Source organism: Crotalus tigris, unplaced genomic scaffold (genome assembly GCF_016545835.1).
Source record: "Crotalus tigris isolate CLP2741 ecotype Arizona unplaced genomic scaffold, ASM1654583v1 scf7180000021329.891317, whole genome shotgun sequence".
In the NCBI taxonomy this organism is placed as follows: Eukaryota; Metazoa; Chordata; class Lepidosauria; order Squamata; family Viperidae; genus Crotalus; species Crotalus tigris.
The window spans coordinates 95,900-167,988 of record NW_024098456.1 but is presented as its reverse complement, the minus strand read 5'-3'; the positions used below and the strand labels follow the sequence as shown (position 1 = coordinate 167,988).

Below are 72,089 nucleotides of genomic sequence, written 5' to 3'. Positions count from 1 at the left end.
AGTATTTCTTAGTAATGTTAGTACATAATTATCTCTATTACACAGTTATATTTATTTTGTTTAGTTTATTATCGGTATATATATTTATATTTTTATACTAAGGCTGAAGACCAGTTGAAAATGAAAAATTAACGGATAAACACAGAATTCAAAAAGACAATGGAAAATTACTTTTTTAAAAAAAGATCCTACTTTCATGTACAATGTTGTTACCAAAAATGAAATCAGAGCCACTCACAGAGATTCTGAGAGATCAAAGCATTTCTTCCACATGAACAAAAGTATAGGTCTTTGATTACATGGGCAAATTCTCTACCTTCACTTGTTTGATTCCTTAGCCTGTGCTAGAAGGATTTAAAATAATTACTCGTTAAAAAAGTGTATTTTATGTATTGAATATATTTGGGTAATGTACATTTTTCATATTTCTTACAGAAAATTCTCAAATATTTGTGTTTTTCACATTATTATATGACAAGGTCACATACTGGTTGCTTTTCAAAGAAAAAAAATCTATAGTACACTGGATAAATATAAAATAATGGCTATATAAATGTTACTTTATCAATACGTTTATTTTGTGCAATCTGATAGATTTGGATGATCTTGGATGATTTCATAATAATTCATTTGTTAAGTCCTTCGCGAAATGGCAATGACACGAGAAGCAGTTGTAGTTCTCAGGAACCTCTTTATTTCTGTTCAGCATATTGGTTACAAGACGCCGACAACGCCCAAATCTCCCTGATCCTTTTATAGGCGATTCCCAGGCCAAACTGCAACATTTGGCGTGCTTATACTCGCGCATGCGCACGAATGCTGGCGACAGCCAGTCTGGTCCCGGGCAGCTTGCACCTGCCCGGGACTGTGAAGCAGGCTCGGGACATAACACCCCTTCCCCCCCAGCTAAGACTATGATCAACCCAATACGAGTGTGGTACCCATAGTAGCTTTGTACCAGTTATCCCTTTTGCTTCTATTGTTCCCCAGTGTTCTATTTTCCTATGTGTACAGGAATACTCTCTGTTAACTCTGTTTTGCCAGTAGGGTTACAAAATCTTCTAAATACTTAGGAGATCTTTTAGCTCTCTGTAACCTCCTGACTTCTGTGTACCTTCCAAGTACCCCTTGACTGAGGGGTGATGTATGCTTGTCCCCCTTGCTAGGCCCTGGTGATCCCCAAGGACTGTGCTCCAATGCCTGGCCTGCTTGCTTGCCCACCGGCTCATCAGGCCAGGGCTTCTTTCTCTGTTTGACCTGGTTGTCCTACCTGGCTGCAGGCTCTCTGGCCCTCTTAAATGACTGTCACTGTTGGGCAATTCTGTAGAATCTCCCAGGTCTGTCCTAGAGCTGTCAAGAGGTTGTCTTTCCCCATGTTCCCGTTCTGTACCCGGGCTTGATGGAGTTTCAGTGCTGTCCCAAAACTCAGTTGTCCCCTGGGTGATGTCAGAGGTGTTGTAGTCAGGATTCGGTTCCTCGACCACCTCCCTGTGTGCTTGCCCCCTTCTAGGGACAGGGGTAGTGTTGGGCCAACTAGACGGAATGTGTGCCAGCTCTCTTGCAGGGTGTGGGTTATTTGGACGCTCCCGGATATCCTCCCTGACTGGAGTACTGAGTGATGTGGGTGAGTAGTGATTATGCCCCCGGGGTGACTCCCTGGGTGGAGTAGGCACTGGTGCCTGAGTTCTAGTTGGGCTCCATGAATTCCTGTTTGGAGCACTTGCGGAATCTTGGAATGAGCTGTCTGTAGCTCCCTCGTTAATAATAGATGGCAGCCTGCACTCTTCCCTTTGCCCAAAGGGGTCCCCCTCCCCCCCTGGAAAAGACCCAGGAGTCTCAGTGGGAAGGTCCCATCTAGTGCGGAGCTGGTCGATGTGTCGTCGCAGGACACGACCGTTGTCCAGGGAAACCTCGTAGGACAAAGGACCTGTGACCCTGGACACAGTGGCAGGGACCCATGAGTGACCAGGCCTGTAGTTACGAGTCCAAACCGGGGCACCCACAAGCAGTTGTCTAGGTGCCCTGGGGTGTGTGATTGTGGAAGGTAGTCTGTCCAGGTGCAACTGGTCAAGCTTGGTAGTCAGTTTACGCCCCCAACGAAGTTCAGCTGGACTCCTCCTGGTAGAAGTAGAAGGTGTAGTGCGATAAGAAAGGAGGAAGTCAGCCAACCTCTGATGCCAGTCTCCATAGGCAATTTTCTTCAAGGCGTCCTTGGTGATGCGAACCATGCATTCAGCCATACCATTGGTGGACGGGTGGAAAGGCGCAGAGGTGGCATGACGGATCATGTTGGCCTGTAAGAAAGCTTGGAATTCGGAAGAAGTGAATTGAGGGCCATTGTCAGATACGAGGACATCAGGAAGCCCGTGTGCAGCAAAAATCCCCCTCAGTACTTGAATAGTCTTTGCAGTGGTGGTGGAAGAGACAGGTACAACCTCAAGCCATTTTGAATGGCTATCAACTAGGACCAAGAAGAATTGACCCTGAAAGGGCCCAGCGTAGTCAATGTGCACCCTAGACCATGGAGACTGTGTTTCCTCCCATCTATGTACAGGAGCTTGGGACATTTCAGGGCATGAGCGTTGACAAAGGTGGCATGCATGCACCTTAGCTTCAATGTCTCTGTCTAACCCAGGCCACCACAAATGGCTGTGCGCAAGCGCCTTCATACGTACAATGCCAGGATGACCCTCGTGGAGGGAACCTAAGACCCTAGTCCTCATTGAGGCAGGAATGACAACTCTGCTCCCCCAAAGCAGACAACCCTGGAAAGTGGATAACTCGTTCCTTTTGGACCAGAAACTCTGAAACTCAGTACCTGGACAGCTCTCTGGCCATCCAGATAAAACCCAAGAAAGGACACGTGAAAGTGTGAGATCTGTGGCTGATTCAGCAGCCACATCCCTGGCATCTAAAGGGGACTCAGGCAAGGCCTGAATGGAGAGGATATTGATTGTTGGTGCAGGGTCAGCCTCTATTTCTGGCAGGGGTAATCTACTGAGGCCGTCAGCATGGCCCATTTCCTTCCCAGGTTTGTGAAATAAGGAAAAATCGTAGGCAGACAGAAAGATAGACCATCTCAGCATTCTGGGGGAGATGATTTGGGGAGTTTGTTTATGTGTGGTAAACAGCCCCAACAAAGGCTTATGGTCAGTGAAGACCGTGAAATGTGTGCCATATAGGAAATCATGGAACTTTTTGATTCCAGCAACAACAGCTAAAGCCTTCCTGTCAATTTGAGCATAATTTCGTTCTGCAGAAGACAAGGTTCTGGAGTAATATGCAACAGGAACCATTAGTTCCATCTGGTCTGAGGTGGCTTAGTACGGCTCCCACCCCATAAGGAAAAGCATCACAAGCGATGCACACAGGAAGAGATTCATTGAAATGTGCAAGCACACTGTTAGAAGTGAGTAAGGCCTTAACCTCATTGAAACTTGCTTCATGTTTCTGTGACCACTGCCACACTGCCTGTTTGTCCAGGAGCCTATGAAGAGGCTCGGCTACACTAGCCTTGTTTGGAAGGAAGGAGTTGTAAAAGTTCAAAAGGCTCAGAAAAGCCTGTAGTTCGGCCTTGGACTTACGCCTAGGAGCATGCATGATAGCTTTCAATTTGGATTCAGCAGGGTGAATCCTGGTAGCATCAATTTTGAATCCCAGAAAATCTGTAGAAGGCACCCCAATTTTACATTTGTCCTTCTTAAGTTTGAGGCCCGTTTTCCTGAATCTCAGCAGGATAGCCCTTAATCTCTCAGCTAAGTTGTGTGTAGAGTCTCCAGAAATTAAGACATCATCAAAATAGGGGCAAACCCCTGGTATACCCCGTAGTGTGTTTTCCATTATGCTTTGGAAAATTCCAGGAGCCACATTTACTCCAAATTGTAACCTCTTTACCTTGAATGCCCCCCTGTGGGTCACAATGGTTTGAGCTACAGCAGCAGCATCATCAACAGGCAGCTGTTGATACGCTTGAGCTAGGTCAAGCTTTGCAAAAACACGCCCCCCTTGAGGGAGGCCAGGATATGACTGACCACAGGAACAGGATAGTCATGTTGCTGCAATGCCTTATTCAGAGTGCATTTGTAATCTGCACAGATGCGAATGTCCCCATTTGCCTTAAGAGGCGTGACAATGGGGGTCTCCCAAGGACTGGAGTCGACAGGTTCTAAAACTCCTTGCTGGATCTATTTGTCCAATTCGGTGTCAATTTTACCTTTCAAAGCAAAAGGGACCTTTCTTGCTTTAATTCTAATAGGGGTGACAGTAGGATCTAACTTCAGTGACACAGGGGGTCCTTTGTACGTGCCCAGCTGTGGGCTGAAAACATCTGCAAATTCTTTGCAGACTTCTTGTAGGTCTATCGTTTGCAAGCTATTGAGCCCTGTAATGTGTATTCCCAAGGCCTCAAACCAATCGAGTCCTATGAGACTTGTTCGTTCACCCCCTACTACTATTACATCTAGTGGACCTTCAAAATCCTTATACTGTACGTTAAGGGTGGCCTCCCCCTTAATACACACTCTGGAGTTTTGAAAGTCTGTTAACACAATGTCAGAAGGCCTCAGCTTGACCTGAAATCCGCTGCCAGAACAAATCTTCCTAAATGTGTGCATGGAAACGATTGATAGTGCAGACCCCATATCCAGGTCCATAGCCAATGGAACCCCTTGTGTGTGACAGCTTTTTCTTAATGGGCTTGTGTGTGCCTGTCCTATAAATGCTTCTTCGCGAAGCACAGAAACCCACCCTGTTTTGGCTGGGGATCCTGGTACCTTTCAGGTGCAATTCTTCCTGAGGTTGTACCTTCTGATGGCCCAGACACACAGCTGCAATGTGTCCCTGTTTTCCGCATGCTCTACAGATAGCGGAGCGGAATCTGCAGTCGGTCGTCTTGTGGCAACCTCCACAACCGAGGCACTTGGGGAGAGTTGAAGAGCTTTCCTTCTGTTACCCTTCTTTCGTGGGGTAGAGACGGTCTACTTCATCGTCAGGATCCTCCTCTGGGTTCCTTTGGACTCCTTCCTGGTGCATGGACACAGCTTCTGGAGTGCTTCTGATCGGCCTCATGTTCTTGATGGTGCCTCCTGTTGCCTCTTCTGCAGTATCCTCTCTCAAGGTATCTTGGAATGATAAGTCTTCTTTAGTGAAAAGTCTCTGTTGCAATTCTCTATGCCTCAGTCCACATACAAATCTGTCTCTCAGCCATTCTTCTAGATCCTTGAACTCGCAGTGTTTAGCGGCTTTTCTTAACGCAGCAATGTATTCTTTGGCTGATCCCTCTGTTCAAAGGTGTGGCGCCAAGCGATGACGGACAACTTAGGCTGGAAGTTTTCCTTTAGTAGTTTTTTTTATTGAAAATTTTTAAATTTTACAAAACAAATCCCTTCCCCAAACCCCCACACTCCCATACCCTTCCCCATCTTCCCCAAACCTCCCATACCCTCCCTCAACCTTCCCAGAGCTGAGTACAGGCTTACTTAAAGTTTTCAAAGAAAATAAAAAATAGAAAAAAACTTAAAACACATATAAATCCTAAACAAATCTAAATACCTTAAATTAAACAAATTCTCTTCTCTAAAACATAATAGTTGCAAACATTAAACACACATTATAATATACTTTAAACATTTTCTAGTATTGTACTTATATTATTATCCATCATTCTATATAGAATCCCCAAAACACGAATTTAAACATTACTTTCTTTAAATATCCATACCTACAATATAAGATCTAATCTCCCTCTTTGTTTATTCTAGAGCACAAAAATAAGCATATAAACATTCATTATACCATTAAGACTGGATACTCTTTTGAATAGTTAAACTAAATACTTATATTTAAACTTCTTATCTAAAATTTTCATTCAATCTCCATAATCTTCTCTCCTATCAAGAAAAGAAAAAACTTAAAAAACATATAAATCCTAAACAAATCTAAATACGTTTAATTAAACAAATTAGCTTCTCTTAAAAATAATAATAATAGTAGATCCCATAAACATAACTTAAAACATTAAAATTCCCTTATACCTGTTTAAATCTTTACCAATAACAAATTCCTCCACAGTAAACACATTCCTTCTCTTATCTATAAACCTCTTAAAGGTAATTCCAAAATGGTTTGTAAATCTTAGTTCTCCCGCAATCTCAATAGTCTTCTAAATACTTAAACTAAATACTTAAACTTAAACTTCTTATCTAAAATTTTCATTCAATCTCCATAGTCTTCTCTCCAATAGCCAGTTCCATCCACTGTAAACACAATCCTTATCAGTCTCTCTTGTCCATAAATCTTGAAAGAAGTACTTTAAAATCTGCCCTTAAAGGTAGCTCCAAAAAATTTGTAAGTCCTGGTTCTCCCACAAACTCAGGAACCAATACTTGTGAGGCTTCCTTAACCTCCTTCTTCTGTTGGTCTTTCTCTTTATGTTTATATGTTGCACAAGTTGTCCTCTGCTCTTTCATCTCGACTTGTTGAGGCCCCTCAAACTGAAATTTCCCATTTTTAATTAATATAGGCTCTTCACACTGCAATTCTGCCCTTAAAGGTTGCTCCAAGGAATTTATAAATCCTACTTCTCCCGCAGATTCAGGAACCAATACTTGTGAAACTTCCTTGACCTTCTTCTGTTGATCCTTTTCTTTACAATTGTATGTCACACCGGTTGTCTTCTGCTCCTCCATCTCTACTTGTTGAGGCCCCTCAAACTGAAGTTTCCCAATTTTCATAAGTGTAAGCACTTCAGATTGCAATTCTGCCTTTTTATCTTCCAAAGCTTTAAACATGATAGGTGGCGATGAACATACCCCCAGGACCGAAGTATAAAAGTCTTTTGCTTTAGAAACAGTATTAAGACTATAACGTATCCCCAGCTAATTCACCACCATTCCAGTCGGAACATCCCATCTAAACCAAATTTGTCTCTTTTTAAGTTCATCTGATAAAAAAGCAAACTCCTTTCTTCTTCTTAAAATTTTAGATGGGATCTCCTTTAAAATTATAACATTTTGTGAAGCAATTTGAAACCTCTTCTTATAAAAAGCTTGTATAATTTCATTGTGCAAGGATCTTTTCCCAAAGTAAATTACCACATCTCTTGGCAAATTCTTTTGCTCTGCCACCACAGAATTAACTCTAAATGTCTGTTCAATTTCACTAAGTATTTCCTCTTTTTCTCTATTCAAAATCACAGCAAAGTCCTTTGCAACCATCTCTCTCAGATCTCCTTGTACAGACTCACCCAAACCTCTGATTCTTAAAGCATATTCCATTTGTTTATATTGAAGCATAAGAGTCTCATCTTGAAAATTTTTCATCTCTTTTTCCATACTTTCAAATTTTCCCTCCATCAATTCCACTTTTTCTACTACTTCTTCTATGCGAGAATTCAACTTTTCAAGAACAGAGGCAACTCCTTTTAAAGCCAAAACTATTTCTTGCCTCAAAGTCTTATTGTTTTCCTCTAGAATCTCTTTCATTTCTCCCCTAATTTGAAGTATGACATCTCCCATCATATCTTGCAAATCCTTCACCATTGTTGACTGTGGCAAAGAAGAAGATGAGGCTATTAATTTAGGTTGTTGCGCTGATGATGACACCGAAGAAGAAGCCACTTTAGAAGCTGTAGGGATTACTGGACGCTTTGGAGCCATCTTAAAAAAAATCTTTACTCCTTCTTAGAAATTGCAAAAATTAAACAAAGGAAAAAAAGAAGTTAACTCCATAAAATCAAAAAAAAAAATCCTTCAAGAGGAGATCATTATAATAAAAAAAGGAGTTCAAAAAAAAGAAAAGAGAGAAAGAAAAAAGAATAATTAAATAGAAAAAATCCATTCCATTTTTTTAAAAATACAAACAGTACAAAAAATAAACCAAAAAAGTACAAAAATAATAATACTAACACTCCATTCCAATCATTAAAAAAAAACAAAAAAAAGGAAAAGGGAAAGGGAAAAAAGAAACCCCAAAAAACCTGCCGATCGCCATTCTGCTTTCCGAAAAAAAAAACACCGAAAGGCTTGCCGATCGCCATTTTACTTTCCCTTTCAACAAAGGAAAAAAATAAAAAGAGAGAATATAAAAGTAAAAATAAATCTTTGAACTTAAAATCCAAATAAAATCCAAGAAAGCAAAAACTAAATCCTCTACTCAGCTCTGTCTGCTTCTAAAAAAAACTCACTAGTTAACTTTAATCGTGGAGATGGTTGCAGCAGCTTGTTTTGTCCCTAGGGACAAAAGCAGCTGGGAAGCAGAGACAGTCTGAACTCCGTGGGAGCACTCTTTTCACCCCCCCAAAAAAAACTTTGGGGGTGCATAAGAGGCTCTACCACTATTCAGACACCTCTCTACCCCCCCCCCTTTGCCCGGGAGGGGGTTTTTGAACTGCTGAACAGCTGATGTCCGCTGTTCATAGCGATTCAAACACTTACCCAGGAGGACAGCTACAAAGTAGCCGCCATCGCGCGCGCAGATCCACCGGAAGTCCCCTTTAGTAGTTTTTGAAGATCTGTGTAGTTAACAAATTCTAGAGGTATAGATGCTGCTATGTTTTCAGCGATTTCAAATGCATCTTGACCGCAAATGCACAGCAGGGTGGCGGCTTTTAAACTATCTTCTCTTATTTGATTGACTTTAAGATAGTTTTCCACCCTGGGTACATAGGGCTCCCATCTTTCCGGATGCGAGACATCGAATTCTGAAAGTCTTCCAATTTTTGTCATTTTTGTAGAAAAGGAAGGGTCTATCAGCCAGCCTACCCCCGATGCTCGCTGGATTGGCAGGCAGCTGCTGAGTCAACGCTGTTCCTACTGCTCAGGACTCTAGGGTAAGCTTACATCTGTCTCCAGTCGATGTAAGGCAATCCCACCTTCGTCGCCAGTGTTAAGTCCTTCGCGAAATGGCAATAACACGAGAAGCAGTTGTAGTTCTCAGGAACCTCTTTATTTCTGTTCAGCATATTGGTTACAAGACGCCGACAACGCCCAAATCTCCCTGCTCCTTTTATAGGCGATTCCCGGGCCAAACTGCAACATTTGGCGTGCTTACACTCATGCATGTGCGCGAGTGCTGGTGACAGCCAGTCTGGTCCCGGGCAGCTTGCACCTGCCCGGGACCGTTGCAATGCCCCGAGCCTGCTTCACAGGCTCAGGATGTAACACATTGAGGACAATTCACATTAATTTTCACATTTTCACATTACACTGCATAAATACAGATCCTTGGCTGAACAAATGTTTTCTTGGATTCTAATTTGATCATACACCAGCATCCTTCTTTTCTGTATTAAATGCACATGCCAAGTTGTCTGAAGTAATATAAAGCTATGTCTATCCATTCAAACACACACACACACACACACACACAGAGAGAGAGAGAGAGAGTGTGTGTGTGTGTGTGTGTGTGTGTGAGAGAGAGATTTTAAATATTTTCAGTGTTAGTTTAGTATTTAGTCTAGTTTATTTTAGCAGCTCTAAGTCCATGTTAGTGTGAAAAAAATGTGCTAGAACTTTGTTCATACTTTTTTTAATCTATGCATCAAGTTATACACTTGCCTTTCAGACATCTTTGATTGGAGCACAAGATAAATTTTATGCTCATTTCACTTTCAAAACTAAAGGCACAACTATTAATTGTTTGTTTCTTTGTCTTTTTTATTAAATACCTCAGAGTTTCATTTAAAGAACTGTAGAGGAGACTTTGCAAATAGCTAAAAATAAATTCTAAAAACAAATTTGTCTAAAAACAAATTCCAAATAATATTCCAGGTAACACCTGTGGGATTTTGGCTTATCTTCAAAAAAGCTAAACAGTTTTTAGTAATGGTACGTCTGTTACATAATCAAATTTATTTTGTATATCTTATTATTTATTTATAGTATTAGGTACTTATGTTTATACCAGGCTGTAGAGGAGGAGGAGGAGGGGGGGAGAAGGAGGGGAGGAGGAGGGGAATTTGGCAATGAATAATCACTTTTTATATTTTTTAAAAAGTTCCTTTCGTGCAACATAGTGTATTTCGGTGATATGCATTTCTCATAATCATGTCATATAGAAAACCCTGCCTGGCTCCCACAGGCGTCCCTCCCCACAAGCAACATCGAGGTGATTATGCCCACCTTGGCCACTCCCACCCAATCTGCCATGACTCCTGTTATTTCTAGGCACTTTATTATCCAATCATGTGGCAGAGAGTCAAATGCCTTTTTGTAGTCAATCCATGCCACATTCAGATTGGTCTTCCTTCTCTTGCAGTTTTCCAAGATCATTTTGTCTATTAGGAGTTGATCTTTTGTTCCTCTGCTATTGGGGCGGTTTCCTTTCTGCTCAGGTGGAAAGAGATTGTTTTCAACTAGATGCTGTTGCACTGCATCAACTACTACACCAGTTAGTAATTTGAAAGTTGTTGGTAAGCAGGTAATTGGCCTGTAGTTGCCTGGTGTTGCCCCTTTTGCTGGATTTTTCATTATTAGGTAGGTTTTCCCAGTTGTTAGCCATTTTTCAATTTCTCCTCCTTGTAGTATATTGTTGAACTGCTTGGCAATGAGTGGGTGTATAACAGTTAGATGTTTCAACCAAACCCATGCAGTTCATCTTCACCTGGTGCTGACCAATTTTTGATTTTCCTTGCTCTTTTTTCTACCATTTTTGTTGTTATTACTAGTTCTTTCATTTCAACTTCTGTTTTATTTGCATCCACCTCTTTTAACCAAGCCGCATCCTTGTTGTATTTCTTTGGGTTATCCCATATCTGCTTCCAGAACTGCACTGTTTCTTCCTTGTCAGGTACTGACTGATTCCTTGCAGTTTCTCCAGTGATGGATTGGTAGAAACGTTTCTGATTGGATTGAAATTGGAGGTTCTGCCTATTTGCAATTCGAGCTTCATACCTACTGATTTTCCTGGCTATAGTTGTTATTTGTTGCTTTATTATTTCCAGTGCTTCCTTGATCTTCCTTGTTTCTAAGTGGTATTTCTTGATTAGGTATTCTTTGGTCTTCTTGTTCTTCAGCTTCTGTTCTTTCATCTGTTCTAGCTTGCTTGCATGTGATCTTAACTTGCTGATCTTATTTTCTAGTCTAACCTTCCATTTTTCGGGTGCACTGTTTGTTTGTTTTTCTTTTTTGTTGATTTTGCATCCCAGGTATTCTGTTATAACTGCAGCTGTGCTGTACATTAGTTGGTTTGTTTCTTGCAGTGAATTGGTGCTTATACTTGATATTGCAGTATTTGCATCTTTTAATGCTTGTGCTAGCTGTTTCTTTGGAACAAGCTTCAATGCAGGTAGCCTTATTCTGTTGTTTTTGTGCTGTTCTAGATGCTCAGGTATTCTTTGTTTCAATTCTTTTATTTCTTTAGTTAGAGGGTTTTGTTGTTGTTGTTCTTCTTCTTCTTCTTATTATTATTATTATTATTAAGAGGCTGTGAATTTAATATTTATCTTTTTGTTTTCTTGCAGCTCATGCATTCAGTCTTAGTAATTCATTTTAACAAATGGCAAATCAATCATCTATCTCTGAATTTCTTCTCCTTGAGTTCTCAGCAATCCAAGAACTGCAAATAGCATGTTTCTGTTTATTTCTCACTTTATATTTAGTGACCCTAACAGGGAATCATCTTATTATCTCTGCGGTGGTTTTTGATTACCATCTCCACATACCCATGTACTTCTTTCTAATGAATTTGGCCATCCAGGATATTGCTTCTGTCTCTGTTCTTATCCCAAATACCATGATCAATTATGTATTGAACAACAGACACATTTCTTATTCTGGATGTGTTGCTCAAGTCCTTTTCTTTATCTCATTTGTAGGATGTGATGTTGCCCCTCTTACAGTCATGGGCTATGATCGCTATGTTGCCATTTGCAACCCTTTGCAATATGAACTGATAATGAATAGGAGAGCTTGCCAGCAAATGGTTGGAAGTGCATGAATTGCTGGTTTCCTCTATGGTGTGTTACATACTGGTGGCACTTTTGCAACGCCTCTCTGTTCCAATGTTGTCAATCAGTTCTTCTGTGAAATCCCACATTTGCTTAAACTTGCTTGCTCTGATTTATTCCTAGCTGAAATCGGATCCCTTATTTTTAGTGCTCTAGCTGGGATTGGCATCCTTATTTTCATTGTTGCTACCTATATACAGATCTTCTCTGCTGTCCCTTCTGTTCAAGGGAGGAAAAAGGCATTGTCCACCTGTTTACCTCATGTTATTGTTTTCTCTGTATTTGTAACTATTGTGACTTTTGCTTATCTTAGATCACCACCTCAGAAACTTTCCCATCTGGATTTGGCAATAACTATAACATACTCCATTATTCCACCCATGCTAAATCCATTGATCTATAGCAGTGGTTCTCAACCTTTTTAATGCCGCGACCCCAACCAGTCATAAGTCGAGGACTACCCAACTGGTCATAAGTTGAGGACTACCCCACCAGTCGTAAGTCAAGGACTTTCCCTGCCCGGGAGCGCCGGGCATGTGTGATGCTGCCCCCTGCGCCGGCGAGCCATAGCTGGCAAGCGGTAGAGACGGCCTGGCTGACCACCAAGGGAGGTAAGGCACCTGCCGGGCCCCACGCGCACCAGCAACCCTCCCTGCGCCCGCCGGCCTCCTACCTCCCACCCCTGGCCCTCTTTTACTTACATTTTTAGTAGTTGCTCAGCAGGGAGGGGTGGAAACTTCCAGACAGCTCGCCTTCACTGCAGACAACTTGCAGCACTGTTTGCAGAATGGGACTTTTGGTGGGCTCAGCAGGGCAGAGACAGCCTGGACAATTCCTATTGGTTTTTGAAAGCCAATAGAATTAGACTCTATTCAAGAGAATCTATTGTATTGGCTTTCAAAAGCCAATAGAATAAAAGGGAGTAGCACAGCTAAGGAAAAGGGGAAAAAAATGGCGGACTGCATTGTTTGGCGACCCCGCGAAATGGTCATTCGACCCCAAATGGGTCCCGACCCATAGGTTGAGAACCACTGATCTATAGCCTGAGAAATAAAGAAATTAAAAATGCTCTATCAAAGCTGTTACATTTCTAAGCTTCTTCTACATTCTTATTCATTTATGTGTTGCTATGAATCTTTCATTATGTAGCCTTTACTGTATCTTAGAAAACTGGTGTCAAATGTTAATTTCAGCAATAGCTGCCAGACATATGAAGAAAAACATAAATTCTTATTAATTTACTGGAGTAGGATACGAAATAAACTGGAAGTAAACATTTCTTTTTATGCATATGTGTATATGAATGTATGTATTACATGTATGTTTGTGTGTTTGTTTTATGTGTGTATATATTTATATGGTGTATTTGTGTGTGTGTGCATTTCTATTTCTCTAACTATTTCTAAGTCATCCAGGTCATGGCTGTGAACTGAAGAAGCTTCTTGGAAGTGAAAAGTCTTCAAGCAAAACAGCTGCCTTTTGAAAAAGCACATTTGTGTGTCTCTCTCTCTTCATATTTTTCCCTAATAGAATGAAAACTTTTCAGAGAGGAAATATCTCAATGCCCCAATTTCTTCTCAATGACTAAATTATTTGACCCCTTACTAGTGTTAAAATATTGCTTATATCACATGAACTATTCCCATATTATAACCTCATTAACTTCTACAGTTTATTGCATCAATAATCTAAAAATATTGTAGGAGCTTTCTTCTCCCACTACCCAGGAAGAAAGATGAAAAACCCAAATCTAAATCACAATTTTTTTTAATGCCTAATTTCCTAAATTCTTCTTGGTAATAAAGAAAATCAGAACAGGGCACATGCTATTCTGCCATTTAAAAAGAAACAATCTTTGGATTAAAAGCCATATTTTTTTAGTTGTTTGAACTATTTGATGAAAATAATTCAACTCTAATGCTAATTCTAACCCTAATCCTAACCCTAAATCATTTATTATCCTATCTTAACTTTTAACTTGTATCTCTCTATAGAAAACCAAAGTGGTAGAATAATGTATGCCTAACCTGTAACAGAGTATTTAACTATGATTGGAGGCAGTGAAGAGAATAACCAAAGTTCATTTCATGGATGGTTCTTGATTAAAATCAAGGAATGAATGGGGGTTGGTTGAGACAATAAAGAGATCTATTTTTTTCACAAAGGGATTAAGATTTTCGATATATACTATATGAGTATCAACAATATTTTTTGTAGCTCACTGAACTGATGTAATGACAAAATCAATATCTGAAACTTGTTTATTCTTAATTTCTCAAATATAATTCTATGCATAGCAGTGGCGGGATTCAGCCGGTTAGCACCAGTTTGGCAGAACCGATACCTAATTTTTTTGTTGAGTTCAGCGAACCTGTTATGATAAATCTGTGTTTTCTGGAACACATCTGGGTTTTGTTCAACTTCCTTCCAGGCAGGGGAAAAAAACGCTCTCCAAAAAGTCCAAGAGAGGAGCAAATGGAGATGTGGTGCCTTCGATCATGTCACTTAGGTGAAAACTAGGTGGGGCTTTTCAGAAGTAATTTCAGGAATAGACACTTCATCTCCAATTGGTGCATATGGGAAAGTATTACCTGGGGCTGTGGATCTGGAACTTTTTCCTATCTATCTATACAGATCACAACTAATAATGAGCAGGAAAGCTCTTAAAGCTCTGAGAACCGGTTGTTAAATTATTTGAATCCCATCACTGATGCCTAGTAATGATTTATCACTCCCCCAAAAAGAAAGGAAGCATGTTATTGAATAAACATTAGTTATAATGAAAAAGCAATTAATCAAAATATAAGAAACTAAGATTTTCTGTATGGTTTAGACAAAAAGTTGAATAAAGGTGCTGAAAGTTCAGCTTCGTTCTATTCTTATACTGTTTTTCATTTATTTTAGTAGATAGTGTTATTTTGAATCATTCTGTATCATTGTAAATTATCCCAAGGTATGCATATACTGTATACTGAACAACACATAATATAAACTAAAACCCTGCATAAGTTGAAAATCAGAGGTTCAGTATTACAGTTCATTGATGTCTTTAACTATTTGCCTTGTTCACTCAAAGAAAAGGTAAGAAGAAAAATGGAATATAACACAATCCTATTTTGAAAAAAACCCTTCTTTTTTATAAACATTAGAGAGTGTGAGGCTCCTTATTATATATTTATTTGAACTATTAATGAACAGAGCATTTAATGCCATAAATAACATCTAGATACTACTGATATATAGTAGTGAAATATTTCCACTACAGTTTAAAAGGTAATAATGCAGTAGAATGACAAAATTTTAAACATAGTATGTTAGATACAAATATATGGTACTTTATGTAGTAAAACCTGATGGATTAATATATTTGTTTTAATATTCTCTTTAGGAAAATAGAGATAAAGCATTGCATCTTTGCATAATTGGAAATCAATTTGACCACTGTTTACAACAGTGATAGTATGAGAATATAGAACTTGGAATAATAGAATTGAAAGGGACCTCAGAGGTCTTCTACTCCAACCTTCTGCTCAAGCAGGAGACCCTATACCATTTCTGACAAATGGTTGTCCTTCTCTTTTTGAAAGCCTCCAGTAATGGAGCACCCACAACTTCTGAAGACAAGCTATTCCACTGGTTGATTGCTGTCACTGTTAGGAAATTTCTCCTTAGTTCTAGATTGCTTCGCTCCTTGATTAGTTTCCATCCTTGCTTCCTGTCTTGTATTTTGGTGCTTTGGAAAATAGTTTGTAGAAGTTCTCAAATATTTGAAAAGTTGTATTTTGGTGCTTTGGAAAATAGTTTGTAGGAGTTCTCAAATATTTGAAAAGTTTTATCATGTTACTCCTAGTCCTTCTTTCCACTAGACTAGACATACCCAATTCCTGCAACTATTCTTTATATGTTTTAGCCTCCAGCCCCCTAATAATTTTTGTTGCTCTTTTCTGCACTCTTTGAAGAGTCTCAACATCTTTTTTATATTGTGGTAACCAGAATTGGGTGCAGTATTCCATTACTAGTACTCGTACTAGTATTAGTACTGGTATTAGTAGTGTGGTGGTGGTATTGATGGTGGTAAAAATAGCAGCATTAATTATATTCCATATTCACTTTCTAATATGTAGGATAGTTTATGAAAGATGATAGATGGTTTAAAAAGGAATGGAAGGAAGGAAGGAAGGAAGGAAGGAAGGAAAGAAGAAAACAATTCATACTATGTTTGTAATAAATGAGAAGTGTTTGCTATGGCTGTGTACAATTTACACAGGACAATGATACAGATAATGGTTAGATGAATACTTTAGATAGATTTTACCTTCCCCATTCTTTCAGGAGGATATACCAGTGTAATAGTCTACTCCAAAGTAAACAATTGCCAATAACATCATGATGATGATCATCACCAACAACCTCAACTTCAGAATATCTATAAAAATTATCATATACTATTAATGAAAAATTGTTGCAAACATATAACTGAAAAAATAGTTGAAAATGAGCAGGTTAAAATATTTTGAGATTCCGAATACAAACTGATAGCTGTTATTACACATTTTTGAGCATATAATAATGTAGAACTATTTTTTTAAAAAACAGCGATAAGCAATGTTAATGTTTAACAGTCACAATAATAGTAAGAACAGCATAGTACAGGATGCTCGATAGAGTGATAGTGCAAATCTCACACGATTCATCATATAAGTCTGAACTGAAATTTTCCATGCCCTGACATGCATGTATTTTGGTTGCTTGTGGGAAGATAGGGATTATAAACACCAGCCTGAAGATGACGAATGGGACTTCGTCGAAACGTCGCCAAGACACTTCCAATTTTACGCGGGAGAAAACCTGAACAACCAAAGACCTACATACAACATCCGCGAAAACCTCAGAAAACATATATATATATATATATATATATATATATATATATATATATATATATATATATATATATATATATAAAGCTGCATTGCGTCTACAGCAGGATTACTTCATATATTCGTTATATGACTATAGGTAATGTAATTTCAGGGAGAGAATAAAAGGTCTGCTATAGGTAAAACATTACATTCTCTCCTCTCTCTCCCAAGTTTATAAGACAAAAGAGTATCTTTCAGCAATTTTCTGTTTAATTTTCTGTTTAATTCTAATCTGTTAAATACATTGCATACAAACAAGAAGTTTTATCATAAAAAAAACCAGAATGCATATATGTAAGCAAAGACATAATCATTATAGCTAATGGAAAATATTAACATTTTAGACTAAAAACCTAATTAAGAAGGAAGTACGAAAACCTGTGGGTTATTTTTTTTATGGGAAACTGGGGGAGGAACAAAACTTTTTTATTCAATGTTAAAATAAATGAGTGTCCTATCCATTACCTTTAGGTGTCAACAATAGTAATCCATCCACTTTTTCTTACCATTTTGTCTCACAGATATTATAAAGTCTATTTTAAAGTGTCAGCATTTTGGTAGAAGTAATTTTCTTTATTAATAATTCTATATCATTATCACTTAGACCAATGTTTTCAACATGTGGTCCAGGGACCCTGGGGGATCCTCAAAGGCTTGAAGAAATGTTATGATTTAAATCTTAAGTTAAATCTTGATGGTTTATGGCCATAGTCTGTGGCCACAAAAGACATTTAAAGGGGTCTTTGGTGATGAAAGTTTGAGAATCACTGTCTTAGATCAATTGAGATTTAAGTCTATCTGGGACCCCTTTTTCAGGCTTTGAGTCTCTTTGATTTGTAGAAGGTGGTTCCTTCACCTTCAGGTGACTTCATTCTTCTACAAACCATTTGTGATTAGTCAAAAGATCTCATTGTTCTTCCTGGATTTGCAAGATTTGGATTCAATCTTAAACCTGCAATTTTTGGGCCATCTTCTCTGAAACTCAAGCTAGATCACTCCAAGTGATTTCAAATCTTCCAAACCAAATCCCTTTAGCACCTTAAAACTACCCATTCTTTTTCAGAATTACTAGCCAATGTGCTTTTACTGAAAACTAAAAAGAACAGAGTATCTGTTTGGGTGTATGTGATGAATATTACAAAGCAATGTGTAATAGCAGGCTGTCACATTTTTTTGTTGATTCATAACTATCCCATACCTTTTATCTCATTTGCACATTTAAAAAGTAAATTGAAGAGCAAAAGTAAGATGTATATTTTCATACTTTTATCAAAATGTTTATGGTTCTTTGGGCAAAATAAAATAACTTCATACACTGTGGTTTGTTGAATATTAAAATAATATATTTATGTATCATCAGTATCATACAAATTTCTGTATAGTATATTATCTGAGCTGATCCTTTAAGTGATTTTTTTTTAAAGTGAAAAATTATGGTATTTATATATCTGACTACCTACATACAGATATATATAACTTCAGATTGATAACTCTTATCTTTTCCTAAATTATTCATTAGATAGAAATGAATTGAAATTAAAAAGATTAAGAATGTCAAAGAAAAATGAGAATTATCATATGCCAATAATGAATAATTGGTGGGAACATATAATTAAAAAAGGAATCAAAAATGAGCAGGTTAAAATATTGTGGGAGTCTGAATACAAATTGATGGTATATGCTGGATTTAATTGCCATTGAAAAGAAGAAAGCTTGCATAATTGTTGTACCATACCAAGGAATTAAGAAAGCCAGCATAAAATTTATATTTAAAGAAATGCATCTATAAACAAGAACATAATTTGATGTTTTTTTCCATTCATGTCTACTATGTAATATAAATAATAACAAATGGATTCATTTCTCCTTTAGAGAAAAAGTGTATTAAATTTAACAGCACAGTTAGCATTCAGGTATATTACTTTATGTAGTATCACAAGGATTTAATCCTAAATGCTGATCTGAGATAATAATATTATTAACTAGATTAATGTTTATTGAGTGTAAGCTGCCTAAAGTTGTAAACAAATGTTTTTAAACAACCAAAAAACAGGGCTACATAAGTACATAACAGCATTGTAGTTTTCTCAATTTCATAAGGATAAAGCCTTACACACTGATTCAGTTAATTTATCAATTGATATACATAGCATAGATGGATCATTACACTTTTGTACCTAATGGTCAAATGATTTAAAGCATTTATTAAACTACACAAAAATGAGAAATTTGTGGCAGGTTCTTGAAAGAAATATTGAAGATCAGCTTCCTGAATGCCATTTTGAGTTCTTTGTTCCTCATGCTGTAGATCAGTGGATTCATGACTGGTGGCAACACACAGTAAAACATAGAAATCACGATATCTGATGTTGATGGAGAGCTAGATATGGGTCTCAGGTATGCAAAATTACCACTTATCAGAAACAGACAAATGACTATGAGGTGGGGTAAGCAAGTAGAGAAGGCCTTATGCTTTCCTTGGGTAGATCGGATCCTCAACACTGCTCTGAAGATCTGAATATAAGAAAAAGCAATTATAGCAAAATAAAAAAAAGCTAAACTAGAACCAAAAGTTAGAGCCCAGACTACTGCAACATATGAGTCAAAACAAGAGATCTTCAGCAGCTGAGGGATTTCACAAAAGAACTGATTGATGATTCTGGAACAGAAGTTCACTGTAAATAAGTTTCCTGTGTAAAGTATTGAATAGAAAAGGCCACCCATCCATGCACTGGTTGCCATTTGGATGCAAGCTTTTTTGCTCAGTACAGTCTCATAATGCAGTGGGATGCAGATGGCTACATAACGATCATAGGCCATGACTCCAAGAAGAAAGAAGTGGGACAGCATGAAGAAAACAAGGAAGAAAACTTGGCATAGACATCCAGAGTAAGAAATGGCTTCTGTGTTCATCAAGGAATTCAGCATGGACTTGGGAACTGTGACAGAGATGGAGCCAAGATCTTGCAAGGATAGATTGACTAGAAAAAAATACATGGGTGAATGGAGCTGATGGCTATAGACAATAACAGTGATGATGATGAGATTTTCAATGAGGGCTACCATATAAATTATTGAAAAGACAACAATGTGGACTATTTGTAGCTCCTCAGTATCAGGGAATCCATGCAAAAGGAATTCATTGACTCTCGATTTATTTTCCATTCTTCTTTTTAGACTTCAGAATTTGTAACAGGTGATCAAACATAACAGATACATCTCGTGTATCTGTGGCAGTAGTCAAGAGGGAATGAAATGCTGTTCAAAGAAGTTCTTTTAATCTGAGAGCACTAATTTAAAAACACAGGTTTATCTATAGGATATTTTTCATTATTCTCAGGAGGCTGATTTCTCAAAGGTCTAGTTTACATTAGAGCTGTAAGTCCATGTAGTTGTGGGAAAATATGTTTAGAGTTTTAATTCATGTTTCTTTTTGTCTATATAGTCTATTTTCTCCTTTGCATAAAGAGATTTCTTAGTAAGAAATGAACTGAAATAAAATAGAAAAATATAACAAAGAAAACATTAAAAAGATGAGAATTACCAATCTGAAGGTATGTATGTTTGTAGATAGGTAGATAGATATCAGAATGTAAATGTTTACATATATGTAAGCCACTGCAAAAACCACAGCAAAAGACAAACTAGAAAAAAAATTAAAATAAGCAAAAAAAAATTGTAAGAAAACAACTATCTGACCTTGACAAATATAAATCACCGGAACCCGACAGATTGCATCACAGAGTTCTGAAGAAGCTGGCAGATGTTATCTCAGAACCATTGCACCATATCTTTTAAAAATCCTGGAGCACTGGAGAAATGCCTGGAAAAGGGCTAATGTGGTTCCCATTTTCAAGAAAGAAAAAAAAACAGAGTTAGGAAACTACAGACCAATCAGTCTAACATCAATACCTGGGCAGATCCTGGAAAAGTTAATCAAAAAACAGATCTGCAAACAACTAGAAGCAAACAAAGTTATACCTAATAGCCAGCATGGGTTTGTCAAAAACAAATCATGCCAAACCAATCTTATTTTATTCTTTGATAAAGTGACTAAACTAATAGACCAGCGAAATACTGTGGACGTAGTACACTTAGACTTCAGTAAGGCATTGGATAAGGTAGACCACAACCTACTTCTTAGTAAACTAGAAAAAGGTGAAATAGACAACATTACCACCAGATGGATATGTAGCTGGCTGACAAACTGTACTCAATGAGTAGTTCTCAACAGCACTACATCCACATGGAGAAATGTAAGTGGAATCACAAGGTTCTGTCTTAGCCCCAGTATTCTTCAATATCTTCATAAATGATATAGAGTTTTTCCAAAACTGGAATTTAGAATGGAGGAAGTGGAGAATAAGATAGAAGCTACATAGGATGAACGAACTGTTTCACAATATAGAGAAATGGAGTTCGGATTGCGTATCCGGGGATTCAAAGAAAATTCCCAGGAAGATTTGAAGATGCTTATTGTTAGAGATATCGCTTTTAATCTTGGATGGAGACCAGAAGTAGTTGGGAATGAGATAGAAAAAATTTTCAGAGTCAACTCACGGGTTGCCAGATAGAGAAATTTACCAAGAGGTGTGGTTATTTACTTTTCCGGAAGATCTACTCATAATGAAATTATACAGGTTTTTTATAAAAAGAGGTTTCAAATTGCAGCTCAAGATGTGATAATTTTAAAAGAAATACCTCCAAAAATTTTAAGAGGTAGAAAAGATTTTACTTTTCTGTCTGATGAGTTAAAACGTCGTCAAATCCAGTTCAGATGGGAGATTCCAAGAGGAATAGTAGTGAATTATGATGGAATACGTTACAGATTAATTACAGTTTTAAAGGAAAGAGATTTCTATCACTCTATTCTAAAGGCAAGACCGTCTTCACCTCCACAAACAAGGATAATTGAAGAGCCCATTATGACAGGAGCTTCCTTATTGATGGTCATGGAACAAGAGATGTTGCCTGAACAGAATCTTGAGATAAAAGATCAAAGGATGACACGAGCTGCCCATAAACGCAAAGAAAAAGAGCAGCAGCAAAAGAGTGGCGATAAAGTAGAAGGAATGGTTACTGCAGAGCCTGTGGGAGGAGCAAGACCTAAAAGATCTTCGACAGTTGATCTTCAGGCTATGCTTCAAAGGCTTCAGGCCGGTGTAGATGGCCAAGTTCCTGACCTGGAATGTTAATGGCTTAAATTCACCTCAGAAATGGAGAAAGGTCTTCTATTATTTGAAACAACATAATAATGACTTGATATGTTTGCAAGAGACTCATATAACTTCAAAGGACTCAAAATATTTGACAAATTCTTGTTTGGGATCACACTTTATAGCTCCAGCTCCAGGGAAAAAAGGGGGTGTTGTAATTTATGTGAAGAAAAATTTATCGGCCAAATTAATTGAGGTTGATCTAGAAGGAAGATATGTCTTTGTGGAACTACTGTTACAAGGCAAGAAAGTTCTTATTGTTGGATTATATGCCCCTAATCAACAACAGAAGCAATTCTATAAGCTTTTGCATGGGAAGATATCCCAGTTGGATTATAAATCTGTAATTTTGATGGGTGATTGGAATGGATATAACTATAGATAAAAAGAGCTCTTCAAAAAATTTTACTCAAACTAAATTACCCAAAACTTTTTTTGATTTGAAAGAAGAGTTGGAACTTATTGATATTTGGCGAGAAAGGAACACAAGTGATAGAGATTTTACCTTCTATTCGGATAGACACCGGTTATTTTCAAGGATTGACTTCTTTTTGATTACTAGTGATTTTCTTTCTAAGGTGAGAAAGGTAAAAATCTTTCCCAGGACCCTTTCAGACCATAGTCCTGTGTGGATGGAGCTATACATGGAAGATGGGAACAGAAGGCCTTGGAGACTGTTTACCTGGGGAGAGTTTGTACAAAAATGTAAAGAGTATTTAAAGGTGTTTTTTGCTTTAAGTATGAATAAGGGTACATCGATGTCCATGGTCTGGGACGCCAGTAAGGCTTATATGAGGGGAATTTTAATTCATTTAAATAAAGTTTCTAGGGATAAAATGATACAAAGACGTAGAGAAATAGAAGATGAGATTAAAAGAAAAGAAAAAGCGCTTGCTCTTAATCCAACTGATAATAATTTAAAGGTTTCTATAAAGATGCTTAGGGAACAATTTAATATGTTGATGGCAGATCAGGTGGCTACCAATTTGCATTATATGAGACATAATACTTTTTGTAATGCGAATAAGCCTGGGAGGTGGTTAGCTTATCAGTTATGAAAGAAACAGAAGGCTAGGATTATAGAGAAAGTAAAATATAAAGGTACTGAAGTTTTTCAGCAAAATTTGATTAAAAAGAGTTTTTTAGATTTTTTACACAAAACTATACTCAAGTTATAATATAAAGGGAATGGATATAGATAAATATTTACAATCAGTACATTTTCCTAAACTTTCTGAGGAACAGCAAAATGGGATGAATTGTTTAATTACTGTGGAGGAAATTGGTTTAGCTATCAAGCAATTAAATGTGGGAAAGTCTCCAGGAACAGATGGATTGATGTCGACGTATTATAAAAATTTATATGAAGAAATGTTGGAGCCATTAAAGGAGCTTTTTAATAGTATCTTGCTGGGAGCACAAGTTCCTCCTTCTTGGAAAAGAGCGTTTGTCTCATTGATTCCGAAGGAGGATCAAGATCTTACAGAGCCTAAGAATTATAGGCCGATATCATTATTAAATGTAGATTACAAGATTTTTACAAAACTTTTGGCAAATAGATTAATGCAGGTTATGAAGGATTTAATTCACAGTGATCAATCAGGATTTATAACAGGGCGATACATGAAATATAATGTTAGACAAATTATTAACTTAATTGAGTATTTGGATAAGAACAATCAGATTCCTGTGGCTTTTATATTTTTGGATGCTGAAAAAGCCTTTGATCAATTAGATTGGCAATTCTTATTCTCATTGGTAGAGAAAATGAATTTTGGGGATAATTTTTTACATGCACTTAAAGCTATATATCAGCAACAATCAGCTCAAATTGTTGTTAATGGGGGATTGACTGAGACTTTTAATATTGAAAAAGGGACAAGACAAGGATGCCCATTATCTCCATTGTTATTTGTTTTGACATTGGAGATTTGAGAATCAACGGTAATCAAGGGTATAAAGATAAGAAAAAATGAGTATAAATTATGGGCTTTTGCGGATGATTTGGTTTTGATTTTGGAACAACTGATTAGAGCGGTTGATTGTCTATTAGTACTTATAACACAGTATGGAAAAGTTTCTGGTTTTAAAGTCAATAACCATAAAACTAAGATATTATCTAAGAATATGTTAGCCAATGACAAGGAAAGTTTGGTTAAAGCCACAGGTTTTCAGATGGTGAAAAAGGTTAAATATCTGGGAGTATATTTAACTGCCTCAAATGGAAAATTGTATAAAAATAATTATGAATTACTATGGGCAAAAGTGCAAAAGGATTTAAAAGACTGGAAAAAACTGCAATTGTCATTGTTGGGGAGAATTTCAGCTGTAAAAATGAATTTTCTACCAAAGTTTCTTTTCTTGTTTCAGATGATACCTATTTTAAAAAAATATGTAAATTTGGAGGAATGGCAGAAGGGTATCAATAAATTCATTTGGGCTGGGAAAAAACCAAGGGTTAAGTTTAAGATTTTGCAAGATGCCCGAGAAAGAGGAGGACTTAAAGCATCTAACTTGAAATTATACTATGATGCAGCTGCCTTAACTTGGATAAGTGATTGGCTTAATTTAACAAATAAGGATATTCTTGTTCTTGAAGGATGGGATTTAATGTATGGTTGGCATGCATATTTAATTTTTAATAAGAAAGTGGACCGGGCTTTCAAATCACATATTTTGAGGAGTGCCTTACTTCGAGTTTGGAAAAAGTATTATTATAGGTTAAACTATAAAATACCTATCTGGGGGATTCCTAGACATGCAATTGAGGGGATTTCTAAGGAGATGAATTTTGATAAAATTTCGTATAAAGAATTATTAACTTGGTCAGGTTTGGATTGGCATTTAAAATCTCTAGATGTATTAAGGCAAGGAAATATTCTACAGTCATGGTTTCAATATTTACAAATAGAGGACAGGTGGACTGTAGATTAAAAAGGATAACACTAGAAGATGGAAATCTGGTTATTCAGATTAAAGATCAGAGTCAGGCCCATATAAAAAGAATTTACAATGCTTTAATAGAATTAGACTCTGAAACAGAATTGGTTAAAGATTGTATGATTAAATGGGCTCAGAATATCCAGGATCCGATCCCACCGGACTTATGGGAGACAATTTGGATTAGAAATGTTAGATTTACACAAGCTCAAAATTTGAGGGAAAATTTTTATAAAATGTTTTACACATGGCATTTAGATCCTAAAAAATTATCTTGTATGTATCCAAATTTACAACCCAAATGTTGGAGATGTGGTAATATATATGCGACATATTTTCATGTTTGGTGGAATTGTAAAAAGGTAAAGGCTTTTTGGATTATGATATGGTGGAACATTCAAAAGATTTTTAAAAGGAAGATAAAGTTCACCCCTCAATTATTCTTATTGGGTATTTTTGTAGATTTAAATGACAAAGAAACTACTTTAATGTTGAATTTATTAACTGCAGCAAGGTTATTAGTAGGCTCCTATTGGAAGAACGACTCGTTGCCTACTTTAGAAGAATGGATATTTAAAGTTTCTAACTTTGCAGAAATGGCAAAAAATTCTGCTTATTTGAAGGATCATACACAAAAAAGATATATTATTGTATGGGGAAGATGGATAGATTATATTCAGAAAAAATATGGGACTATAAAGTTTCATTTATTTTATGAGTAAATTTTATAATAACTGTTGTAGAGATTTGTTTTATGACTTAATTTAAGGGGAGTTAAAGGTTAAGTCCCCTTTATGGATTACTGCCTTGTCGTGGCGAAGGGGCTTGCCTAAATCAATGAAGCTATAAGCTATGCCGTGCACGGCCACCCAAGATGGACAGGTTATAGCAGAGAGTTCTGACAAAATGTGATCCACTGGAGAAGGAAATGGCAAACCACTCCAGTATCTTTGCCATGAAAACCCCATGGACAGTACTAAAAGGCAAAAAGATATGATGCTGGAAGATGAGCCCCTCAGGTTGGAAGGTGTCCAATATGCTACTGGGGAAGAGCAAAGGGCTAGTACTAGTAGTGCCAGAAAGAATGAAGCGACTGGGCCAAAGCCGAAAGGACGCTCAGCTGTGGATATATCTGGTGGTGAAAGGAAAGTCCAATGCTGTAAAGATTTTTTCTCCATAGGAACCTGGAATGTAAGATCCATGAATCAAGGCAAGCTAGACGTAGTCAAAAAAGAGATGACAAGACTGAACATCAACATCTTAGGAATCAGCGAACTAAAATGGACAGGAATGGGTGAATTTAACTCAGATGACCATCAGGTATACTACTGTGGGCAAGAATCCCTCAGAAGAAATGGAGTAGCCTTCATAGTCAATAAAAGAATAGGAAAAGCAATACTGGGATACAATCCTCAAAATGACAGAATGATCTCAATTCGAATCCAAGGCAAACCATTCAATATCAAAGTAGTCCAAATCTATGCCCAACCACTGGTGCTGAAGAGGATGAAATTGACCAGTTCTATGAAGCCCTATAGCACCTTATAGAATTAACACCAAAAAATGATGTCCTTATCATCATGGGGGATTGGAATGCTAAGGTAGGAAGCCAAAAGATAACCGGAATAACAGGTATGAACTAAATCATATTCCTGATGAATATAAATTAGAGGTGACAAATAGATTTAAGGAACTGGATCTGATAGACAGAGTGCCTGAAGAACTATGGATGGAAGTTTGCAACATTGTACAAGAGGTAGCAACTAAAACCATCCCAAAGAAAAAGAAATACAAGAAAGCAAAATGGCTGTCTGAGGAAGCTTTGCAAATAGCTGAGGAAAGAAGGGAAGCAAAAGGCAAGGGAGAAAGAGAAAGATACACCCAATTGAATGCAGAATTCCAGAGAGTAGCTAGAAGAGATAAGAATGCCTTCTTAAATGAACAGTGCAAAAAAATAGAAGAAAACAACAGAATAGAGAGGACCAGAGATCTCTTCAAGAAAATTGGAGATATGAAGGGAATGCTTCATGCAAAGATGAGCATGATAAAGGACCAAAATGGCAGAGACCTAACAGAGGCAGAAGATATTAAGAAGAGATGGCAAAACTACACAGAAAAACTATACAAGAATGAGCTTAACATCCCAGATAATCACAATGAGATGGTCACTGACCTCGAACCAGACATCCTAGAATGTGAAGTGAACAAAGCTAGTGTTGTTTTAGCTGAGCTATTCAAAATCTTAAAAGATGATGCACTAAAAGTGCTACACTCAATTTGCCAGCAAATTTGGAAAACTCAACAGTGGCCACAGGATTGGAAAAGGTCAGTTTACATTCCAATTCCAAAGAAAGGCAATGCCAAAGAATGTTCAAACTATCGCACCATTGCACTCATTTCACATACTAGTAAAGTTATGTTTAAAATCCTACAAACTAGACTTCAGCAGTATGTGAAACGAGAACTTCCAGAAGTACAGGCAGGATTTCGAAGAGGCAGCGGAACTAGAGATCAAATTGCCAACATACGCTGGATCATGGAGAAAGCTAGGGAGTTCCAGAAAAACATCTACTTCTGCTTCATTGACTATGCTAAAGCCTTTGATTGTGTGGATCACAACAAATTGTGGCAAGTTCTTAAAGAGATGGGAGTACCAGACCTTCTCATTTGTCTCTTGAGAAACCTATATGCAGGTCAAGAAGCAACTTATATGCAGAACACATCATGAGAAAGGCAGGGCTAGATGAATCAAAAGAAATATCAACAACCTAAGATATGCAGATGATACCACTCTAATGGCAGAAAATGAAGAGGAACCAAAGAGCCTCTTGATGCGGGTGAAGAAGGAGAGTGCAAAAGTTGGCTTGAAACTCAACATTAAGAAAACCCAAATCATGGCATCCAGCCCTCTCAATTCCTGGCAAATAGATGGGGAAGAAATGAAGGTAGTGACAGATTTTATTTTTCTGGGCTCAAAGATCACCTCAGATGGGGACTGCTGCCAAGAAATTAAAAGACGCTTGCTCCTGGGGAGGAAAGCTATGGCAAATCTAGACAGCATTCTAAAAAGCAGAGACATCACCCTGCGAACAAAAGTGCGTATAGTCCAGGCCATGGTTTTCCCAGTTGCAATGTATGGCTGTGAAAGTTGGACCATAAGAAAGGCTGAGCGCAAAAGAATTGAGGCCTTTGAACTATGGTGCTGGAGAAGACTTCTGCGAGTCCCTTGGACTGCAAGGTGTTCAAATCGGTCAGTCCTAGAAGAGATCAACCCCGACTGCTCTTTAGAAGGCCAGATCCTGAAGTTGAAACTCTAGTACTTTGGCCACCTAATGAGAAGAAAGGACTCACTGGAGAAGAGCCTAATGCTGGGAAAGACTGAGGGCAATAAAAGAAGGGGACGACAGAGAATGAGATGGCTGGATGGAGTCACTGAAGCAGTAGGTGTGAATTTAAATGGACTCCAGAAGATGGTAGAGGACAGGAAGACATGGAGGAACGTTGTCCATGGGGTCGCGATGGGTCGGACACGACTTCGCAATTAACAACAACAAAAAGGTTAAGTACGATGTTTATTCTTCTCTCTTTTTTTCTTTTTTCTTTTTTTCTTTTTTCTTTTCTTTTCTTATTATTGTTAACTTTCTTAATAATAACCCTGTACTCTGCTCTGGGAAGTGAGGGGGGGAAGGTTGAGGGTGGGTCGGTGGGTGAGTGGGTGGGTAATGATAATATAGTCATGGTAAACGCTTGGGCATTTCCCCTATGCTGTGTTCATGTGTGTGAGAGGGATGAGAGGGGAGGAAGGAGTAGGGAAGAAGTAGGATGGTTAGAGGAGAAGGGGAAAGGAAGAGAGCAGGAGGGGAGGAGAGAAAGAGGAGGGATGTAGGGAAGGTTAGAGAGGGTGGACGCAGCCTGGGGGGAATGGGCAGGAGGTACCAATGGTTAGGAATTTAATTGTATTTTGTATGAATAAATGGAAAATAAAAGCTTTTTAATAAATAAAATAAAATAAATGATATAGATGAGGGAATTGAAGAGGAACTCATCAAATTTGTAAATGACATCAAACTAGCTAACACCCCAGAAGACAAACACAGAATACAAAAAGTTCTTGATAAATTTGAACAATGGGTCCTGTCCAACAAAATGAGTTTCAGTGTAGAGAAAAGCAGAGTTTTACATTTAGGCAGGAAAACTCAAAGTACAGACTGGGTGAAACCTGGCTTAAAAACAGTAATGGTGAGAGGGACCTTGGAATCCTAGTGGACAATCGCTTGACTATGAGCCAGCAGTGTGCAGCAGCTGCCAAAAAAGCTAATACAATCATGGGTTCTATAAACAGAAGCATTGAATCAAGATCACACGAAATATTAGTACTGCTTTATAAAACCCTAGTAAGACCACACCTGGAATATTGCAGCCAATTTTGGTCACCATATCACAAAAAAGATGTTGAGAGTTGGGAAAAAATTCAGAGAAGAGCAACTAAGATGATCAAAGGCCTGGAGTTTAAAACATATGAAGAACAGCTGCAGGACTTGGTCTGGCTACTCTAAAGAAAAGAAGAAATAGGGGAGACATGATAGCAGTATTCCAGTACTTGAGGGCTGCCACAAAGAAGAATGGGTATGTTATTCACCAAAATACCAGAGGGCAGAACAAGAAACAATGGTTGGAAACTGAACAAAGAGAAAAGCAACTTAGAATTAACAAGAAACTTCCTAACAGTGAGAACAATTAACCAGTGGAACAACTTGTCTCCAGAAATCGTGGGTGCTCCATCATTGGAGGTTTTTAAGAACAGTCACTTGTCTGAGAAGATATAGGGGGGCTGGATTAGAAGACCTCCAAGGTCCCTTCCAACTCTTTTTATTTTAACAAGTGTATAATTATACATTTTCACTCTTTTTAAAATTTATTTAAAGACTCAGCAGAAATAATGAAATAAATAAGTAAAATGATAAAATATATAAATCTCATTTCTCTATTCACTCCAGATGGACTTTATTCTACAACTTTGGCTCCTTTGTTTAGACTACTTATGTGGCTTATATGGCCTCATCTCTTTTTCTAGATGTGATGCTCATGTCCTTTTCTTTATCTTTTTTGTAGGATATGATATCCTCCTTCTTACAGTCATGGCTATGATTGCTGTATTACCATTCGCAATCCCTTTTTAAAATATGAACGAATGATTAATAGCAGATGTGGAAATATTTAGATTTTTGGTTACCACTATAGAATATTACATACTAATGCCACTTTAGCAACTCCTTGCTGCTCCAATATTGTCAATCAATTCTTCTTAGAGATCCAAGTTACTTAAGCTCACTTGCTCTAATTTATTCCTAGCTGAAATTGGAGCTCTATTTTTTTAGTGTTCCAATTTATTGTTACCCACATAGAGATTTTCTTCCATTCCTGACAATCCCTTCTTTTCAAGGAAGGAAAAAAGCATAGTCCATTTGCCCATTTCATGTTGTTGTTTTCTCTGAATTTTTAATTATTGTGTGTTTTGCTTGCACTTGATCTCCATCTCTGCAATATATATAGTCTTCCTGTCTTCATATTCTCCCTCAGTAAGGTGCACATTTTTCAGAGAAAACAATTGAGGGTCCCCATTTCCCCTCAGTAATCTGACCTGAAACCTGACTGAAAGGGGTCCAAATAATCCAAAAATATTTGAGCTGCAAGACAACCACTTTTTCCACTGTCTTCCCTAGAAAGGAAAAGTGGGAAATTGAATAAAAATTGTTCAGACAGGTTGAGTCAAATGATCATTTCCTGAGGAGGGGATGGACTAAGTCCTCCTTAAATGGTATCAGAAATGCCCTCTTTTGCAGCACTATGTTAATCACCACCTTGACCCACTTGTCCAGGAGGGATAAGTATCTAATAAGTAAGTAGCTGCCTTGATAGCCCCAAGGACCTTGCTCACTTCCTCAGGTCTAACAGGATTAAACCAGCCTCAGATAATCATGCAAGTCTATTCTCCAACCATCTCCAATGGAACTGTTACACTCTTGGACTCAAACTGAAAACAGACCCTAGTGAAATTATCCATCAAGTTTCAACAAATTTCTTTGCACACCCCTGTAATCCATTGGGAGTTTTGGGAGTGATGGGCCAGGCGACATTTAATATGTGCAATCCTGTCCATGGCCGCAGTTGCTTCATGATTCTAGATTGTGACCAAAGCCTCCCCAAGGCTGCATAGGATAATTCCCAGGATATCCCCAGCTCTTTCTGGAACTGAAGCAGGTCCATTAGTTGCTGAGACTGGGCCATTCAAATAAGTTCTGCCTGCCGGCAGAGAGGGGCAGCACTGGAAAATTTCACAGCCACGTGGGCATGATATGACCATGGGTTCCCCAAGGTCTGATCCCCAAATCCCTCATCAGTTCATGTTGCTACTGTTTCAACAATAAAATCATATCTGGAATGTGACTATTGTCCTATATCAAATCTTAGATAACCTATGATAGGTCCATGGTTGTCATAGTGGCTATGAATTCCCAGGCCATCTAAGATGATGTCCTTAAGACTGGGGAAGTCTACCTCCTGCCCTGAATGGCCTCCAACAGATCATGCAAGGTGGTTGCTATGCAATACAGAGGCTGGTAGAGCAGCAACACTCCCAACTAATCCTGTGAGATCAGCTTTAGGAATAGGATCTCACACCCAAAAACCTGTGAAGCATGAAGACCAAAAGAGATTCCCAGATAAAAATATCCATTCCAGCTCTCCTGCCCTGTGCCAGATCCTAAGTCTGCTGGACACATATCTGAGAGAAGAATTTTTCCCCTCTGGCCTGAGCCAGGTCACAGTGATGCAGTTTGTTCTTATCAGATGCAAGAATTCAGGAGCTGGACAGAGTTCAAAAGCACTGCAAGTTTATTCCATGCAAACTATACACAAGAATCTGAATTACTAATGGTCAGTACAAACTGGCACCAACTAAGAGTCAAAGGATTTAAAGGGGAGCTGTACTTAAGTCTATTTCAGTGGCATAGGGATTGATGATGATCACCATCAAGACTTAGGATGCTTGCATTTGACCCTGCCCTTATGCTCAGCCTGGTCATCTCTTACAGTTCTTTCCCAATGAGGTCAAAAATATGGGGAGCCTAATTGTTGACTGACTTGGTATTCATTAACAGTAGCTAAGGGCCTAGGCATACAACAGTTCGTTGTTCAGGGTCCTGGTGTGAGGTCAGAGGGCTGGGACATGCCACTAGTATTAAATATCTGGGATGTCTTTTCTTCAACAGCCTATCCTTTTGCTCCCATCTTGTCCCATCCCCATCACCACTTAAATCTATTGGCCCACCCCAAATACAAAAAGAAAATCATCTGCTTCCCACCTGGGATAGTGGCTCTGCTCCTCTCCCAGCCATCCCCATTCAACCATCCATCAAAGGGAAATGAGAGAAGAGAACTCTGCAGTACTCAAGTGCTAGCTCTCAGGGTCAGCCAGAGTCTTTGCTCTCTATATCCCCTCATCCATACAATAACCCCTAACTTCTTCATTTAACACGTACAAAAGAAACAAGTTTAATAATGTGTGAATTGTCAAGACCTGGGGAAATCAGGAGATTCAGGCAATTTAAATGAGTATACATTTTTTTTCTTGTAGAGAATCTTGATCGTTTCCTTGGTCAAGGAAAGAGTGGGAGATAATAAAGGCATTCAAGATGGGCTGGACGTAGCTCTCTTGCAGACATGCAGGGACTCATGACTTATGATGCATTTGAGCCTTCCCTCAGGGTCAGCCTGGTCATCTCCTACATCCCAGCTATTAATGATCAAGTATTTGTATTATACTCTTATTATTCTGAAGAAATAGACAGAGTATATTTGCAATTTATAGTAAATAGAGATGAGGGCTAGGGTTTTTAAATGATACAAAAGAAAAAAAAGATTAGGAAATAGATTAATGCACATAATAATAATTCATTGTTAGTAACGTAAAAATAAATTTCAAACCTCTAGAAAGCTTTAATTTGATACATTCTTTGCTGTAACACCATGACATAACTCTATCAGCTTAGAAAGAAATTAAAATTTGATGCTGAAAACAATCTAACATTTTGCAAATCATAAAATTAAATACAAATATCTGAAAACATAGATAGATAGATAGATAGATAGATAGATAGATAGATAGATAGATAGATAGATAGATTTTCCACTATGTTTATATGTCATCATTAGAAATCCATTTCTGATAAAATAAGTATTTTAAAATGGACTATGTGTTGACAAAATTTCCACCTGTGAATTGCAAAAGACTACTTTGCTTGCATCTGCAAATACGCTTATACTGATATATTATGATAATGTAGATTTTTGGGAAGAATTCAATGCAGATAAAGGCTAAAACCACCTAAGGAACTGGAAATCTTTCATTTCCAATTTTTGTAGATAGATAGATAGATAGATAGATAGATAGATAGATAGATAGATAGATAGATAGATAGATAGATAAGCTTTTATTGTCTTTTTTTTTTTACTGCGGGCACAACAGCACACATCAAAAATGAAATTTAGTTGCCTGCTCTTAAAATGAAACACATACATGACACACACCTAAACATACTATATACAACATATAAAATAAAATACCATTGTTTTTAAAAGAGAGGTAAGCCATTTTGTTTTGGAAAAAAGGGGATTAAAAAGCCAGTATAAATTTTTTATTTAAGAAAATGCAATTGCTTATTCATTTTATATTAAATTATATTAAATTCATTTTACTCATTAATCTACACTCAGTATCCAGTAATGACAAAGACAAAACAGAACTTTAGAAGTGTGTGTGTGTGTGTGTGTGTGTGTGTGTGTGTGTGTACATGAAGTCAGGAGCATTATTTGATACATATTTGCAATACATTTGTACTGCATTTGCAACAAAACATAAGTAATATCAATAATAATGGATGGACTTCTTACTCCTTTAGAAGAAAATGTGTATGAAATATAACACTACAGTTAGCATTCGGCTGTATATGTTTATGTTGTATCATAGAGATTTAATCCTAGATATTAGTTTGTGACAATTATAATCTTAAAGTAGATTAACACTTCTTAATTATAAACTGCTCAGTGTTGTATAAGAATGTTTTAAGCAAACAAACAAACAAACAAACAAGACAACATTAATGTATAGTAATTTTATCAATTTAACAAGGAGGAAGCCTAACCTATAGAATAAATTTCCTTTAATTTATCAGTTGGTATTCATAGGACAAGATGGTCTTGTATATGTATAATTCATCAATATGCCACAAAAAAGCCAAACATGTTAAAGCATTTATTAAGGCACACAAAAATAAGAAATTTTGGATAAGGTGTTAGAAGAAATATTGAGGATTAGCTTCCAGAATGCCACTTTGAGTTCCTTGTTTCTCATGCTGTAGATCAATGGATTCATGATTGGTGGCACCACACAGTAAAATGTTGAAATTAGGATGTCTGATGCTGATGGAGAGCTGGATGTGGGTCTCAGGTATGCGAAGGAACCACTTATCAAAAATAAGCAAATGACTATGAGATGAGGTAAACAGGTAGAGAAGGCTTTTTCTTTCCCCTGGGTGGATGGGATTCTCAACACTGCTCTGAAGATCATAACATAAGATAAAGCAATTAGAGCAAAATAGAGAAAAGCTAAAAGACAACCAAAAAGGACTGCCCATTCTTCTGCAACAGGAAAGTCAGAGCAAGAGATCTTAAGCAACTGAGGAATTTCACAGAAGAACTGATTGATGATTCTGGAACAGAACTTCACCATAAACAAGTTTCCTGTATAAAGTATTGCATAGAAAAAGCCAACCATCCATGCACTGGTTGCCATTTGGATGCAAGCTTTTTTGCTTAGTACAGTCTCATAATGCAGTGGCTTGCAGATGGCGACATAACGATCATAGGCCATGACACCCAGGAGAAAGAAATGAGACATCATGAAGAAAACAAGGAAGAAAACTTGGCAGAGACATCCAGAGTAAGAAATGGCTTCTGTGTTCACCAAGGAATTCATCATGGACTTGGGAACTGTGACAGAGATGGAGCCAAGATCTTGTAAAGATAAATTGGCTATAAAAAAATACATAGGTGAATGGAGCTGATGGCTATAAACAATGACAATGATGATGATGAGATTTTCAGTGAGGGCTATCAAATAAATTGTTAAAAAAACAATGATGTGAACTATCCGTAGCTGCTCGGTGTCAGGGAATCCATGCAGAAGGAATTCATTGACTCTAGATTTATTTTCCATTCTGTTGTTTAGACTTCAGAACTAGGATGTCAAATTTAAGATCCTTTTCTCATGTACCTGTGGCAGTATTCAAAATGGAATGAAATACTCTTCAAAGAATTTCTTCTAATAGAAGAGTGCTGGATAAGTAAGACATTTAGCAGTGGGATGTTTGTAATTATCCTCAGAAGGATGATTTCTCAAGAGTCTAGTTCACTTTAGCAGTGTTTAAGTAAATATAGATGTTGGAAAAGATAAAGTTGTATTCATGCTGCCTTTTGTCTATATATTCTATTCTCTTTTTATAAAAAGATTCATTAGTAATAAATGAATTGAAATAAAATAATAAACAATATCAAAGAAAATCTTTAAAAATGAGAATTACCATTCTGAAGCTATGTGTATATGTATGTAGCTAGGTAGGTAGATAGATATCTGAATGTGAATGCTTACTGTATGTATGCATAAATATTTCCCTGTTTACTTTAGCAGCTCTAAATTCATGTTAGTGTTTAAAAATATGATTAGAGTTTTGTTTATACTACTTAAAATCTATACAGCAAGTTATATACTGGTTTCTCAGACTGCTTTGATTGGAACACAGACAATTTCTACGTTCATTTCAATTTCAAAAGTAAATTATTTTTTGTTTGGTTTTGTTTTCTTGATTAAATATATCAACATTGCATGTAGTAGAGCCTGTGCAAATAGCTCAGATATAAAAGTGAAAAGAAGAAGAAGAAGAAGAAGAAGAAGAAGAAGAAGAAGAAGAAGAAGAAGAAGAAGAAGAAGAAGAAGAAGAAGAAGAAGAAGAAGAAGAAGAAGAAGAAGAAGAAGAAGAAGAAGAAGAAGAAGAAGAAGAATTTGGCAGTGGCAGTCCCATTTTACACTTTTTGAAGGAAACTATTTTCGTATATAATGTTGTCCCCAGACCTCAAACCAGGGATACTCAAAGGGAATTCTAAAAGATCAAGATAATACTTCCATGGGCAAATCCTCTACTTTTTTTTTTGTCCCTGCCCTGAATTTCTATTCCAAAACAGTAGTACACTGCCTTTCTAGCACATTGTAGAGAAAATTTTGGACCTTGCGGCATAAGGCTTTCCTCTTGGGTGGCTTCCTGCTGACAGCCGAGCAGGGCTTGCTGAGGATTGAGCCATGTTTGCTTCTACCATGATCAGCAGGGCCTTGTCACAGGAGGTACTGAGGTCTAGCCCCATGAAGCCCAACTTCTTCTTGCCTAAGCTGTTTGGATACATGCCCCTGTTGCGCAACTTCTGCATCATCCTGCAGCTGTGGCGGCGGCCAATTGCGAGCTCAGAGCAGGTGCAAGCAGGGCAGCCATGCAGGGCAGAGGCATTGCCTGGGGCTGGAATGGGGCAGTAGCATGGCAGCGGCAGAGCCGGGCAGGACTGTGGTGGTTGCAGTGATGGCTGGGTCACTTTGACCAAAGCAGCAGTGGCAGTGGCCACAGTGACGGCAGTGGCACAGAGGCTGATTGTGGGCTCAGAGCAGGTGTGATTGGGGCAACTTCACAGGGCAGAGGCATTGCCTGGGGCCAGAGCGGGGCAGCGGCATGGCAGCAGCAGAGCTGGGCAGGCCTGCGGTGGTGGTGGTGATGGCTGATCACTTTGGCCAAAGCAGCAGTGGTGGTGGTGGCAGCAGCGCAGAGGTGGCAAGGAGCGACACCCACAGTGTGCCTGGCCTCCCCTCCACCTGCTTTGAGCAGCTCCTCCCAGGTCCCTCGCACCCACCATTATCCTTTCCCATGCTGCTCACTGAAGGTGTGTGTGGGGGTGATGCATGATTGGAGGAGGTGCACCCCTGAGGCTGCAGGTGACCTGGCCTGGCATGGGAAGGGCACACACCCCACACTCCCACCACCATGCAATGTAAGATTGCTGCACCTGCCCAGATGCACTCACCTCCCCCAAGTGTTTTTTTTTTTTACTAACCTGCCTTTCAGCTGCATTCAGTTTCTCCATTCTCTTCTCAGTCTCTGCTGCATGTTTGAGATCTCATGGGAATTTAGAAAGTCTGATGCTTGGGGGTGGTAGGGGTGGATGCAGCAACCTTACCCTGCATAGGTATTGATGCAGATTGCTCATGGATGGGACTGAAGGCCTAGCACTGGGGCGATGGTGCATGTGCCCACAGAGAGGGCTCTGTGTGCCACCTATGGCACGCGTGCCATAGGTTCACCACCATGGCACTAGATTATTCCTTATGGGAAAAAATTGCTTGGTACTCATCTTCTTTTGGTACTTATCATGCCTTCTGGAACCAATTAATGATGAGTACCCAGGTATTTATAGGAGATGACCAGGCTGAGTCTGAGGGAGGGGTCAAACGTGATATCAGTCCAGCCTACCTTGAATTCCTTGAAGTCTTATCTACCACCAATTTGCTTGGGCCATTAGTGGTTCAGATTTTTGTAGAAAGTCTAAGCTCACAATAAATTTTTATTATCGTTTGAACTGCTGATTTCCCTGGTATTTGACAGTGCCATTGTATTTAATACTAAAGGTATACTACTGAGATTTTTTTAATATGAAGATGAGCTACAGAAAATGTCAAATCAATTTTTACTCTGAGATACAGACATTTTATACTTGAATGAAAATAGTTAGCATCTCATACTAACAATTTTATTAAGGAGGCAGTAGGAAAGCCTATAATTATTAAAATGCAAATTTCTAACAAGAAATTCCAAATAATCCTCCAGGTAATATCCATTAGATTTTGGCTTATTTTATAAAACATAAGAATTTATTAAAATGGTCAGTATATAATGAGATGTATCTCCATTATGTGATGAAAATATTTTGTTTAACTTGTTAACTGTGCTGTTATAGTTTTTTATGCTTGTATGAAGTACCATCACATTATACCAAGGGAGGGGAGGAAGCATTGCAAAATCATTTTTTTATATTTTTGAAGGGAACTACCTACATGCATCATGTTATCACTAGAAATCAAACTAGAGATACTCAGTGGGAGACTCTGAAATGTCAAGATATTGTTTTCAACACAAAAAATTGAGTTCTTAGTAAATGAGCAAATCGTCTACCTTTACATTTTGATTCCTTATCTTGTCACTGAAGATATAAAATTAATACTTTTTAAATAAGGTTTAATTTACTTACTGTAATGTATTTAGATGATGTATATTTTTATAGTCACGCTCTATGGAAAATTCTCAAAACATTTTTTTCATATTATTATATGATACAAATTAGGATGTTTGTTTTTAAAGAAAAAGTTCTATAATAAACAGCATGAATACAAATCTTTGACTGAACAAATATTTTCTTGGACACTTTCCATTCACCAGCACTGTTTCATAAATACGATCAAGTCTGTTCTGTTTTAAATTCACAAACTAGGTTTCTTAAGTAATTTCAGAGGTGATTATATATACATGAAAGCAACTTTGGTTCTTACTTTTTTAATATAATCTTATATATTTTTATTTAATATTATCTTTTGATATTATTATCTAGATATACATATTTAATTAATGGAAATGACAGTAAAATGCATCTGTTATATAAAAAAGCAATTAAGGAAGCCAGAATAAAAATTCATATTTAAATAAATCCATATAGAGACAGGAACATTACCATTCTATATATTTATATTATTTCTGCAATAAAATACAAGTAATATAAATCATAATGAATGGATACATTTCTCCTTTAAAGGAACAGGAATATGTAATTTAACATGTTAGCATTCTATACTTGTATTTTTTATGTTGTTTCACAAAGATTTAATGCTAGTTGCTGGTCTGAAAAAAATAATATTTTTTTACCTAAATTAAGATTTATTGGTTGTAAGCTGCCCAGTGCTGTATTCAAGAATTAATTTAAAGCATTTATTGAATACACAAAATTGAGAAAATTTTGTTAGGTATTGGAAGAAAACTTGAAGATCAGCTTTGAGAATGCCATTTTGAGTTCCTTGTTCCTCATACTATAGATCAATGGATTCAAGACTGGTGGCACCACACAGTAAAATGTTGAAATCAGGATGTCTGATGGGAAGCTGGATATGGGTTTCAGGTATGCAAAGGTACCACTTACCAAAAACAGACAAATAACTAGGAGATGAGGTAAAGAAGTAGAGAAGGCCTTTTGCTTCCCTTGTGTGGATGGGATTTGCAAAACTGCTTTAAAAATCCTCACATATGAAAAAACAATCAGAACAAAAAGAATGAATGCTAAACAAGAACCCAAGATGAGTACCCACTCTTCTGCAACATAAGAGGCAGAGCAAGAGATCTTGAGCAGCTGAGGAATTTCACAGAAGAATTGATTGATGATTCTAGAGCAGAACTTCATTGTAAACAAATTTCCTGTATGGAGCATTGAATAAGACAGCCCACCGATCCAAACACTGGTTGCCATTTGGATGCTGGCTTTTTTACTCATTATAGTCTCATAATGCAGTGGGCTGCAGATGGCTACATAACGATCATAGGCCATTACACAGAGGAGAAAGAAGTGAGACATCATGAAGAAAACAAGGAAAAAAATCTGGCAAAGACATCCAGAGTAAGAAATGGCTTCTGTGTTCATCAAGGAATTCACCATGGACTTGGGAACTGTGACAGAGATGGAGCCAAGATCTTGCAAGGATAGATTGACTAGAAAAAAATACATGGGTGAATGGAGCTGATGACTATAGACAATAACAGTGATGATGATGAGATTTTCAATGAGGGCTACTAAATAAATTATTAAAAAGACAACAGTGTGGACCATCCATAGCTCCTCTGTATCAGGGAATCCATGCAAAAGGAATTCGCTGACTCCAGATTCATTTTCCATTTGTTTCTTTAGACTTCAGAGCTTCTAATAGATCAACCCTCAGACCCTTTTCTCATGTATCTGTGGCCGTATCCATTGCTTTTAAAACAATTTATTTTGATGTTAGAGTGCTAGGTAAAAAGAAAGTTTTATCTATGGGATGCTTGTAATTATCCTCGGAGGAGGAATTTCTCAGGAGCCTAGTATACTTTTGAAGTCATGTGGGTGTTGGAAAATGTGGTTAGAGCTTTGTTCACAATGCTTTTAATCCATCCAGAGGTCAGCAATTAATTTTCCAAAGGGCAAAATGAAATGTGGGACTGTTATGGAAAGCTGCCACCACTCCCCCCTCTGCTGCTCTGTTATCCCTTGCTGTACCACTTCTTTCACCACTGCCCTGCTGCCACCACTCAACCCCTTACTCCTCTTCACTGCTCCCCCGCCCCTGCCTATGCCACCATGGAACAGACAGGGACAGACAAAGGGCCTAATGTGGACCATAAAATGCATAGATGTGCTTTAATCTGTAGAGCAAATATTGTATTCATCTTCCAGACTGCTTTGATTGTAGCACAAAAAAAAAAAAAAAAATCTGGGCTGACTTCAGTTTCAAAACTAAAATATCACTGATAAATACATAATTGATTTTTGTTTTGTCTTACTTTTCTCCCTTTGGTTAAGTACTTCAGAGTTGCATGTAAAAAGCTGTAGTATAGACTGTGCAAATAGCTTGGATGTAAAAAGAACATCCAATCTTGTAGCTCTGTCCCAAAGCTACTTTTTCAGGAGGCAACTGGACTTTCTTGGTTCTTTTTTTAAAAGATATTTCTCTTCTCATCCAAGAATCTTCTTCAGCTCTGACTGGATGGTGGGAATGGAAGGATTTATATGCCTTGCAGACAACTGGTCATTTGATTTCTTTTAGAGAGTCATTGAGGCCATTTGGAGTTTTTCTCACTCAGGTGACCCACTCAGGGTCACCTGAGTGGTGCAAATGGGTGTGGAGCCTTCTTGGATGCAAGATGTTTTCTACCCTGAGTCCCTTCACAGGCACAGGCAGTTGAGGTTGAGTCTGTGTTGTCTGCATTTCAAACTGAAGTGCAAATGGTTGCTGTAGTCTGCAATGTTTTCTGGAAATCTGTTCATGCTCTCTCATCATTCCAGCTGTCTGCAAGGAATATAAATCTTTCCATTCCCCACCATCCAGTCAGAGCTGAAGATGCTTCTTGGAAGTGAAATGTCTTCAAAGAAAAACAAGAAAGTCCAGTTGCCTCCTGAAAAAGCACCTTTGGGACAACCATGACCTGGATGGCTGAGATTCTCCATAGACAGCCAATCGTGGCATATCTTTAAAAAACCTAAGAACTTATTAAGAATGGCTAGCACATAGTTAAAAGTACAATAATTACTTAATTAAATTTATTTTGTTTATTTTATAATCATTTTATTTGTACTTTTGTTTATTCTTGGATAAAATACCACCATGTTATACTAATGCTATAGAGAAGGAGGGGGGGAGGAGGAGGAGGAGGAGGAGGGGGGGAGGAGGAGGAGGAGGAGGAGGAGGAGCCAAGATCCTGCAAGGATAGATTGACTAGAAAAAAATACATGGGTGAATGGAACTGATGGCTCCAATGACAGTGATGATGATGAGATTTTCAATGAGGGCTACTAAATAAATTATTAAAAAAACAATGATGTGGACTATCCGTAGCTCTTCGGTATCAGGGAATCCATGCAAAAGGAATTCATTGACTCTAGATTTATTTTTCATTTGTTTCTTTAGACTTCAGAGCTTCTAATAGGAGATCAACCCCCAGACTCTTTTCTCATGTATCTGTGGCAGTATCCATTGCTTTTCAAACAATTTATTTTTCATTCAACTTTTTCGATTTCAGAGCTTGCAATAGGAGGTCAAATCTCAGATATTTTTCTTATGTACCAGTGGCAGTATTCAAGATGAAGTGAAATGCTCTTCAATTTTTTTTAATGTGGGAATGCTAGATAAAAACAAAGGATTATCTTTCTTTAATTTTGTAATATTTCTCAGGGGACCCATTTCTCAGGAGCTTAGCTTATTTTAGCAGCCTTAAGTCTATGTAGGTGTGAGAAAATGTGGCTAGAAATTTGTTCATATTTCCTTTAATCTATGGAACAAACAATGCTTTGATTGTTGTGTAAGATAATTTCTTTGCTGACTTCACTTTCAAAACTAAATCTCTGTAACAAATGCATATATTTTTCTTTGTTTATTTGGTTTTCCTTGGTTAAATACTTCAGATCTGCATGTAAGGAACTATAGTAGAGACCGTGCAAATAGCTCAGTATAAACAAGAGTTTTTAAAAAGAAATAGCAAATAATATTCCAGGAAATCTTAACTTATCTTTAAAAAACTAAACACTTATTGGTGAGGGTTAATAAATAGTTACCTGTACTTCCACTACATAATCAAATGCATTTTCTTTATTATCTTTATCATTTATCATTGTAACTAAATTTGAATGAAGGACTACCTCAATATACCATGGGTGTAACTAAGAAAGAAGAGGAGGAGAATAAATTATATTAAATAGTTTTGAGAAGTCAAAAGTTAGAACATTTCAACTTTTCATTTCCAAAATACAGGGAACAAATACATATATTAGAATATTATTTGTTTTTAATTAGTGTGTTTTATTAGGGCATTTGATGTTTTTCCCAGTTCAGAAGACAGATAAAATTTCAAGCTTCAACCTCATATTAGTTTCTGGAACATGCTTTTGCCTAAATTTTGGTAATATTCTATTTAAAATATCTTTAATCTCCCTGAAATATATGAAAGTGATTAAGCCAATGCAAAGCTCATTGTGATACGAAAACATTAAAATAGGTTTCCGTAGAAGAACATGCTGAAAGAAATAATTTGGTGAAGGCAACTTTGAGTTCTTTGTTTCTCATGCTATAGATCACTGGATTCAGCAGAGGTGGGACAAAGGTATATATCATAGTCAGTGCCAAATCCCAACTAGATGGAGTATTAGAAGGTGGTTTTAAGTAGGCAAACCACCCAGTGAATATAAATATAGAAAATACAGTGAGGTGTGGAAGGCAGGTAGCAAAGGCTTTTTGTCTTCCATGAACAAAAGGGATTTTTAGTACTGCTGTAAAGATCAGCACATATGTTATAATGATGAAGACAAAACAAGCTCCTTCTATCATAATATTGATTACCAGAATAGTAAGTTCGGGTTGGTATGAATCAGAGCAAGATAGCTTGAGTAACTGTGGGATTTCACAGTAGAACTGATTAACAACATTGGAGCAAAAAGAGATTGCAAATGTGCCTGTAGTATGCATTGCTCCATTAAAAATTCCCATTAGCCAAACACAAAGCACTATTTGTGCACAAGCTTGCCTATTCATTAATATGCCATAGTGCAGTGGATGGCAAATGGCAACATAACGATCATATGCCATGACTGTGAGGAGAAAGAAATCAGATTCAACAAAGGATATAAAACAGAAAACCTGAACAACACATTCAGAGTAAGAAATGTTTCTAGAGTTCATGAAAGAATTGCCCATGGATTTGGGAATAATAGTAGAAATAGAGCCAAGGTCGAGAATGGCTAAGTTCATCAGGAAGAAATACATGGGGGTGTGAAGGTAATGATCAAAAATAACAGCAGAAATAATCAGGAGATTCCCTAATACAATTGCAAGATACAGTATCAGGAACAGAAGAAAGTGTAGAATCTGTAATTCCCAAACTGCTGAGAATTGAAGGAGCAGAAAATTAGAAGGAGATGACATGTTATCCATTTTATTAAGAGGTATCTAGAAGAAAAGGAAAATTAAATTAGGCACTTCCAAGCTTCCAAAAGGGTTTTCAGAAAGCTCTTTGGACATTTCAAGTCTACAAGTACTGTCTAGTATGTCTTAAAGCAGCCTCTTTTTCTTTTTTTCTTTTTTGCTTCTGTATTATCTGGAAATAACTCATACAAACAGCAATGTCTTTTTTTTTCCTCCCAAGCCTCTCTTAAATCATTTTCAAAGACTGCATAGACCTCCAAATTACAGCCTATTCTTATGTAAAAATATTTATTCTCAATTTCAGACAAGAAAATCAGCACTGGATTTTGGTTAGCCTTTCCATTCTAAGGGAATCAAAATTTCAAGTGAATAGTTTGGAAGGAGATATAGAAACTTACTTATATGAAATACATAAAATAGGTGATTGCAATCTGTCACCAGAAAATATAAATTGCCAAAATAACTCAGCCACCACACACAAACAATTTACAATATTTGGCTAAGAAAATGAATATTGTCTGAAAATTTATTATAAAATTTATTAAATTAAAATTAAGTTAGTTAACAGTTCTTAAAAGACATAAAATTATAATAAAATATATTATAAAATTGGGACTCTAACAAAACATGACCATAGTTTGAAATATTTCCAGCTGACATCAGAAAATCTCTTCATAAAAAATACACTGATATCTTATTTCCATCTGAAATAAATATATGTTAAATGTTCATGTGATAGGATGGGGACATACCAAAATGTTGGTAGTGATTAACACAATTATTTAAAAAAATTAAATAAAAGAAAGAGAAAAAAAGAAAGGAAAAAATCTCTGCTCTTATGAAAAGCTCAGAGTGGCATTTTAAGTAGTATTGATGAATAAAATGATATGAATGAATATGAATATTCATTCTAAATACTACATATATATGTATCATACATATATACATACATATATACTGATAATTTAGACAGAAGTTCAGCATTTTTTTAGGAAAGAGGCTAGAGAAATACTTAAAATTTCTCAATAGGAATACAAACTTCATTTTTTTTCTTATTTTAAATTCTTTATTGGAGAATATTAAAATGGAAGGAAATACTGATATTCAGTCTTTGTCTATGAATGATGCCTTCATTGATATCAATTGTATCTCAAGTAACAAATATACTAATGAAGCTACTTCAGTTCCATGGAGTCCAGAATCCTGTTTTGGCAATGGCAAAACAGAAAATAGTGCAAGGTGACAAAAAACATCCCTCTTCATCTTAACATTATTGACTAATTGCCTTCATCACACAAAGCCCACTATTAATATGAATCAAAGTCATGTAGGCATAAAATATAGGAAGATTTCCAAAAGCAAGAACTATTCTACACTCCTTTTAAATATCTTAAAGGGGGAAATTATCCTGTTTTCCAGCTGAATGCCATACTAATTATATTGGCTGGGTTAATTAATTATAGTAAAGGATTATTAATTTTAAAAATGATAAACATACTAAACATAAATCTAAATTTCTTAATTTATTTTGGCTTGATATACATATCAGACTAAGTCAAATTCACACTATCCATTTTATAGACTAGTCATGTAGGAAGCAGACCTAGCAATTAGTCAAATTGGACCATTTTTATTTTTATTTTTGAAAAATGCTATTTTTAAACTGAGTAGCAATTTAATTCTGTTTAGGAGCTAGAAATCTGTAATTGAAAAAGGATTGTAATAGTAAAAATGTAAACTTTTTATGAACAATGTTATAATTTTCCATTTATCTTCTGCTCTAATCCACAAATGATGAAGTCATAATAAATATATTAATGTTTATTATAGTAAGCTGAGATAAATACCAACCCAAGAACAGTGAATATGAAATATGAAATAGCTAGAATAAAACTAACACACAAAATAAATGCATGCAGATAAATAACTGATGATGTTGTAATCAAAACTCCTATGCAAGAGATAGAAGGCACATAAAGCAGTTGATTACTAGAACAGCACTGAAGAGCACTTTGGGTTTAATCTCCCCAAAGTGCTTTGTGAAAGAACAGAAATATAACTCTTATGTATAAAATCTTTAAAGCAGAGGTGCTTTTTCTAGAATTTTAAATTCATGCAGCAGCATTCCACAGCTGCCATGTGATCATAAAAATGATGCAGTTGGTTTAAAGTATTGTAGAAAGAGACTACATACATCTTCCTGTATACTCCACAGCACATTTTAAAGACTTGGTAAATAAACTCATATTGATGATATGCAGTTTTAGCTCTTCTTTTGAAAGTCATCCAAATTATTCTTGAAAAGAAAACTATGGACAAGAATTTGTGAAATTGTATCAAGTTTTCTAAATGCTTTTTTTCATAGAAAATTCTACAAAATGTTCACAGTAGTCTAGATTTGGATTAATCCAAACCTTTTAAATATCTGGATATTTTCCATAGAATAGAAAAAGTGAGTTCTTACATGCTGCTTCATGTTTTACACATCCTTCCAAAATTTATTGCTATTGTCAGATTAGTAATAGATTTTACAAAAAAAGAGGAAAAAACCCTTTCACATTAATGTTTTTCTTTAAAACTAATAAAATGAAAATATGCTGAAAAAGAGGGAGAAAGAGAGACAAAAGAAGGAAACAAGGAAATAAGGAGTAAATAAAGGTGTTAGACTTCATTCTTGTATACATACCCCACTTTTCACGTATCTTATAACACTTCAAAAAATTCTGAATTTATACTTGAACTGGACTTATCATTTTAAGAACATAAAAAAGATTTTCTGTTTGATATTGTTAAATGGTAAGGACAATAAAAGTGGTATGCATTTCTGAATGCCTGACCTTAATAATTTTAAAATTCATACCATTTGCAATAACTGTGTAATTAGTATATTTTGAAATGTACACAGATTGTATCTTGTCATGAGATACTTTCTTAGAAATTAATTGAATTATGATAAAATATTACAGTCTTTGATTATAGACTATAAGAAAGCCCAGCTCTACTGTTTGCTGTTGTTTAATCTCTTTATGTTGGTGAAATTGACAAATATATTGATATTTCAAATGTTAAAGTTGTCTAAGAAATTGAGAAATGTTTTTTTTTTCTTTTTCTAAAATGTAAACTATATAAAGAAAGAACTTACTTTATCATTTAGCAGTTTGCTTGGAACTAACCATGCATTTTCTCTTCAGGTTTGAAATATATGATTTTATGCATGATGTTTAAATAGGTTTTCTCCTTTCTTTCTTTTTTCTTTTTGTTGCTATTGGATCTCCTGATAGCAAAAGATTGTTCTTATCATCATAAGATAAATATTGTATTTTTTATCACCATAGATTTGTTGTCTGTCATTCAATGAAAATCAAGATTATAAGTATACAGAATATGGCTGGGCCATGGAACTGAGTGAAGTTGGAATTCTAAAAGGATCAAATGTATCTATATCAATAATTTATTTTCTTAAGACAGAATAACTTGATCCAATTAACATGTCCTAACTCAAATGCTCATTAGTCACTTTGGCTAAGCTGCTTTCAAAGAGCAAACTAGCTACTTTTTGTTATTAAGTAAATGATCAGGTAGATAGGAGGAGCATAACAGGAAATACTGGATTCATTAATGGACATACGTACTAACATCCACCAACTCCACAAAAAGCCTTCATTGACAGGCTTGAGTTGTGATTTATCACAGCAAAAGTCATAATCTATAAATATCTAGCTTGGTCAGGCCAAAAAAAATATTTATGCCCACATACATTTTGTAGATAATTTATCCTAGAAAGTCTTAGGCAGAAATTGAGAGAAGTGGGATATTTTTGCTCCATTCTTTGATTCTTTACTTCTGTAAATATCATATTCCAATCAACATTAATAGCTATGTATTGATTTATCATTAATGCCAGGCCCACTAATTAGCCCAGATCAAGAATTACCTTTTCAGGAAGGATGAAACTATTTTAATTGATATTAGTTATAATAACAGGTTTATAGGTATCCCATTGTTGGTTCTTAATGAAGTTTTCTGGAAATATACAATGTGTGACAAATGCATGCAAAAAAAATAATAATGCAGTGTTCATGACAAGAAGCAATCTAATAAAAGAATTCCTGATAATTTATCCTTTTCTAGACATGCAGAATACTTCCATGTTCTCTGTTATCTTTCTCTGTTATCTTTCTTTGGTTGTATTTAAATCTTTAACAAATAATTTTCTTCCAAAGGAGTTAAATGTATGTCTCTACTGTTATTCTAAGATCTACTATAAATATAGCAAAGCAGCAGAAATCTAAAAGGAATGAAAAGTTGAAACCCTCCCCTTTTTCACATTTATACTTTAGAGCAACTTTGGTTTTCTGAAGTTAATTGATACTCTGTTTTCAAGATTAATATTTTAGGTTTGTTTCTTTTTTATATTTTTTTAAAAAACATATCTCTATTTTTGTTGATCTGGGAGCATAAATAAATAAAAAAAGAATGGTGTATTAGATACATATTAACAACTATCTCTTCTGCTATATCTACCAGACTTCACTTGATGTATGTCTTCTAGATCATCACATAGACATCTATATGATCCCTTGCCATTTGGGCACTTGCTTTTATAAAAAAAAAATATCTTGAAAGAGGAAGGAAGGTATAGGGGAATACTAAATTTAGTGGTCAACAGAGCCATTCTCAAATCATAATCATTATTTGTCAAACCCATGATAGTCTTTTGGTCAGAGGGTAATACTTCAGGGACAGGAGCTCTTACTCTTGATTTGATAACACAGGAAGATGATCAAGGCAAGAATGAGAAAGGTGGGGACTGAATTCTGTCAAATTACACTTATTAAACACTGATCAATAAGACCGATGGAACTTTATCATTCAATAATGATGTCACTCTCTGCTGCTTTCAGTAAATCCACTAAAAATGTAACTTGAATATTGTGATAGGCAACTTTAGCTTTGGACAATTGTTGAACAAACATTTCCACATAAAATTCTTTTATGAAGCAATGTGGTCTTCTCCCTTCTAAGAGTAAAATAAATTCATTCCTTCAGTGTGTTTGATTAACTTTTATTAAAAACTATTTTCTACAAGCAAGATCAAGGAAGCAACAGCAACATAGATTTTATTTACCTATCTTTAATGATAATTTAGAGTAAAAACAGAACCTTGGTAATCACATACTCTATAATAGGAATTTTTCATCCTCTGTTACATTAAGTTAATTAAGGCAAAATCTCTTTAAAATATATTATTTCATTTTTCTTTATTATCTTGACTAAGTTTCCTTTCCTCAGTAAATATCCAACTCATATACTTTCAGCTTTTTCAGTCTGTATATATTCTGGCATTGTAATGCCCACCAAAAGTTTCAGTGCACATGAGTAAAATCTGCATTTAAAATTCCAGTTATTCAACATCTGGAAATGTTAAAACAAATTCCTGAATGTGTGCAGTGCCTATGCACAAGTCTTCTGCATTTTTCAAATGACAAAAACTGAGATGACATGCAGGGACATCCATGTTGGGGTAAAAAAAAAGTTAAGATGCCAATTGTGACTATACAAAGTAACATGCATTTTTAATATATATTACAAGCAAGCATCATACCCATCATTTTCACTTTTTTGGCTCCCCCACAAGATACTTTTGATGACATGAACTGTTTTGTTGAGACGGATTATTTTCTTTCTTTCTTTTTTACCATGATAAAAAGAATTATGACACTTTTATGTGATAAAATTGGAATTAATTGGAGCTGAGCTGGGATGAATCCTCCAAATCTAACAGTTTCCGCAAAGCAATTTTGATTTCTTTGTTCCTCACACTATAGATGAATGGATTCAGTATTGGTGGAATAATGGAATAAATCACAGCAAATGCTATATCAAGATTAGAGGAAATTTTAGTGGGAGGCCTTTCGTAGGCCAGAATTAAACTGAAAATAAAAATGGAAACAACTATGAGGTGAGGAAGACAAGTAGAGAATGCTTTTTTAGAAACATGCTTAGAAGGGATTCTAAGAACTGTTACAAGGATTTCTCCGTAACTTTCAATGATGAAAATAAAGCATATTAGCCCAATGCAACAACCTAATATAAGGAATCCAACCTCAATTAGGTATAAATCAGAACAAGACAGTTTCAATAATTGTGGGATTTCACAGAAGAACTGATTGATATAATTGGAACAAAAGCTAAGGCTAAATGTTCCTGAAGTGTGTAATGTTGCATAAAGTATGCCTCCAACCCATGCACTGATTGCCATCTGAATGCAGGCTCTTTTGTGCATAACTATTTCATATTGGAGTGGATTGCAGATGGCCACATAACGATCATATGCCATTACTGTTAGGAGGGCAAGATCTGATCCTGCAAAGAACACATAGAAGAATACTTGAGCAACACATCCAGAATAAGAAATAGACTTATTGTTCAAAAGAGAATTAACCATAGATTTGGGGACTGTAACAGAGATGGAACCAAGATCCAACATAGCCAAATTCATTAGGAAAAAATACATGGGTGAATGCAGATGGTAATCAAAGGTTACTGCAAAAATGATTGAAAGATTCCCAGATATTGCCACCAAGTACAAAACTAGAAACACAAAGAAATGCATGATCTGCAATTCTCGGATCTCTGAGAATGTCAATAGGAGAAATTCAGCTGTGGAGGTGTGATTAAGCATGTTGTCTTGATTCTCAATTGTATGTTTCCTGTTGAAGTAACAGAAAAGAAATTGTTTAATTCAGAGATTGCGATTAAAATTAATCAGGATTAATTTAATAAAAAATATCCCAAATATTCACCTCTATATTTAATGAGAAGCCAATGGGAACATTTTTTGCAATAAATTTAGACCTTGTTGCAAGGTTTTTTTTAACTTATTTAAGGTTTTGATTTATTTAGCCCATTTCTATACTTAAGTATATGCCAATTGTATGGTGTCCCCTTTACAGAAAGTGAGAATATAAAAAAATTATGAGTTTATCTGCTACATTCTAAATGAAGATTTAGGGGGAAAGCTTCCTTCAGGAGAAATGCAAACAGCATTATTGACAAAAGCATAAGCCTTTATATTAGTGCTTCAGGAGAAACTAAAATAGTGAAGGAAAAAAAGAATAGTAGAAGAACAATATCTACAGCTACTACAGATTTACAAAAGAAAGAATAAAAGAAACAGTGAGGTGCTCAACTATTCAAAAATATTATTTCAAATTATTTTCTAGATAATTATGTTACTTGTGCTTATTTGTATAAAATATATGTAAAACCACTTAAATTAGTCTCCCACCATTCCTTGACTCCAATTAGTTACCTGCATCATGCTTGTTGTACATATCCTTTAGCATTTTTTATTAGTCCTTAAAATGGAAACAGAGGCAGTTAGCATTTTAATGATAAATTTAGAACTCTAAATGAGATGACACATTTCATCATACATTCAAACTCAAATGAGAACCTCCCTCATCCCATATTTTCTTAGTCATCCTGAGAGAAGCTAGGAACATTTTATTACTTAAAGAACAATATGGTTCAACTATCTTCTGTAATGTTATCTCTTTGTATATACTAGTAGCATAAAATGATACAGAATAAAATGTGCTTGTTTGTGTGTGTGTGTGTGTGTGTGAACTTTTTCTTTGACATCATGATCAAAGTGTACATTTTGTCAGTCTTCGCTCAAACTAAATACAATGAATGTTGACACTGTCATACTTTTTTAAAAGTACATACCACTTTTAAAGTTTAATATATAGTACAGAACTTGTGAATTATCATCAAGCCACAAGAAATAAAATGGGAAATTAAAATACATGCTCAGACTATAATACTAAGTTACCTGCTGGGTTATTCCACTGAAAACTATACCACGGAAAACTATTTAGGTCCCATAAACAATGATTCAGTTGTCAGAAACAGTGACTATGTTGTCACTGTCCAAATGAAACTGCAACACCTACTTTTTATATAAAAAGTTCTCTCACATGAAATAAAATGCATTCTAACATTTTTACAGAACAATAGAACACTGCTTTTTACATGGTTATAATTTGTCACCTGAAACTACAAGACAACATTTGCATATGAATGCAAAGGAATTCTATGATTGAAAAGGGATAAAATTCATTTATCAACATACTGGTAAATTATCTTGTTAGACAGATAATTGAATGATGAAAAAAAAAGTAATTCTGAGTATCATCAACCTTCCTGACTCCAATAGAAAAGAACAGACTGCATTTTACATGTATTAAGTATTAAACAAGTATTAAACAAAACTGTTTATACTGAACAATAGAAATAATACGGTTTAAAGATAAAAAGATTTGACTTTTTAGAGATTCTGATATGAGTAAAATAGTTCAGTATAAATCGTTACATTGATTATTTTTCTTTTTTATCCATAACAGAGATAAAGATAATAAGGGATGCATTTTACTTTAATAGTTATACTTTTCTTTTGCTTGAGTGTGGATAATGTTAAAGCTATATCTTTCAAAATCATGAAGATACACATCACATATTCACACATTCCTATCTTGTAATATATTTTATAATGATGCTTTTAAAGCAAAAACAGCATTCACTAAGATTTTCAGAATCCTTTGTAAGAAGGATTTTTTTCAATATAGATTTCATTTTTACCTCTAGTTGCTTTTTAATTACTTGTATAAGTTATCTTTGTTACTTTTCTTTGAGAGAGCCAATCTAATGTAGTAGTTAAGCTTGGAAGATCATGAGTTCTGGTCCTATATTAGGCACAAAGCCAGCCGGGTGACATTGGGCCAGTCACTCACCAAAAAGTACTCAGGAGTCAACACTGGCACAAAGACATGGATAGATATATAGACAAATATATATGTACCCCTTTCTTTGATAGCTATTTAAGAAGTTGCATGCATAAAGATAGCAATTTAAACTTTGTTGTCAAGCTCCCTAGAGATCAGCACACAATAATTAAAATAATATATTTCCCCCATGTACAGAAGAATTTGCTGACCTAGGCTAAAGACAAAAAGGAAAAAAAAAGTACAATGATAATTTCTCATTTCTATTATATCAGAAGTATTCAATTAAATTAAAATTTCATTGGCAAATCATTTCAGAAATATAAGGATAGGAAATACTATTATAACAAACAATGAAAATGGATTGGAATTATTTGTTTTCATTCTTAGATTTATATCCCATTTTTTCATTTGAGACAATTTTGATAAAGAATCTTCCTTCAGATTGACTGGCCAATCATAGTTAATGGTAAACTCAATTTTGAGTTACCCTAAGCCAGTTCCTTAACCACAAAATTACTTAGGCCATGTGGTCAGAAGTGAGTGGTAAGAACTAAGTAGATTGTTTCAGTTACAGTAGTAATAGATGCACTTCTGGAAGGGTAGGAGGGACCAGGTAGGGAAAGATACTTCTGGAGAAAGTCTATTTATGTGGCTGCTAGAAGTCAACATCAACTTGATCACAGATAATTAATAATGAAATTGACCAAGATAATATGCAATTAGGATACACTTCCCTTTTATGATTGTGAAGGCTAAACTTTTAAGTGTCCTGTAATCTTGGAGGTTTTCCCATAATTCATGTGAAGGCCTTCATTTTTTATTTTGTTACTCATCTAAGTAAAATACTCACTTATTTGGTACTCTAGCAAGAACAGAGATTTGAAAACAGAGTGTCTTGCATATTAAAATATGTAAGAATATCACCATAGATATTTTCCATTATTGTTATTATTATATGTTAGGGAATTGAGCAAAGACACTGACACAAACTTGTAGTTTTATATAAATAAATATATTTTACATCTATTATATACACAGCAAACAAGATAGTCAGGCAAACAGGAGCATCATGAGGTAAATCACAGCATACACAGTAGAAAAAGGCAACCAATCACAGCACAGATTGCCCCATGCAACAGCCAGCAAACTCAAACCAATCAATTATAACTGTGCAGATCACTGCACAATCCCACTGCTCCAGCTACTAAATTATGTAACTTTATATCATCTATAAAATCCTCCAATGTATGAGATTATTTGCAAAACCACCTCTTTCCAATGGGCACTGCCCACTAGATTCAGCAGGGTAGACATGGTTCAGATGGTGTCTAATAAGGAATGACATTTGGCAGGATCCAGAAAGCAGTTCTTCTCTGTCATATTATCTACCCTTTGAAAATTATATTCCTTCCCCACCCATCCCCCACCTAAAATTCATTTGATACTGACCATGATGGTATTTCATAAGTCCTTGAATGTTGTCTTGGACATGGGATCTGAAGGTGGATGAGCCTCTTGATATGATTTTTTTTTAACAAAATGACTAAGATAGTGTAGATTGAGTTAGATTGTCCTCAGGTGCCATGTTGTTGTTATTATTGTGTCATTTGCATGATTCCCTGGTCATGTGACAATGTTTTTTTACAATGATTTTGTTGAAAACCAAGTTAGTTTCATTTTTGGCTTCATAGCAAACTTGGTTCACTTACCAATAGTGATGGTCATTTAATTATGGTGGCAGTCACTTTATGATCACAACATTTACCTAACAATCTCTGCAACAAAGATCAAAATAATTACATGACTGACCCACTTTACTGCCATCATCAATTATGGCCATAATGGATATGGTATAACTTGAAGACTACATATTTGCCTCACAGGCTGTGTATTATTTTGGACTCTCTTCAATGTCTCTGGCACTTACAAAACTTTAGCATGTTTACAGAAAAGTATTGGAGAATTGCAAAAGGAATCTATGAGCAAATACCTCTTCTTGACAGTCCCCAGCCCTTTTAAACCTGCACAAAACTTGATTTTTTTCCATGTTCCTTATTCACCAGCAGAATCATAAGATAAATTGAATGTAATACAAAAGTTCATAAGCTAGAGCTTAGTTAATCAACTTATCATTAGTTAAAGATTCATAATCAGCCTTCATCTGTACTAATGGAGAATAAGTTCTACATCATTTTCATGCATCAATATAATTCATTAAGGCAGTTTCTTGTCACTGTAATTGCCATCATGTGCCAAAATTACCTGAAACACTTGGATTATTATTCACAGTACTAATTAGAACAATTACTGATTTGAGATGTGACATAATATGTTAAATTATTTTCCATAGAATTTATTGAACTTAGAATTTATGGTATGTGTTCCTGTATGTGATTCTGTTCATCTCCTCCCTACTCACAGTGAATATAACAAATATCAACAACGTTTAAAAAAATAATTACTTTTTAGATATCTGAGAAAAATAAAAAAGCCTTTTTAATTTTGTTTTTCATTTATACACATATAAACATACAGAGAGATAACTATATTGCTGTTTTCAAACTTTTAATTAATCTCTTGTGAGAATGACCTCAAAATATAGCAAGTTGACAGCTATATACATTTTTTCTCATCTATTTACTTGAGATTTATTCAAAGTTTCATAGGTCAATTTCAATAAATATTAACATAACATAGATATATGTTTTTATCTCCTTTAATTATTGTCTTCAAATGTAACATTGTAAAAAAGATATCTTAAACAGAAATATAACTGATTTTTCTAAAGAGAAGTAGAGTGAACAAACCATATAGTTTCTTGGGAATACCTTGCTTTCCAATTACTTTAATGAAGGTTAATTATCCAAACAGTTTTCCAAGTATTTGTAAAGTCTTCTTAAAAATTAACATTAATTATTCCTCTAGGAATAATTTTATATCTTTATATTAGCTAGATATTATACATTTTAAAGTAATGTTATAAATATATTTATCTTAAATTGAGCTTATTCCATTTCTATAATTATTGTAAGCAAATGAAAGATATGATACAGTCATATCATGCAATATATTATTTTATAGATTTTTTTTGAGTTTCATATTATTATAGCCCATCTACCCCATAACCACTAAAATGGCAGAGATCCAGAAAGAAAGAAATGCTACACTGATGCTTCCATAGAGCACCAGGAGTGAATGATATAGTAATCTTTTCAAAAACAAATTTCTCTAAACTCAGCTTATGAATAGAATAGAATAGAATAGAGTAGAGTAGAGTAGAGTAGAGTAGAATAGAATAGAATAGAATAGAATAGAATAGAATAGAATAGAATAGAATAGAACTGGAAGAGACCTTGGAGGTCTTCTAGTCCAGCTCCCTGCTCAAGCAGGAGAACCTATGCCATCTCAGACAAGTGACTGTCTAGCCCAGTGTTTCTCAACCTTGACCATTTTAAGGCATGTGGACCTCAACTCCCAGAATTCCACAGCCAGCAATGCTGGCTGTGGAATTCTGGGAGTTGAAGTCCTCATGCTTTAAAATGGTCAAGGTTGAGAAACACTGGGCTAGCCTCTTCTTTAAAATCTCCAGTGATGGAGCGCCCATGTTTTCTGGAGGCAAGCTATTCCACTGGTTAATTGTCCTCACTGTCAATTAAATTGACCTTCTGTATCACATGAAATAAAATGTTGATCACAAACTAAATAACATAGAAAATTAACTTCAGAAGTAATTTATGTCAAGGGTCTAAGATTATAATTCCAGTGTGTTGTAGTGAATTTATTTATTTCTTCTCACTTTTTGCATCTTGAAGCTGAAGTTTCATATACTGTAGAAGTTTCCAGATACAGAAAAATGTAAACATAAATCTGTATAGGAAATCAAATGATGCACACATTATTTTATTATCATTATTTATTAATATCACATATTTAATATTTTTATAAATAATTCAATGGCATACATAGATAATACTCCTTCTTCCTCCTATTTTCCCCACAACAACAGCCCTGTGAGGAAAATCTATTTGAGATAGGCATTCTCAATATTCAGTCTCAGATCTAGAAGTTGTGTCCTCCTAAGCACATAGTCCAAGCACGTGAAATGTTCCTCCTGTCAGGAAAGAATACTGAGATTATCATACAGTAAATAACAGAGTGCCTTCTGCAAAATATTGTTCTGAAATCTTCATATATCCTCAAATTCAGATTGGCAATGCTTTCTGCATTACATCTGTCTGTCTGTCTGTCTATCATCTATCTATCTATCTATCTATCTATCTATCTATCTATCTATCTATCTATCTATCATCTATCTATCTATCTATCTATCTACAGTATCTATCTATCTATCTATCTATCTATCTATCTATCTATCTATCATTGTCTATCTGACTGTCTATCTATCTATCTATCTATCTATCTATCTATCTATCATCATCATCATCATCTATCATCTTCATGGATATAAATTTATCAAATTTATCCTTATAAGCAAATTTAAAGGAAAACCTTAACTATTGTTTGTAAGCCGCTTGGAGTCATTGTGAGCAATTGACAGCTATATAAATTTTCTAAATAAATAGCAGCAAGGAATGAAGGAGAATGATTTAGAATAATGTACTAATCTCTTCAAAAACAAATTTCTCTAAATTCAGTTGATGATGGATGGATGGATGGATGGATGGATGGATGGAGGATGGATGGATGGATAGATGGACGGATGGATGAATGGACAGACAGACAGACAATTTTCCTTGATACATCTAGCCTTAGATTAACAGGCAAGCTTTGATAAAATTTTGTGATATTTGCTTTATTTTTAATAAATATTTTTAAAACTTTTTTATTAAACTGAAAAAAATGCTGTTGTTTGCTCATATCTTGACTGTGTGCATCTGTTGGGATAAAGACTATTACTTGAATATCCAATCCTTCCTATGTGAAGAATTACATGATAATGGCTGAGACACAGTTATAAAAAATAAACTTATTTTATATATTATGGCCTTGCTCTTGATTGCTAAAATTTTATAACTTTTAGTACTGGTGAGCTCTGTTGTAATTGTTATGTAGTGTTTTTCTCTAAAATCTATAGCCCTGGGTAAATGTCCCAGAAGACAGATAAGAAGTTCCATTTCTAGGAGAGAAGCAATAGGAAACTCATCTCATTGATATGATAAAATAATCAAATGCAGAGTATCAATGCTATTGTAATTATTGATATATTACTTTGGAATATGATGGTTTCAATACATCAGGGTATCTAAGCTGAGGGTCATCTTTCTATCTTACTTAAAAAAAACCTTTCAACTTAAGAATATAAATTAGTTATTCATGACATTTTTGTGACACCATTTTTTCCTCTGTTCAGTTGTGTCTGATTCTTGGAGACTGCCAGGACAAATCTCTGCAGTTTTCTTGGCAAGTTTTCTTTTCCCAGAACTGATTTGCCATTGCCTCTTTCCTGGGGCTGAAAATGAATAGCCCAAGGTCACCCAACTGATTTGTGCCTAAGATGGGATTAGCACCTGTGGTCTCCTGGTTTCTAGTCTAGTCTTATCCATCTAGAAAACTTGTGTGCCTTTATATATCAATTTGGATAGTTTGTACTATTGTACAAAGATTGGATCCTATCATTTCTATATAATCTTGTTTGTGGTATGTTTGGAGTTGTTGACAGGTTCTTGAGTGCAGACACAGTGATTGTTGAATTCTTTGCATGCCAATAATAAATTTTGTTATAGATCATCAATTGCTTTCATTCTTTAAAATGGTAGCTAAATTTTCCATAAAATTCCTTTGGATTTTTTTTTTGGGGGGGGGGGAGGTCAACATAGATTTTTTTTAAAAAAAGAAACCTTCTTCTTAGCATTATTCCCACAGTATGGAAGGATCCACTTTAAAAAACTCAATAACTATATATATATATATATAAATTGAATTCATTCCAAATTGCAAACTATAGGAGAATGTGAAAGTGTGAGAAGCATAGAAATGCCTATGTTGTATTCCTAAATTTATTTATTTTTTTAAACTGAAGAATAAATTCCAAGTTATGGGAAAAGAAGTTTCCATTCAATAGCCATGAGACTTGATGCTGCAACCAATAACAGATAAATATAATGCATTTAATAATGCAAATCGCCAATTTCTGCCAAAATTCAGATGGAGAAAAAAAACTGCTATTGAAACATCAGAGTAATAATACCGTAGCTGGCTGAAGAAAGGGGAAAAAAATCATGCAACATTGCTATAGCAATATCATCAATTGTACAAAACCACAAACAAGATATGGTACTGGGTGCAGAACTCATGTTATATACCCAATGGTTTTCATATTTCAAAATATGTTTTTAAACAATGGAAATATTCTTAGTGGTCAAGAGGAGTTTAATGAATTATGTTCATCCATCCTCACTTCAAGAAACAGCAATACAAACTACACAAGATTGGATCAATTACACATTGAAAACATACATTCTTTATTTAGGCAATTGAATCTGGTTTTCTTGATGAAGATGCTTGTTTTATTTTATCATGAACTTCTGAAAAATCAGAATATAGTTAATTAGTTTAATTAAATCTAAACTAAATATGACTTTTTATGGGAGAGGAGCCTTATTAGAAGAAAGATATTTCCTTAGTGCTGTTTTGATCTGTTTATTTCTATGCATGTGCAGCAACTATAAAATACAAAAACAGTGGAGTGGAACCCATTGAATGACGTATTGACAGCCCCATAGTAAAAATTCGATCACGATTGAAAGAAGAGGACAACCCAGAACATCATAGGCAATATGAAGATTGCAACGGCAGGTTTAACAATGAACAAAAAGGGGGGAGGAATGAATGACCATGCCACCAACTCTGTATGCAAGCATAGGACTAGGAGAAAGAGGGGTGTAGGCTTGAACGCACAATACACAGAGAGATAATGGACACAAACCACACCAGATGAGGGCAATGGACTTAAACAGAGATTGTAACATGATGATTAGGGTGATGCAAACATAATGAACATCGAAGATGAGAAAGAGGGAGTGGAGACTATAGGAGGTGATATATGCATAAGATGTGACCATGAGTACATGACAGGTGTAGTGGGGGGGAGAAAGATGAGAAGGAAATACCCAGTGCATGCCCCAATGGAGTGAGAGGGAACAACTGGGAAAACACAGGGGAAATGGACAAGCAAAAAAGGGAGGGAAGGGATGTATCAAATTTAGGAGCCTCTAGCAAGGGGATAGGTAACAACATACGCACAAACAAGGAAAGTGGAGGAAGTAGAGTAAGCAACGGAGCAGTAACATCAATTAACATCAAGAATATAATCAACACGCAGCCCAATCAAGTAGGACCGATGACGAGGTCCAGGAGCCATGTGCACAAATTGACTAACATTATAAAGGAGACTCCCATCAACTGATTTTAAGCCCTGATGATGTCAGCAGTTGGCTGACGAAAGCTTGGCACCAAAATTAAACGTTTTAGTTTAAAGTTTTTCCTGGTGTTCGTGTTTGTTCGCTTTTATAATATAATATAGTACCGACCCGAATGCGCCAACGGGAAGTATGGAATGGCCCCGATGAAGATGCACAGGGGAGGAGCACCAAGAGTGGAGGGGAGAGGGCAGTGAAGGCTGATGCTCCTGATTGTTGTATGGAGAACATCCAGGGTGATTTAGTCAAAGCTAGGATGGAATGTATAAAGATTAGAGATAAAGAGAGGAGAGGTCTAGGAGGAACAACTACCAGATCGTATTCAAGAAGGGGAGAAACAGCCTCATTAGAATGTTTGGTGAATATGACCCGCCCACCCCACCTCACAATGCCGATCTGCCTGTATCAACAGGCAACACAGAAGAACTCTCAAGATGGCAATATGCAAGCAAGGAGTAAGGAGGAAACAGGGGGTATGATAGTAATTAAGTTGAATAACACCTGCGGAGACCATGATTGCAGGAGGGGGAAACACAAAGAAAATAAGAGACAGTGCATTGCAATGGGGCAATCAGAATGGAATGGGGGAGGGGGTGATGGAGGTGTGCAACTAAACAAAGTGGGTGTGGCAACAAAGCAAAAAAAGACAGCATTCTGCCCAAGCAGAAAAATATCCACCATCCTAAGAAAACCCAAAGATAAAATTGAATTAGAAAATCAAGGAGTATACGAAATCCCATGCACCACTTGTCCCACCACACACATCAGACAAACCAACAGAAGAATAAGTGCACGCATTGAAGAACATAAGAACTCAGTCAAAAAAGAGGAACCAACATCTTCCCTGGTCCAACACCTTAAAATCACAGGACATGAAATTGACTTTAAAAAAACCAGAACTATCGCCCAAACTGAACATTTTAATAACAGAATAATCAGAGAAGCCATCGAGATAGAAAAACGCCCACACAACATGAACAAACAAGATGATACCTCCCACCTACCAGCCATTTAGAAACTCGCCCTTATTGACAAATGACTCCCTAACACAAAAAATGACACCAGACCCACACTCACAAAAACCACACAGGATGTCACCACCACACATCCACGCAAAAAGCAAACCCAAAGCCACACCAATGATGGCACGACCACAAACCAGAAGCCAGACCACAGCTGCATCATTAGCCACTTTAAACCCCTCCAATCCATACATGAAGCAAACTGACACCCACCATGAAGATGAGGCACGACCACGAACGCGAAGCCAAAAAATAGCAATGCAGTTCACCATTTTAAACCCCCCTGCAACTCAGACTAACCTGAGCAGAACAAAGCCCCCACCCAAACAGAACACTCCCCCAGCCAATCAGAGCACAGCCAACCCCTCAGCCAATCAGAGCATAGCCAACCCCCCAGCCAATCAGAGCACAGCCAAGCTCCTAACCAATCAGAACACAGCCAAGCTCTCATCCAATCAGTTCATACCCCAACTGGCAGTTAAAAGGAGGAAACAGCTACAATCACACATTGCTCCTAGAAGCACGAAGCCGAAAGCACCAGTCTGAAGATGACGAATGAGACTTCGTCGAAACGTCGCCAAGACACTTCCAATTATATATATATATATATATAAGAATAAAACACGATCACCGGGAGAGTTGAAGTAGAAATACTTTACTAAAAATATACTAATACTAAAAAGTTGCCAAGCTTTCACTGGGGGAACTCCCCAGCATCATCAGGGCTAAAAGGCCATTGCAGTAAAGATGGTTTAAGTAGGTTCAAGTAACGTTTGCACACGGCTCTTAGACTGTGTTACTGGCCCTGATTGGCCAGCTGAAAGCCAAGATGCATCTATAACGTTATGTTCTTTTCTTTGGATGCCCTTCCCTATCCCTCCACTATTGGTCTTTAGAGGCATTAGTAACATTACATCCCCTCCTCTTCCGATAATACCAACGTCTGCCGTGTCGGGGGGAGGACTTGATCTGATGTTTTCTTGTGTTTTACAATGGTGATAGGGCTCCAGTAATTGTGGGTTAATATCCCTTCCCAATTGTGTATCTCTCTCCTCCTTTGTCATGTTAACAGCTCCTATCCGGGTATGGTATGCCTCAACAATCAAGTCGTTATTCCCCACCTCAGTCTTCCTTACATACATTCCCTCCCATTGTTTGGCACTCAAACCGCTCTCATTACTCCTCCCCTTGCTGATCGAGCGGGTTGTCATTCTGTGCTTTCTCTCCCCCCTCTCCGCATGGGAAGCTCCTCTTCATTGTTATGGGCAACAGCTATCGGAAGAGGAGGGGAACAAGAAAACGGCAAAGCCCTCCTCCCATACATAAAAGGCACCACAGACAGAATCAGTAAGATCCTCCATAAACACAACATCAAAACAGCATTCTGCACAAACAGAAAAATATCCACCATCCTTAGAAAACCCAAAGATAAAATTGAATTAGAAAATCAAGGAGTATACGAAATCCCATGCACCACTTGTCCCACCACATACATCGGACAAACCAACAGAAGAATAAGTGCACGCATTGAAGAACATAAGAACTCAATCAAAAAGGAGGAACCAACATCTTCCCTGGTCCAACACCTTAAAGCCACAGTACATGAAATTGACTTTAAAAATACCAGAACCATTGCCAAAAATGAACATTTTAATAACAGAATAATCAGAGAAGCCATCGAGATAGAAAAACGCCCACACAGCATGAACAAGCGAGATGATACCTCCCGCCTACCAGCCATTTGGAAACCCGCCCTTATTGACAAACGACTCCCTAACACAAAAAATGGTACCAGACCCACACTCACAAAAACCACACAGGATGTCACCACCACACATCCACGCAAAAAGGAAACACAAAGCCACACCGATGATGAGGCACGACCACAAACCAGAAGCCAGACCACAGCTGCATCATTAGCCACTTTAAACCCCTCCAATCCATACATGAAGCAAACTGACACCCTCCATGAAGAGGAGGCACGACCACGAACGCGAAGCCAAAAAATAACAAGGCAGCCCAAAATCTTAAACCCCTCTGCAACTCAGACTAACCTGAGCACAACCAAACAGAACACTCCCCCAGCCAATCAGAGCACAGCCAACCCCCCAGCCAATCAGAGCACAGCCAACTCAGACACAATCAGAACACACCTCCACCCAATCAGAACACAGCCAAGCTCCCACCCAATCAGTTCATACCCCCACTGGCAGTTAAAAGGAAGAAACAGCTAAGACCACACATTGCTGCTCGAAGCACGAAGCTGAAAACACCAGCCTGAAGATGACGAATGGGACTTCGTCGAAACGTCGCCAAGACACTTCCAATTTTACGCGGGAGAAAACCCGAACAACCAAAGACCTACATATATATATATATATATATATGCGATTAAAAAGGTTAAAAATGTGAACCCTAGGGATATTCATAATAAAATATAAAAATGAACACTAGGGTAATAAAAACTAAAGAAGTTTTTAATGGGTTAAAACTATAAAAGTTTTAAAAAGCGCCAAGCTTTCACCGTCACCTGCTGGCATCCTCAGGGCTGGCGTGCCAGAGAATGTGAAGGTCTTTTTATAGGCGTGCCGAGGTTTGCGCTCGGCTCCTTGATCTTGTTATGGGGCCTGATTGATGAACCCCTACATACCGTTGGAGAGGAGGAAGGAAAGTCGGAGAGCGGCAGGGGGCGAGAGATCGAGCTGTCATACCCCCTACCTGACGATCCTGAGGACTCCCATAGAACATACGCGAGCGCTTCCAACAAGGTAAAAAAGGGGAGAACTAAGGAAGAACACGGTAACCAGGAGGGACGCGCCCCGATGACTGTGCACACACCCCCAGGATTGAGCACTCGGAGTAAGACACGTGTGAGACAGCTGGGCATGACAACGAACAAGAGACGACCCCTCCACCATGCGGAATACCCCCCACGCTATACCAGACTCGTAACAATTTACGGGATTACCAGGATGATAAACATATTAAAACTGAAAGCATTGAGACCGGAAATATATGGGACTCTAAAAGTAGCAACCGGACAGAACGGGGCGGAGAAAGGAACTTGGAACGTCCACCACCACCCAAGCCTGAGGGGAGATCGGAACATGAAAGCAACCGAAATAACTGGAATTGCCATTCAGCTAATCTGAGGTTGGGAGAACTGGAGACGGACGAGGATAAAAATACAACTAAGAAGAGAAAAAAAGCGCAGGCCAACTACACACGGCTGAACCAATCAGGCCCCATAACAAGATCAAGGAGCCGAGCGCAAACCTTGGCACGCCTATAAAAAGACCTTCTCATTCTCTGGCACGCCAGCCCTGAGGATGCCGGCAGGTGACGGCGAAAGCTTGGCGCTTTTTAAAACTTTTATAGTTTTAACCCATTAAAAACTTCTTTAGTTTTTATTACCCTAGTGTTCATTTTATATTTTATTATATATATATATAATATATATGTAGGTCTTTGGTGTGTGTGTGTGTGTGTATATATATATATATATATATATATATATATATATATATATATATATATATATATATATCATTGTGCAAATTCTGTGAAGATACATTGTGCAAATTCTGTGAAGATACATTGTTGTCCTCAATAACAGTGATAATACTATGGGACAAATGCAATGATTGAAAATAAGATCAAGCTTTTGGATAATTTGAAATTCATTCTTCCTTCAACAAAATAAAAATTATAATTATCCTTTTTCTAAATTAAATGGTTAAATTGTCTTTAAAAAGGAAACAGATGATAACTACAAAATGCTGCATTAAAAATGACTGATATTTTTTAAAAAAATCATTCTGAGCTATTATGTTACTTCTTTTTATTTGCATTATTCTTTTGGAATAACCAGCTATCTGAGAATGTACAGTGTATCTACTAGCTAGCTATTCCTTTCTAAAGCAGGGTTTTTACATATTCCTATTTCTTTTCTTTATCTTTTTAATATTTTAATACTTCTGTATCTCAGACTGTTTTCAAAATCAATCTATAGCTGTATATTATATTGCCTGGAAAATGTTATGTGTATCTACATATTCATTTGATTATACTGAAAAACATATTTGCTCTACTTTGCCAAAGATCCATGTAATAATGTCTCAGATAAAACTGCATCAGAAATATGTTTTGCAGGAAGCTTTATTTGTGTATTTTCAACAAGACCATTTGAGATATTTACCCAGGAGCTTAAACTACAATATGAGGGATTGCCCAGAGAAAAATGGAAATGTGATGAAATGGCTAGAGAAACAAGGCACACAAGAAAACACAGTAAAGACATATTGACTCAAGTTTATGCTTGAATTAATCACTTCTCAAATCTGGCATTTTTTAATGTTATAATTGGCCTCTAGGATAATAAAAAAATATGTGAATTATCTTGAAGAGGTGAAGAATGCTCTTTCTAAATGCTATGAATATTTAGAGTGTGTGTAGCATGGTACATTAAATAGTGATTTTGATGAAATCTAAATTGCAATACTAGAAGGGAGAAGGGAGAAATGGCTGTTAAATTCCAGGGAATTTGGGAGTGAGCCATTAACTTTCCCTGCAAAACAATCAATAAGTAAAGAGTGGGAAAAGACTACTGCATGGTTGTTGCAATGCACAGTTTGCCATCTTTGCCTTTTCTTTTACTGATATATTTCCTACAACCAGCTCAGCAGATATTAAAAATCAAGAAAAGCTTCCTTAGGTTGACAGAAGACTTTGAAGAATTTGAAAGCAGTGGATCTATGGAAAGTTACAAAGAACCAACATTGGATGGAACTAATGGAGGAGCAGGCACCTGGGTCTGATGAAATATGGGAGGTATGAAAATCATTGAATAGACTGTGCATGGATACAACAAAATCTGGAGACACCCTGAACAAATGGGGCCATCCGGCGGCTTCTGTTCTTTATGATTGTAGTGACAGGCATGCAACAACAAAAACGTATACCTACCCTTTGTGTTCCAATCAGTGTACTCTTGAGGACTTCATGGCAGCATGACAGAACACAATTAATGGTGCTAGTTTCTGGGCAAGATTTGTTTAATTTGTACATATTTTAATCTTGTATTTTATATTTTAAATGTTATATCATGTAGTTTGTTTATTTTAATTGTTATGCTTCTGACAAGAATAAGTAATAAATAAATGCAGATTATTGGTTTTATTGTTTACAGATTTTCATGTTTTTCTGAATAGCCTAAAATTGTTGGGTAGTGCACAAATTGAAATAAATAAATAAACAAACAAGCAAGCAAGGAACCTTCTTATATGACAAGTATATTTTATCCCAGACAAATAAATTGAGAGAGGATTGAGTAAAGCCTCCTATACCTCCAGGCATTTAACATAAATAATCATCTTTTTAATGGTTATTTTCAATGGTGGGATTCAGCCGGTTCGCATCACTTCGACAGAACCAGTAGCTAATTTTTTTGTTGCCCGGGCCCAGAATGGACTTCCAGAAGCAGCATCCACACAGAGAACTGGTTGTTCACATATTTGAATCCCACCACTGGTTATTTTGGTATGAATTCTCAAGTATTATTGCTTTGTGGAAACTCAAAATCAGAAAGAAGAGATTTAAAATTAGATAACTAACAATCTGAATTGGTGTCTCCACACATCATCTTTAGTGAAGCGTGCAAACCAGCATCTGCATTTCCTGCGTCAGATGAGGAGAGCACATCTTTCTTCTTCTTCCTGGCCACTTTTTACAGAGGCTCCATTTTACAGAGAGCATTTTAACAAACTGCAGCACTATCTGGTTTGGTGGCAGCAGTGCCTCAGGTAGAAAATCCATACGGAGAGTGGTAAGGACAGCCGAGAAGATAATAGAAAGCTTGCTCCCTGGTATTCAGGATGCTGCTTATAAGTGCTATGTGCTTAGAGCTCAAAGCATTGTTAGAGACCCCACATATCCATTTTATTGTCTTTCTCTGTTGCTCCCATCTGGGAGGAGGTTTTGAAGTATTTCTAGCAGGACAACATGACTCTGTAATAGCTTTGTTCCCTATGCCATCTGTCTGGTAAACTCAGAAGGTTTGTTTTTCTTGCCATGTGCATGTATACATAACCTGAATTAGACTGTTGTTTCTCTGTGTCATATAATATATGTGGGTATATGCATATTTGTTTGTTTGTTTGTTTGTTTGTTAATTTTTATCATATTTATGTAGTATATATCGAAGGGAGTGACCCTTTGAGAGAAATATGCAACAAAATGCAGATTAGTGTACATTCAAAGTAACAATAAAGTTATTCTATTCTATTCTATTCTATTCTAATTATATTTGTTTATTGCATCCTGAAAAGACAAAATTGCCTGCCAATTCAAAGCAAAACTGTAATAATTTAATATCTAATATGGACTATATGAAAATGTCCAGAAAAAAATGACAATTCTCACACAAAAGGAGATAAGTGGTTATTAGGCTTCATTCCTCATTGCATATACTAGGTATGTGAAATGAGTTTATAGGATAAAGCACATCAAGCTATTAGACCAGAACAGGTTTCCTGAATATAATTCTTGACAGATTCAGAACTCTGCACTGCATGAATACGATCTCATCATCCCCATCTTTGCTTTAGACAATAAGACAATTTTAATGGAGAGGAAAATCAACACACAGGAATCCCAGAGTATATTTCATTTCATCGAGATGACATAATTTAAGCCATCAGTAAAGACCATTCTCCTCCAATGTCAAATTTTAAAAAAGGACAACCAGTTCCTCAATCCCAGATCAGTCCAGCTGAGTGCCTTTGGGCCCAGTTCTCTCAGCACAATTCACCTCACAGGATTGTTATTGTGAAGAAAATAGGAGGCGGAAGGAGTATTAGCTAGGTTTGCTATCTTGAACTATTTATGAAAAGAATAATAAAGGCAGGATTTAAAAAAAAAAAAATCAGTAAATGTTTTTTTTTTCCAGGATTAGTTATCAGAACTTGCACAAGAAGACAGCTTGATATATGATTCCATATTTTCCAAGCCAATTAATGCTGGACATTGGGAGTATGCATTACCAACATACGTAAATTTGGATCCTGAATGACAGATTTTTAAAAAAATAGTTCAATTTTAATTGAAACACTTTGGAAATTCCACCTATAAATAGCTGAATCTGAAGTGCATGACTGTAGAAGGAAACCCTTAGATTATTAGAACTTTTTAACATAAGTTTTGTAGTATGTGTGTCTGTTATGGGAAATATATACATATGATTAAAAAAAACACAGAATAAGAAACCTTAAAATTATATATATAATGATAAAATTCATGTTTGTTCTTCCACTCTGCCAATAGTTCTTGTAAAACATTGAACTATTACTAACATTCTTATCTGCCCTTCACATAAATTATTGACTTGATTATTTCAGAATTGTTGTACATTAAATTTCTGAAATAAGAGTTCCCAAGAGCAGCTAATATGTTTAAATAAAACACAGTCCCCTGGTGACAACTATTCTGTGCCCTGTACAAATTCAGCTCACTATTTAAATGTGAAAATATATTATAAATAATAAAGCATACTGGATGAGCATGAGATTTATAACTTTCTATTCTTCAAGGTTAAGAGCAATACTGAATGGATTATATTAAGGATGGGGAGAAATTTAAATAACAGGTTTAATTCTCATTTTACTGAAGTACGATACCTTTGTTTTCTTATTTCTTACCTTTCCCTGAGAAATGTATGTATATGTGTGAAAAATATGCACAGAAACAATATACATTTTCTTTCTGCAGCCTCTTTCTTCAAAATTACAAGTTTTCATTTCCTAAAATTTGGAGCAGATGAAACAAACAAATTCATCAGATCTTAAGTGCGTTGTGGTGACTGGACTGGATTGGACTGGGCTGGAAAGATATTCATGCAGAGAATCAGTAAGTTATTCCTAAGTCTCTCCCCCCCCATTTAATTATCTTCTTCTTTAAGTTGCTTTGATGTTCTGTTTTTCTTCATGATATCTCAGGAGGCCAAGAGGGGCTCTATTTTCATTATCATGGAAATTCAGTGAAGCAAGCTAACCTGTGGGATATGTATTCCATAGTCAAATAGGGATATCTCCACTCTCTTAGTCTATTACTGACTGGCTACAATTACAACAAGTTGGGCTTTAGTTGTTGATGATAATCTAGTATTGATCATCATAATTGGATGATAATGATAATGATGATATACTAGCCTATCAAACTGCTTAAAATATTAATTTGCTCTATGGCAAAATTCAAATGTAACAATATATTATTTATTTTTCTCAAACTGGAAAAATTTCTGTCCAAATGCTTTAGAGAAGACAACTATTTTCACTCATTCACCAGAAGATAAAAGGATAAGAGCTCACCTGATTCCAGGTCCAAGCTGTGCCATAATGAGGGATCATTGTATGAGTAGCATTGGCCTTTTCAAAGCAACTATCTGCACAGAGTCGTTGTCCTTTATATACAATTTTATTTATCAGATATTAATTCAAACATTCCTTCTATCCTATCCTAGCATAGGATAAGTCCTCAATGTCTAGAAGATGATGACTATCATGCTAAGAAATAAAGATCGCCAACTATGCAACATTTCAGAGTTGATTTCAAAAAAATGGTTTAGAGCACATGAAAAAAAGTAGCACTGTCTTTAAACACTTTTAATTTGATGGATGAAACTATATATCTCATCAATTTCTGATCAGTGATTCTGACAGAGATATACTGTAGTCCTTCCTCTAGAATGAGTATGGATTAAAGACATTTCATTGATTTTCTGTCTTCAAGTCATTCAAGTCAAGGTCTCCGAAACTACATTGACAGATATTTTTATCTGATAATCTGTCCCTTATCTGGTCTTTCAGGTCTTCCAATAGTAGTAATTAAAGAGATTTCTCTAATAAGAAAAACATTGGTGATATAAAGCCCTGCTTTTAGGACCATCTTTTCCAGAGTCATTTTGGTATTCATATTGATGGTGTTTCACCTTATACAGTGTATACTTAAACTGTTTTACCTTGGGGGTGGGTATATAAAGTTTCATATATAGCTTGCCAACATGCCAGTTGTGGCTTCATAGGAAGCAAAAATGTCATCTCCAAAATTCTGTGATTATGATTGCATAACTTTTTAAAAAAAAAAAATGAAATTGCGGGCTTCTGAGAGGCAACCTGCTTCCATTTCTACTTTTATCGCTTTCAAAATTCCCTAAAATGTTCCAGTTTATTCTACTGAAATTATTTTTATAATCAATATTCAGTGGGAGATATTTTGGTGGGAACAGGAAGGGGGCCATAGCAATTGAAATGGGAGAAAGTTTGCCTCTATGAAACCAGTTCTTCCAACTGCATCTAGAAAGGCAAACAATGAGTGGAAAATATGGAGCTTCATTGACTCTCTAGATGATTATATAAGCACATTTTAGTTGTAATACTATAGTAAGTTATTTTAAGTGACTCAAGCCTTTTCAATCTGCTACTTTACCTAGGAATTGTGAAACTGCTGTGCACAAAATGTTTCAGAACACATCTGTATCTACATTTTTGCTTCTAGAATTCTCCAAGACCTGGGAACTGCAGATTCTCCATTTCACTGTATTCCTGTTGTTATATTTAACAATTATAATAGGGAACATTTTAATCATCTCTGCAGTAGCATTTGACCATCATCTTCATACACCATTATATTTCTTTCTGATGAATTTGGCTGTGCAGGATTTGTGCTCTGTTTCAGTGATTCTTCCCAAATCCATGATCAATTCCCTCCTGAATACCAGGGACATTTCTTATTTTGGATGTGTTGCTCAGGTTTTTTTGTTTTTCTTTTTTATATCATCAGATTTTTTTCTTCTCACAGTCATGGCATATGACCGGTATATTGCTATCTGTAATCCACTGCACTATGAAATGATGATGAGCAAGCAAGCTTGTACACGAATGGTAGCTATGGTATGGTTTGCTGGTCTTGCTTATGGGGTTATACACACGAGTGGGACTTTTGCAACCCCTTTCTGCTCTAATGTGATAAATCAATTCTTCTGTGAGATCCCCCAGTTACTTAAACTTGCTTGCTCTGACTTATATTTAATTGAACTTGGAATTGTAGTTCTAAGTGTTGCCATTGGGGTAGGTTGCTGTTGCTTCATTATTGTGACTTATGTACATATCTTCACAGCACTCTTTCAGATTCCTTCCTTGCAGGGAAGACAAAAAGCATTTGCAACCTGTCTTCCTCACATCATTGTATTTTCCATGTTTTTATTTACAGGAAGTACTGCTTATTTACGACCAACCTCTGACACTCCATCATATCTGGACTTGATTTTTACAGTGATATATTCAATGCTTCCTCCTCTGCTGAATCCAATTATTTACAGCATGAGAAACAAGGCAATTAAAAAAGCTCTCTCAAAACTATTCAGAGGAAAACACTGTTCCCTGAATACATCATGCAGATTGAGCTAGAAATTGGATTAGTGCCTAGCTAGATCTTTGTCACTATACTCAATAAACCTCATATTTTAAAAATTTTAACATTTAAAAAGTTATTAAATTCTTGATCTGAAAGCTACAGTTGATAGAGAATGTAGCAGCAAGGAGGATTGCTTTAGAATATTTTTTGTATTTTGAAACAAAGGCACTAACAGTGAAAAACTCAAAAGGCCTTGATAACCAGCTTTCATCAGGCTTTCCATTTTTAAGACAAGGTATCATATGTCAATCTAAAGATCCAGGTTTTCTAAGCTTTCTGTCCCCAAATTCTATCTACTAACTTTTTTTAAAAAAGAAAAGGATACACTGTTATTTCAGAATAGAAAGCCCATTAAACTCTCTGATTTTAAATTCTTTATATTACAATAGAGTTATTCACTTTTTGATGCTTGACTTGCAATTGTTGGTTTTGAAAGAAATAGCCATGGGTATCAAAAATGGGAACTAGGGAGAGCAAATAAAAAAATG

At 36.3% G+C, this 72,089-nt stretch overlaps 6 protein-coding genes and 1 pseudogene across 8 annotated transcripts; 2 read left to right on the top strand and 5 right to left on the bottom strand.

The window, feature by feature from the left end:
* The first annotated feature begins 11,493 nt into the window (after window positions 1-11,493).
* LOC120320334 lies at window positions 11,494-13,077 on the top strand (annotated as a pseudogene).
* A 3,951-nt stretch (window positions 13,078-17,028) lies between these two features.
* On the bottom strand, window positions 17,029-20,128 carry LOC120320380 (olfactory receptor 14A16-like). Its single transcript, XM_039370018.1, has one exon. It carries the CDS (start codon window positions 20,029-20,031, stop codon window positions 19,072-19,074), a length of 960 nt encoding a protein of 319 aa, XP_039225952.1. The 5' UTR covers window positions 20,032-20,128; the 3' UTR covers window positions 17,029-19,071.
* A 13,737-nt stretch (window positions 20,129-33,865) lies between these two features.
* LOC120320357 (olfactory receptor 14A16-like) lies at window positions 33,866-35,360 on the bottom strand. The gene has a single exon (XM_039369982.1). It carries the CDS (start codon window positions 35,296-35,298, stop codon window positions 34,339-34,341), a length of 960 nt encoding a protein of 319 aa, XP_039225916.1. The 5' UTR covers window positions 35,299-35,360; the 3' UTR covers window positions 33,866-34,338.
* A 3,494-nt stretch (window positions 35,361-38,854) lies between these two features.
* Window positions 38,855-40,141, bottom strand: LOC120320355 (olfactory receptor 14A16-like). The gene has a single exon (XM_039369980.1). It carries the CDS (start codon window positions 40,107-40,109, stop codon window positions 39,186-39,188), a length of 924 nt encoding a protein of 307 aa, XP_039225914.1. The 5' UTR covers window positions 40,110-40,141; the 3' UTR covers window positions 38,855-39,185.
* Window positions 40,142-41,771: 1,630 nt separating this feature from the next.
* LOC120320363 (olfactory receptor 14A16-like) lies at window positions 41,772-47,439 on the bottom strand. Of its 2 annotated transcripts, none has more exons than XM_039369988.1 (2): window positions 47,024-47,439; window positions 41,772-43,905 (listed from the first exon to the last, which is right to left on the bottom strand). In XM_039369988.1, exon 2 carries the CDS (start codon window positions 43,888-43,890, stop codon window positions 42,931-42,933), a length of 960 nt encoding a protein of 319 aa, XP_039225922.1. In that variant the 5' UTR covers window positions 43,891-43,905; window positions 47,024-47,439; the 3' UTR covers window positions 41,772-42,930. The 2 variants fall into 2 exon arrangements, with proteins under 2 accessions (XP_039225922.1, XP_039225923.1); XM_039369989.1 differs by lacking the exon at window positions 47,024-47,439 and adding an exon at window positions 46,076-46,254.
* A 1,491-nt stretch (window positions 47,440-48,930) lies between these two features.
* Window positions 48,931-52,750, bottom strand: LOC120320364 (olfactory receptor 14C36-like). Of its 2 annotated transcripts, none has more exons than XM_039369992.1 (3): window positions 52,680-52,750; window positions 51,197-51,242; window positions 48,931-50,594 (listed from the first exon to the last, which is right to left on the bottom strand). In XM_039369992.1, exon 3 carries the CDS (start codon window positions 50,564-50,566, stop codon window positions 49,625-49,627), a length of 942 nt encoding a protein of 313 aa, XP_039225926.1. In that variant the 5' UTR covers window positions 50,567-50,594; window positions 51,197-51,242; window positions 52,680-52,750; the 3' UTR covers window positions 48,931-49,624. The 2 variants fall into 2 exon arrangements, with proteins under 2 accessions (XP_039225926.1, XP_039225925.1); XM_039369991.1 differs by having other exon boundaries at window positions 52,528-52,742.
* A 15,933-nt stretch (window positions 52,751-68,683) lies between these two features.
* LOC120320352 (olfactory receptor 14A16-like) lies at window positions 68,684-71,619 on the top strand. The gene is made up of 3 exons (XM_039369972.1): window positions 68,684-68,798; window positions 68,899-69,036; window positions 70,619-71,619. Exon 3 carries the CDS (start codon window positions 70,644-70,646, stop codon window positions 71,592-71,594), a length of 951 nt encoding a protein of 316 aa, XP_039225906.1. The 5' UTR covers window positions 68,684-68,798; window positions 68,899-69,036; window positions 70,619-70,643; the 3' UTR covers window positions 71,595-71,619.
* Window positions 71,620-72,089: the final 470 nt, after the last annotated feature.

What these genes read in the sequence shown, in the direction of transcription:
- LOC120320380 (XM_039370018.1), bottom strand. Translation starts at nt 20,031, where the DNA reads ATGGAAAATAAATCGAGAGTCAATGAATTCCTTTTGCATGGATTCCCT.
- LOC120320357 (XM_039369982.1), bottom strand. Translation starts at nt 35,298, where the DNA reads ATGGAAAATAAATCTAGAGTCAATGAATTCCTTCTGCATGGATTCCCT.
- LOC120320355 (XM_039369980.1), bottom strand. Translation starts at nt 40,109, where the DNA reads ATGGAAAATGAATCTGGAGTCAGCGAATTCCTTTTGCATGGATTCCCT.
- LOC120320363 (XM_039369988.1), bottom strand. Translation starts at nt 43,890, where the DNA reads ATGGATAACATGTCATCTCCTTCTAATTTTCTGCTCCTTCAATTCTCA.
- LOC120320364 (XM_039369992.1), bottom strand. Translation starts at nt 50,566, where the DNA reads ATGCTTAATCACACCTCCACAGCTGAATTTCTCCTATTGACATTCTCA.
- LOC120320352 (XM_039369972.1), top strand. Translation starts at nt 70,644, where the DNA reads ATGTTTCAGAACACATCTGTATCTACATTTTTGCTTCTAGAATTCTCC.